Source organism: Homo sapiens, chromosome 21 (assembly GCF_000001405.40).
Source record: "Homo sapiens chromosome 21, GRCh38.p14 Primary Assembly".
NCBI lineage: Eukaryota > Metazoa > Chordata > Mammalia > Primates > Hominidae > Homo > Homo sapiens.
The window spans coordinates 12,512,847-12,584,935 of NC_000021.9; the positions used below are offsets into that span (position 1 = coordinate 12,512,847).

The following is a 72,089-nucleotide window of genomic DNA, read 5'->3' on the forward strand; positions in this document are numbered from 1 at the left end:
TCAACTAACAGAGTTGAACCTTTCTTTTGATGCAGCAATTTGGAAACACCCTTTTGGTAGAAACTGTAACTGGATATTTGGATAGCTCTAACGATTTCGTTGGAAACGGGAATATCATCATCTAAAATGTAGACAGAAGCACTATTAGAAACTACTTGGTGATATCTGCATTCAAGTCACAGAGTTGAACATTCCCTTACTTTGAGCACGTTTGAAACACTCTTTTGGAAGAATCTGGAAGTGGACATTTGGAGCGCTTTGATGCCTTTGGTGAAAAGGAAACTTCTTCCAATAAAAGCCAGACAGAAGCATTCTCAGAAACTTGTTCGTGATGTGTGTACTCAACTAAAAGAGTTGAACCTTTCTATTGATAGAGCAGTTTTGAAACACTCTTTTTGTGGATTCTGCAAGTGGATATTTGGATTGCTTTGAGGATTTCGTTGGAAGCGGGAATTCGTATAAACACTAGACAGCAGCATTCCCAGAAATTTCTTTCGGATATTTCCATTCAACTCATAGAGATGAACATGGCCTTTCATAGAGCAGGTTTGAAACACTCTTTTTGTAGTTTGTGGAGGTGGACATTTCGATCGCCTTGACACCTACGGTGAAAAAGGAAATATCTTCCTATAAAAAATAGACAGAAGCATTCTCAGAAACTTGTTGGTGATATGTGTCCTCAACTAACAGAGTTGAACTTTGCCATTGATAGAGAGCAGTTTTGAAACACTCTTTTTGTGGAATCTGCAAGTGGATATTTGGATAGCTTGGAGGATTTCGTTGGAAGCGGGAATTCAAATAAAAGGTAGACAGCAGCATTCTCAGAAATTTCTTTCTGATGTCTGCATTCAACTCATAGAGTTGAACATTCCCTTTCATAGAGCAGGTTTGAAACACTCTTTCTGGAGTATCTGGATGTGGACATTTGGAGCGCTTTATTGCCTACGGTGAAAAAGTAAATATCTTCCCATAAAAACGAGACAGAAGGATTCTGAGAAACAAGTTTGTGATGTGTGTACTCAGCTAACAGAGTGGAACCTCTGTTTTGATGCAGCAGTTTGGAAACACTCTTTTTGTAGAAACTGTAAGTGGATATTTGGATAGCTCTAATGATTTCGTTGGAAACGGGAATATCATCATCTAAATTCTAGACAGAAGCCCTCTCAGAAACTACTTTGTGATATCTGCATTCAAGTCACAGAGTTGAACATTCGCTTTCTTAGAGCACGTTTGAAACACTCTTTTTGTAGTGTCTGGAAGTGGACATTTGGAGCGCTTTCATGCCTTTGGTGAAAAAGGGAATGTCTTCCCATAAAAACTAGACAGAAGCATTCTCAGAAACTTGTTTGTGATGTGTGTACCCAGCTAAAGAGTTGAACATTTGTATTGATAGAGCAGTTTTGAAACACTCTTTTTGTGGAAAATGCAAGTGGATATTTTGATAGCTTGGAGGATTTCGTTGGAAGCGGGAATTCAAATAAAAGGTAGACAGCAGCATTCTCAGAAATTTCTTTCTGATGTCTGCATTCAACTCATAGAGTTGAAGATTCCCTTTCCTAGAGCAGGTTTGAAACACTCTTTCTGGAGTATCTGGATGTGGACATTTGGAGCGCTTTGATGCCTACGGTGAAAAAGTAAATATCTTCCCATAAAAACGAGACAGAAGGATTCTCAGAAACAAGTTTGTGATGTGTGTACTCAGCTAACAGAGTGGAACCTTTCTTTTTACAGAGCAGCTTTGAAACTCTATTTTTGTGGATTCTGCAAATTGATATTTAGATTGCTTTAACGATATCGTTGGAAAAGGGAATATCGTCATACAAAATCCTAGACAGAAGCATTCTCACAAACTTCTTTGTGATGTGTGTCCTCAACTAACAGAGTTGAACCTTTCTTTTGATGCAGCAGTTTGGAACACCCTTTTTGTAGAAACTGTAAGTGGATATTTGGATAGCTCTAACGATTTCGTTGGAAACGGGAATATCATCATCTAAAATCTAGAGAGAAGCAGTATTAGAAACTACTTGGTGATATCTGCATTCAAGTCACAGAGTTGAACATTCCCTTACTTTGAGCACGTTTCAAACACTCTTTTGGAAGAATCTGGAAGTGGACATTTGGAGCGCTTTGATGATGCCTTTGGTGAAAAGGAAACGTCTTCTAATAAAAGCCAGACAGAAGCATTCTCAGAAACTTGTTTGTGATGTGTGTACTCAACTAAAAGAGTTGAACCTTTCTATTGATAGAGCAGTTTTGAAACACTCTTTTTGTGGATTCTGCAAGTGGATATTTGGATTGCTTTGAGGATTTCGTTGGAAGCGGGAATTCGTATAAAAACTAGACAGCAGCATTCCCAGAAATTTCTTTCGGATATTTCCATTCAACTCATAGAGATGAACATGGCCTTTCATAGAGCAGGTTTGAAACACTCTTTTTGTAGTTTGTGGAGGTGGACATTTCGATCGCCTTGACGCCTACGGTGAAAAAGGAAATATCTTCCTATAAAAAATAGACAGAAGCATTCTCAGAAACTTGTTGGTGATATGTGTCCTCAACTAACAGAGTTGAACTTTGCCATTGATAGAGAGCAGTTTTGAAACACTCTTTTTGTGGAATCTGCAAGTGGATATTTGGATAGCTTGGAGGATTTCGTTGGAAGCGGGAATTCAAATAAAAGGTAGACAGCAGCATTCTCAGAAATTTCTTTCTGATGTCTGCATTCAACTCATAGAGTTGAAGATTCCCTTTCATAGAGCAGGTTTGAAACACTCTTTCTGGAGTATATGGATGTGGACATTTGGAGCGCTTTGATGCCTGCGGTGAGAAAGTAAATATCTTCCCATAAAAACGAGACAGAAGGATTCTGAGAAACAAGTTTGTGATGTGTGTACTCAGCTAACAGAGTGGAACCTCTCTTTTGATGCAGTAGTTTGGAAACACACTTTTTGTAGAAACTGTAAGTGGATATTTGGATAGCTCTAATGATTTCGTTGGAAACGGGAATATCATCATCTAAAATCTAGACAGAAGCCCTGTCAGAAACTACTTTGTGATATCTGCATTCAAGTCACAGAGTTGAACATTCGCTTTCTTAGAGCACGTTTGAAACACTCTTTTTGTAGTGTCTGGAAGTGGACATTTGGAGTGCTTTGATGCCTTTGGTGAAAAAGGGAATGTCTTCCCATAAAAACTAGACAGAAGCATTCTCAGAAACTTGTTTGTGATGTGTGTACCCAGCCAAAGGAGTTGAACATTTCTATTGATAGAGCAGTTTTGAAACACTCTTGTTGTGGAAAATGCAGGTGGATATTTGGATAGCTTGGAGGATTTCGTTGGAAGCGGGAATTCAAATAAAGGTAGACAGCAACATTCTCAGAAATTTCTTTCTGATGTGTGCATTCAACTCATAGAGTTGAAGATTCCCTTTCATAGAGCAGGTTTGAAACACTCTTTCTGGAGTATCTGGATGTGGACATTTGGACCGCTTTGATGCCTACGGTGAAAAACTAAATATGTTCCCATAAAAACGAGACAGAAGGATTCTCAGAAACAAGTTTGTGATGTGTGTACTCAGCTAACAGAGTGGAACCTTTCTTTTTACAGAGCAGCTTTGAAACTCTATTCTTGTGGATTCTGCAAATGGATATTTAGATTGCTTTAATGATATCGCTGGAAAAGGGAATATGGTCATACAAAATCTAGACAGAAGCATTCTCACAAACTTCTTTGTGATGTGTGTCCTCAACTAACAGAGTTGAACCTTTCTTTTGATGCAGCAGTTTGGAAACACTCTTTTTGTAGAAACTGTAAGTGGATATTTGGATAGCTCTAACGATTGCGTTGGAAACGGGAATATAATCATCTAAAATCTAGACAGAAGCACTATTAGAAACTACTTGGTGATATCTGCATTCAAGTCAAAGAGTTGAACATTCCCTTACTTTGAGCACGTTTGAAACACTCTTTTGGAAGAATCTGGAAGTGGACATTTGGAGCGCTTTGATGCCTTTGGTGAAAAGGAAACGTCTTCCAATAAAAGCCAGACAGAAGCATTCTCAGAAACTTGTTCTTGATGTGTGTACTCAACTAAAAGAGTTGAACCTTTCTATTGATAGAGCAGTTTTGAAACACTCTTTTTGTGGATTCTGCAAGTGGATATTTGGATTGCTTTGAGGATTTCTTTGGAAGCGGGAATTCGTATAACAACTAGACAGCAGCATTCCCAGAAATTTCTTTCGGATATTTCCATTCAACTCATAGAGATGAACATGGCCTTTCATAGAGCAGGTTTGAAACACTCTTTTTGTAGTTTGTGGAAGTGGACATTTCGATCGCCTTGACGCCTACGGTGAAAAAGGAAATATCTTCCCATAAAAAATAGACAGAAGCATTCTCAGAAACTTGTTGGTGATATGTGCCCTCAACTAACAGAGTTGAACTTTGCCATTGATAGAGAGCAGTTTTGAAACACTCTTTTTGTGGAATCTGCAAGTGGATATTTGGATAGCTTGGAGGATTTCGTTGGAAGCGGGAATTCAAATAAAAGGTAGACAGCAGCATTCTCAGAAATTTCTTTCTGATGTCTGCATTCAACTCATAGAGTTGAACATTCCCTTTCATAGAGCAGGTTTGAAATACTCTTTCTGTAGTATCTGGATGTGGACATTTGGAGCGCTTTGATGCCTATGGTGAAAAAGTAAATATCTTCCCATTAAAACGAGACGGAAGGATTCTGAGAAACAAGTTTGTGATGTGTGTACTCAGCTAACAGAGTGGAAATCTCTTTTGATGCAGCAGTTTCGAAACACTCTTTTTGTAGAAACTGTAAGTGGATATTTGGATAGCTCTAATGATTTCGTTGGAAACGGGAATATCATCATCTAAAATCTAGACAGAAGCACTCTCAGAAACTACTGTGTGATATCTGCATTCAAGTCACAGAGTTGAACATTCGCTTTCGTAGAGCACGTTTGAAACACTCTTTTTGTATTGGCTGGAAGTGGACATTTGGAGCGCTTTGATTCCTTTGGTGAAAAAGGGAATGTCTACCCATAAAAACTAGACAGAAGCGTTCTCAGAAACTTGTTTGTGATGTGTGTACCCAGCTAAAGGAGTTGAAAGTTTCTATTGATAGAGCAGTTTTGAAACACTCTTTTTGTGGAAAATGCAAGTGGATGTTTGGATAGCTAGGAGGATTTCGTTGGAAGCGGGAATTCAAATAAAAGGTAGACAGCAGGATTCTGAGAAACAAGTTTGTGATGTGTGTACTCAGCTAACAGAGTGGAACCTTTCTTTTTACAGAGCAGCTTTGAAACTCTATTTTTGTGGATTCTGCAAATTGATATTTAGATTGCTTTAACGATATCGTTGGAAAAGGGAATATCCTCATACAAAATCTAGACAGAAGCACTCTCAGAAACTACTTTGTGATATCTGCATTCAAGTCACAGAGTTGAACATTCGCTTTCTTAGAGCACTTTTGAAACACTCTTTTTGTAGTATCTAGAAGTGGACATTTGGAGCTCTTTGATGCCTTTGGTGAAAAAGGAAATGTCTTCCCATAAAAACTAGACAGAAGCATTCTCAGAAACTTGTTTGTGATGTGTGCACCCAGCTAAAGGAGTTGAACATTTATTGATAGAGCAGTTTTGAAGCACTCTTTTTGTGGAAAATGCAAGTGGATATTTGGATAGCTTGGAGGATTTCGTTGGAAGCGGGAGTTCAAATAAAAGGTAGACAGCAGCATTCTCAGAAATTTCTTTCTGATGTCTGCATTCAACTCATAGAGTTGAAGATTCCCTTTCATAGAGCAGGTTTGAAACACTCTTTCTGGAGTATCTGGATGTGGACATTTGGAGCGCTTTGATGCCTACGGTGAAAAAGTAAATATCTTCCCATAAAAACGAGACAGAAGGATTCTCAGAAACAAGTTTGTGATGTGTGTACTCAGCTAACAGAGTGGAACCTTTCTTTTTACAGAGCAGCTTTGAAACTCTATTTTTGTGGATTCTGCAAATTGATATTTAGGTTGCTTTAACGATATCGTTGGAAAAGGGAATATCGTCATACAAAATCTAGACAGAAGCATTCTCACAAACTTCTTTGTGATGTGTGTCCTCAACTAACAGAGTTGAACCTTTCTTTTGATGCAGCAATTTGGAAACACCCTTTTGGTAGAAACTGTAACTGGATATTTGGATAGCTCTAACGATTTCGTTGGAAACGGGAATATCATCATCTAAAATCTAGACAGAAGCACTATTAGAAACTACTTGGTGATATCTGCATTCAAGTCACAGAGTTGAACATTCCCTTACTTTGAGCACGTTTGAAACACTCTTTTGGAAGAATCTGGAAGTGGACATTTGGAGCGCTTTGATGCCTTTGGTGAAAAGGAAACGTCTTCCAATAAAAGCCAGACAGAAGCATTCTCAGAAACTTGTTCGTGATGTGTGTACTCAACTAAAAGAGTTGAACCTTTCTATTGACAGAGCAGTTTTGAAACACTCTTTTTGTGGATTCTGCAAGTGGATATTTGGATTGCTTTGAGGATTTCGTTGGAAGCGGGAATTCGTATAAACACTAGACAGCAGCATTCCCAGAAATTTCTTTCGGATATTTCCATTCGACTCATAGAGATGAACATGGCCTTTCATAGAGCAGGTTTGAAACACTCTTTTTGTAGTTTGTGGAAGTGGACATTTGGAGCGCTTTGATGCCTTTGGTGAAAAAGGGAATGTCTTCCCATAAAAACTAGACAGAAGCATTCTCAGAAACTTGTTGGTGATATGTGTCCTCAACTAACAGATTTGAACTTTGCCATTGATAGAGAGCAGTTTTGAAACACTCTTTTTGTGGAATCTGCAAGTGGATATTTGGATAGCTTGGAGGATTTCGTTGGAAGCGGGAATTCAAATAAAAGGTAGACAGCAGCATTCTCAGAAATTTCTTTCTGATGTCTGCATTCAACTCATAGAGTTGAATATTCCCTTTCATAGAGCAGGTTTGAAACACTCTTTCTGGAGTATCTGGATGTGGACATTTGGAGCGCTTTGATGCCTACGGTGAAAAAGTAAATATCTTCCCATAAAAACGACACAGAAGGATTCTCAGAAACAAGTTTGTGATGTGTGTACTCAGCTAACAGAGTGGAACCTCTCTTTTGATGCAGCAGTTTGGAAACACTCTTTTTGTAGAAACTGTAAGTGGATATTTGGATAGCTCTAATGATTTCGTTGGAAACGGGAATATCATCATCTAAAATCTAGACAGAAGCCCTCTCAGAAACTACTTTGTGATATCTGCATTCAAGTCACAGAGTTGAACATTCGCTTTCTTAGAGCACGTTGGAAACACTCTTTTTGTAGTGTCTGGAAGTGGACATTTGGAGCGCTTTGATGCCTTTGGTGAAAAAGGGAATGTCTTCCCATAAAATCTAGACAGAAAGCATTCTCAGAAACTTGTTTGTGATGTGTGCACCCAGCTAAAGGAGTTGAACATTTATTGATAGAGCAGTTTTGAAGCACTCTTTTTGTGGAAAATGCAAGTGGATATTTGGATAGCTTGGAGGATTTCGTTGGAAGCGGGAGTTCAAATAAAAGGTAGACAGCAGCATTCTCAGAAATTTCTTTCTGATGTCTGCATTCAACTCATAGAGTTGAAGATTCCCTTTCATAGAGCAGGTTTGAAACACTCTTTCTGGAGTATCTGGATGTGGACATTTGGAGCGCTTTGATGCCTACGGTGAAAAAGTAAATATCTTCCCATAAAAACGAGACAGAAGGATTCTGAGAGACAAGTTTGTGATGTGTGTACTCAGCTAACAGAGTGGAACCTTTCTTTTTACAGAGCAGCTTTGAAACTCTATTTTTGTGGATTCTGCAAATGGATATTTAGATTGCTTTAACGATATCGCTGGAAAAGGGAATATGGTCATACAAAATCTAGACAGAAGCATTCTCACAAACTTCTTTGTGATGTGTGTCCTCAACTAACAGAGTTGAACTTTTCTTTTGATGCAGCAGTTTGGAAACACTGTTTTTGTAGAAACTGTAAGTGGATATTTGGATAGCTCTAACGATTTCGTTGGAAACGGGAATATCATCATCTAAAATCTAGACAGAAGCACTATTAGAAACTACTTGGTGATATCTGCATTCAAGTCACAGAGTTGAACATTCCCTTACTTTGAGCACGTTTGAAACACTCTTTTGGAAGAATCTGGAAGTGGACATTTGGAGCGCTTTGATGCCTTTGGTGAAAAGGAAACGTCTTCCAATAAAAGTCAGACAGAAGCATTCTCAGAAACTTGTTCTTGATGTGTGTACTCAACTAAAAGAGTTGAACCTTTCTATTGATAGAGCAGTTTTGAAACACTCTTTTTGTGGATTCTGCAAGTGGATATTTGGATTGCTTTGAGGATTTCGTTGGAAGCGGGAATTCGTATAAAAACTAGACAGCAGCATTCCCAGAAATTTCTTTCGGATATTTCCATTCAACTCATAGAGATGAACATGGCCTTTCATAGAGCAGGTTTGAAACACTCTTTTTGTAGTTTGTGGAAGTGGACATTTCGATCGCCTTGACGCCTACGGTGAAAAAGGAAATATCTTCCCATAAAAAATAGACAGAAGCATTCTCAGAAACTTGTTGGTGATATGTGTCCTCAACTAACAGAGTTGAACTTTGCCATTGATAGAGAGCAGTTTTGAAACACTCTTTTTGTGGAATCTGCAAGTGGATATTTGGATAGCTTGGAGGATTTCGTTGGAAGCGGGAATTCAAATAAAAGGTAGACAGCAGCATTCTCAGAAATTTCTTTCTGATGTCTGCATTCAACTCATAGAGTTGAAGATTCCCTTTCATAGAGCAGGTTTGAAACACTCTTTCTGGAGTATCTGGATGTGGACATTTGGAGCGCTTTGATGTCTACGGTGGAAAAGTAAATATCTTCCCATAAAAACGAGACAGAAGGATTCTGAGAAACAAGTTTGTGATGTGTGTACTCAGCTAACAGAGTGGAACCTCTGTTTTGATGCAGCAGTTTGGAAACACTCTTTTTGTAGAAACTGTAAGTGGATATTTGGATAGCTCTAATGATTTCGTTGGAAACGGGAATATCATCATCTAAAATCTAGACAGCAGCCCTCTCAGAAACTACTTTGTGATATCTGCATTCAAGTCACAGAGTTGAACATTCGTTTTCTTAGAGCACGTTTGAAACACTCTTTTTGTAGTGTCTGGAAGTGGACATTTGGAGCGCTTTGATGCCTTTGGTGAAAAAGGGAACGTCTTCCCATAAAAACTAGACAGAAGCATTCTCAGAAACTTGTTTGTGATGTGTGTACCCAGCCAAAGGAGTTGAACATTTCTATTGATAGAGCAGTTTTAAAACACTCTTGTTGTGGAAAATGCAAGTGGATATTTGGATAGCTTGGAGGATTTCGTTGGAAGCGGGAATTCAAATAAAAGGTAGACAGCAGCATTCTCAGAAATTTCTTTCTGATGTCTGCATTCAACTCATAGAGTTGAAGATTCCCTTTCATAGAGCAGGTTTGAAACACTCGTTCTGGAGTATCTGGATGTAGACATTTGGAGCGCTTTGATGCCTACGGTGGAAAAGTAAATATCTTCCCATAAAAACGAGACAGAAGGATTCTCAGAAACAAGTTTTTTATGTGTGTACTCAGCTAATAGAGTGGATCCTTTCTTTTTACAGAGCAGCTTTGAAACTCTATTTCTGTGGATTCTGCAAATTGATATTTGGGTTGATTTAATGACATCGTTGGAAAAGGGAATATCTTCATACAAAATCTAGACAGAAGCATTTTCACAAACTTCTTTGTGATGTGTGTCCTCAACTAACAGAGTTGAACCTTTCTTTTGATGCAGCAATTTGGAAACACCCTTTTGGTAGAAACTGTAACTGGATATTTGGATAGCTCTAACGATTTCGTTGGAAACGGGAATATCATCATCTAAAATGTAGACAGAAGCACTATTAGAAACTACTTGGTGATATCTGCATTCAAGTCACAGAGTTGAACATTCCCTTACTTTGAGCACGTTTCAAACACTCTTTTGGAAGAATCTGGAAGTGGACATTTGGAGCGCTTTGATGCCTTTGGTGAAAAGGAAACGTCTTCCAATAAAAGCCAGACAGAAGCATTCTCAGAAACTTGTTTGTGATGTGTGTACTCAACTAAAAGAGTTGAACCTTTCTATTGATAGAGCAGTTTTGAAACACTCTTTTTGTGGATTCTGCAAGTGGATATTTGGATTGCTTTGAGGATTTCGTTGGAAGCGGGAATTCGTATAAACACTAGACAGCAGCATTCCCAGAAATTTCTTTCGGATATTTCCATTCAACTCATAGAGATGAACATGGCCTTTCATAGAGCAGGCTTGAAACACTCTTTTTGTAGTTTGTGGAAGTGGACATTTCGATCGCCTTGACGCCTACGGTGAAAAAGGAAATATCTTCCCATAAAAATAGACAGAAGCATTCTCAGAAACTTGTTGGTGATATGTGTCCTCATCTAACAGAGTTGAACTTTGCCATTGATAGAGAGCAGTTTTGAAACACTCTTTTTGTGGAATCTGCAAGTGGATATTTGGATAGCTTGGAGGATTTCGTTGGAAGCGGGAATTCAAATAAAAGGTAGACAGCAGCATTCTCAGAAATTTCTTTCTGATGTCTGCATTCAACTCATAGAGTTGAAGATTCCCTTTTATAGAGCAGGTTTGAAACACTCTTTCTGGAGTATCTGGATGTGGACATTTGGAGCGCTTTGATGCCTACGGTGAAAAAGTAAATATCTTCCCATAAAAACGAGACAGAAGGATTCTCAGAAACAAGTTTGTGATGTCTTTACTCAGCTAACAGAGTGGAACCTCTCTTTTGATGCAGCAGTTTGGAAACACTCTTTTTGTAGAAACTGTAAGTGGATATTTGGATAGCTCTAATGATTTCGTTGGAAACGGGAATATCATCATCTAAAATCTAGACAGAAGCCCTCTCAGAAACTACTTTGTGATATCTGCATTCAAGTCACAGAGTTGAACATTCACTTTCTTAGAGCACGTTTGAAACACTCTTTTTGTAGTGTCTGGAAGTGGACATTTGGAGCGCTTTGATGCCTTTGGTGAAAAGGGGAATGTCTTCCCATAAAAACTAGACAGAAGCATTCTCAGAAACTTGTTTGTGATGTGTGTACCCAGCTAAAGGAGTTGAACATTTCTATTGATAGAGCAGTCTTGAAACACTCTTTTTGTGGAAAATGCAAGTGGATATTTGGATAGCTTGGAGGATTTCGTTGGAAGCGGGAATTCAAATAAAAGGTAGACAGCAGCATTCTCAGAAATTTCTTTCTGATGTCTGCATTCAACTCATAGAGTTGAAGATTCTCTTTCATAGAGCAGGTTTGAAACACTCTTTCTGGAGTATCTGGATGTGGACATTTGGAGCGCTTTGATGCCTACGGTGAAAAAGTAAATATCTTCCCATAAAAACGAGACAGAAGGATTCTCAGAAACAAGTTTGTGATGTGTGTACTCAGCTAACAGAGTGGAACCTTTCTTTTTACAGAGCAGCTTTGAAACTCTATTTTTGTGGATTCTGCAAATGGATATTTAGATTGCTTTAACGATATCGTTGGAAAAGGGAATATCGTCATACAAAATCTGGACAGAAGCATTCTCACAAACTTCTTTGTGATGTGTGTCCTCAACTAACAGAGTTGAACCTTTCTTTTGATGCAGCAGTTTGGAAACACTCTTTTTGTAGAAACTGTAAGTGGATATTTGGATAGCTCTAACGATTTCGCTGGAAACGGGAATATCGTCATCTAAAATCTAGACAGAAGCACTATTAGAAACTACTTGGTGATATCTGCATTCAAGTCACAGAGTTGAACATTCCCTTACTTTGAGCACGTTTGAAACACTCTTTTGGAAGAATCTGGAAGTGGACATTTGGAGCGCTTTGATGCCTTTGGTGAAAAGGAAACGGCTTCCAATAAAAGCCAGACAGAAGCATTCTCAGCAAACTTGTTTGTGATGTGTGTACTCAACTAAAAGAGTTGAACCTTTCTATTGATAGAGCAGTTTTGAAACACTCTTTTTGTGGATTCTGCAAGTGGATATTTGGATTGCTTTGAGGATTTCGTTGGAAGCGGGAATTCGTATAAAAACTAGACAGCAGCATTCCCAGAAATTTCTTTCGGATATATCCATTCAACTCATAGAGATGAACATGGCCTTTCATAGAGCAGGTTTGAAACACTCTTTTTGTAGTTTGTGGAAGTGGACATTTCGATCGCCTTGACGCCTACGGTGAAAAAGGAAATATCTTCCCATAAAAAATAGACAGAAGCATTCTCAGAAACTTGTTGTTGATATGTGTCCTCAACTAACAGAGTTGAACTTTGCCATTGATAGAGAGCAGTTTTGAAACACTCTTTTTGTGGAATCTGCAAGTGGATATTTGGATAGCTTGGAGGATTTCGTTGGAAGCGGGAATTCAAATAAAAGGTAGACAGCAGCATTCTCAGGAATTTCTTTCTGATGTCTGCATTCAACTCATAGAGTTGAAGATTCCCTTTCATAGAGCAGGTTTGAAACACTCTTTGTGGAGTATCTGGATGTGGACATTTGGAGCGCTTTGATGCCTACGTTGAAAAAGTAAATATCTTCCCATAAAAACGAGACAGAAAGGATTCTGAGAAACAAGTTTGTGATGTGTGTACTCAGCTAACAGAGTGGAACCTCTCTTTTGATGCAGCAGTTTGGAAACACTCTTTTTGTAGAAACTGTAAGTGGATATTTGGATAGCTCTAATGATTTCGTTGGAAACGGGAATATCATCGTCTAAAATCTAGACAGAAGCCCTCTCAGAAACTACTGTGTGATATCTGCATTCAAGTCACAGAGTTGAACATTCGCTTTCTTAGAGCACGTTTGAAACACTCTTTTTGTAGTGTCTGGAAGTGGACATTTGGAGCGCTTTGATTCCTTTGGTGAAAAAGGGAATGTCTACCCATAAAAACTAGACAGAAGCATTTTCAGAAACTTGTTTGTGATGTGTGTACCCAGCCAAAGGAGTTGAACATTTCTATTGATAGAGCAGTTTTGAAACACTCTTTTTGTGGAAAATGCAGGTGGATATTTGGATAGCTTGGAGGATTTCGTTGGAAGCGGGAATTCAAATAAAAGGTAGACAGCAGCATTCTCAGAAATTTCTTTCTGATGTCTGCATTCAACTCATAGAGTTGAAGATTCCCTTTCATAGAGCAGGTTTGAAATACTCTTTCTGGAGTATCTGGATGTGGACATTTGGAGCGCTTTGATGCCTACGGTGGAAAAGTAAATATCTTCCCATAAAAACGAGACAGAAGGATTCTCAGAAACAAGTTTGTGATGTGTGTACTCAGCTAACAGAGTGGAGCCTTTCTTTTTACAGAGCAGCTTTGAAACTCTATTTTCGTGGATTCTGCAAATTGATATTTAGATTGCTTTAACGATATCGTTGGAAAAGGGAATATCGTCATACAAAATCTAGACAGAAGCATTCTCACAAACTTCTTTGTGATGTGTGTCCTCAACTAACAGAGTTGAACCTTTCTTTTGATGCAGCAATTTGGAAACACCCTTTCGGTAGAAACTGTAACTGGATATTTGGATAGCTCTAACGATTTCGTTGGAAACGGGAATATCATCACCTAAAATCTAGACAGAAGCACTATTAGAAACTACTTGGTGATATCTGCATTCAAGTCACAGAGTAGAACATTCCCTTACTTCGAGCACGTTTGAAACACTCCTTTGGAAGAATCTGGAAGTGGACATTTGGAGCGCTTTGATGCCTTTGGTGAAAAGGAAACGTCTTCCAATAAAAGCCAGACAGAAGCATTCTCAGAAACTTGTTGGTGATGTGTGTACTCAACTAAAAGAGTTGAACCTTTCTATTGATAGAGCAGTTTTGAAACACTCTTTTTGTGGATTCTGCAAGTGGATATTTGGATTGCTTTGAGGATTTCGTTGGAAGCGGGAATTCATATAAAAACTAGACAGCAGCATTCCCAGAAATTTCTTTCGGATATTTCCATTCAACTCATAGAGATGAACATCGCCTTTCATAGAGCAGGTTTGAAACACTCTTTTTGTAGTTTGTGGAAGTGGACATTTCGATCGCCTTGACGCCTACGGTGAAAAAGGAAATATCTTCCCATAAACAATAGACAGAAGCATTCTCAGAAACTTGTTGGTGATATGTGTCCTCAACTAACAGAGTTGAACTTTGCCATTGATAGAGAGCAGTTTTGAAACACTCTTTTTGTGGAATCTGCAAGTGGATATTTGGATAGCTTGGAGGATTTCGTTGGAAGCGGGAATTCAAATAAAAGGTAGACAGCAGCATTCTCAGAAATTTCTTTCTGATGTCTGCATTCAACTCATAGAGTTGAAGATTCCCTTTCATAGAGCAGGTTTGAAACACTCTTTCTGGAGTATCTGGATGTGGACATTTGGAGCGCTTTGATGCCTACGGTGAAAAAGTAAATATCTTCCCATAAAAAAGAGACAGAAGGATTCTGAGAAACAAGTTTGTGATGTGTGTACTCAGCTAACAGAGTGGAACCTTTCTTTTTACAGAGCAGCTTTGAAACTCTATTTTTGTGGATTCTGCAAATTGATATTTAGATTGCTTTAACGATATCGTTGGAAAAGGGAATATCGTCATACAAAACCTAGACAGAAGCATTCTCACAAACTTCTTTGTGACGTGTGTCCTCAACTAACAGAGTTGAACCTTTCTTTTGATGCAGCAGTTTGGAAACACTGTTTTTGTAGCAACTGTAAGTGGATATTTGGATAGCTCTAACGATTTTGTTGGAAACGGGAATATCATCATCTAAAATCTAGACAGAAGCACTATTAGAAACTACTTGGTGATATCTGCATTCAAGTCACAGAGTTGAACATTCCCTTACTTTGAGCACGTTTCAAACACTCTTTTGGAAGAATCTGGAAGTGGACATTTGGAGCGCTTTGATGCCTTTGGTGAAAAGGAAACGTCTTCCAATAAAAGCCAGACAGAAGCATTCTCAGAAACTTGTTTGTGATGTGTGTACTCAACTAAAAAGAGTTGAACCTTTCTATTGATAGAGCAGTTTTGAAACACTCTTTTTGTGGATTCTGCAAGTGGATATTTGGATTGCTTTGAGGATTTCGTTGGAAGCGGGAATTCGTATAAAAACTAGACAGCAGCATTCCCAGAAATTTCTTTCGGATATTTCCATTCGACTCATAGAGATGAACATGGCCTTTCATAGAGCAGGTTTGAAACACTCTTTTTGTAGTTTGTGGAAGTGGACATTTCGATCGCCTTGACGCCTACGGTGAAAAAGGAAATATCTTCCCATAAAAAATAGACAGAAGCATTCTCAGAAACTTGTTGGTGATATGTGTCCTCAACTAACAGAGTTCAACTTTGCCATTGATAGAGAGCAGTTTTGAAACACTCTTTTTGTGGAATCTGCAAGTGGATATTTGGATAGCTTGGAGGATTTCGTTGGAAGCGGGAATTCAAATAAAAGGTAGACAGCAGCATTCTCAGAAATTTCTTTCTGATGTCTGCATTCAACTCATAGAGTTGAAGATTCCCTTTCATAGGGCAGGTTTGAAATACTCTTTCTGTAGTATCTGGATGTGGACATTTGGAGCGCTTTGATGCCTACGGTGAAAAAGTAAATATCTTCCCATAAAAACGAGACAGAAGGATTCTGAGAAACAAGTTTGTGATGTGTGTGCTCAGCTAACAGAGTGGAACCTCTCTTTTGATGCAGCAGTTTGGAAACACTCTTTTTGTAGAAACTGTAAGTGGATATTTGGATAGCTCTAATGATTTCGTTGGAAACGGGAATATCATCATCTAAAATCTAGACAGAAGCCCTCTCAGAAACTACTTTGTGATATCTGCATTCAAGTCACAGAGTTGAACATTCGCTTTCTTAGAGCACGTTTGAAACACTCTTTTTGTAGTGTCTGGAAGTGGACATTTGGAGCGCTTTGATTCCTTTGGTGAAAAAGGGAATGTCTACCCATAAAAACTAGACAGAAGCATTCTCAGAAACTTGTTTGTGATGTGTGTACCCAGCCAAAGGAGTTGAACATTTCTATTGATAGAGCAGTTTTGAAACACTCTTTTTGTGGAAAATGCAGGTGGATATTTGGATAGCTTGGAGGATTTCGTTGGAAGCGGGAATTCAAATAAAAGTTAGACAGCAGCATTCTCAGAAATTTCTTTCTGATGTCTGCATTCAACTCATAGAGTTGAAGATTCCCTTTCATAGAGCAGGTTTGAAATACTCTTTCTGTAGTATCTGGATGTGGACATTTGGAGCGCTTTGATGCCTACGGTGAAAAAGTAAATATCTTCCCATAAAAACGAGACAGAAGGATTCTCAGAAACAAGTTTGTGATGTGTGTACTCAGCTAACAGAGTGGAACCTTTCTTTTTACAGAGCAGCTTTGAAACTCTATTTTTGTGGATTCTGCAAATTGATATTTAGATTGCTTTAACGATATCGTTGGAAAAGGGAATATGGTCATACAAAATCTAGACAGAAGCATTCTCACAAACTTCTTTGTGATGTGTGTCCTCAACTAACAGAGTTGAACCTTTCTTTTGATGCAGCAGTTTGGAAACACTGTTTTTGTAGCAACTGTAAGTGGATATTTGGATAGCTCTAACGATTTCGTTGGAAACGGGAATATCATCATCTAAAATCTAGACAGAAAGCACTATTAGAAACTACTTGGTGATATCTGCATTCAAGTCACAGAGTTGAACATTCCCTTACTTTGAGCACGTTTCAAACACTCTTTTGGAAGAATCTGGAAGTGGACATTTGGAGCGCTTTGATGCCTTTGGTGAAAAGGAAACGTCTTCCAATAAAAGCCAGACAGAAGCATTCTCAGAAACTTGTTTGTGATGTGTGTACTCAACTAAAAGAGTTGAACCTTTCTATTGATAGAGCAGTTTTGAAACACTCTTTTTGTGGATTCTGCAAGTGGATATTTGGATTGCTTTGAGGATTTCGTTGGAAGCGGGAATTCGTATAAAAACTAGACAGCAGCATTCCCAGAAATTTCTTTCGGATATTTCCATTCAACTCATAGAGATGAACATGGCCTTTCATAGAGCAGGTTTGAAACACTCTTTTTGTAGTTTGTGGAAGTGGACATTTCGATCGCCTTGACGCCTACGGTGAAAAAGGAAATATCCTCCCATAAAAAATAGACAGAAGCATTCTCAGAAAACTTGTTGGTGATATGTGTCCTCAACTAACAGAGTTGAACTTTGCCATTGATAGAGAGCAGTTTTGAAACACTCTTTTTCCTGAATCTGCAAGTGGATATTTGGATAGTTTGGAGGATTTCGTTGGAAGCGGGAATTCAAATAAAAGGTAGACAGCAGCATTCTCAGAAATTTCTTTCTGATGTCTGCATTCAACTCATAGAGTTGAACATTCCCTTTCATAGGGCAGGTTTGAAATACTCTTTCTGTAGTATCTGGATGTGGACATTTGGAGCGCTTTGATGCCTACGGTGAAAAAGTAAATATCTTCCCATAAAAACGAGACAGAAGGATTCTGAGAAACTAGTTTGTGATGTGTGTACTCAGCTAACAGAGTGGAACCTCTCTTTTGATGCAGTAGTTTGGAAACACTCTTTTTGTAGAAACTGGAAGTGGATATTTGGATAGCTCTAATGATTTCGTTGGAAACGGGAATATCATCATCTAAAATCTAGACAGAAGCCCTCTCAGAAACTACTTTGTGATATCTGCATTCAAGTCACAGAGTTGAACATTCGCTTTCTTAGAGCACGTTGGAAACACTCTTTTTGTAGTGTCTGGAAGTGGACATTTGGAGCGCTTTGATGCCTTGGTGAAAAAGGGAATGTCTTCCCATAAAAACTAGACAGAAGCATTCTCAGAAACTTGTTTGTGATGTGTGTACCCAGCCAAAGGAGTTGAACATTTCTATTGATAGAGCAGTTTTGAATCACTCTTGTTGTGGAAAATGCAGGTGGATATTTGGATAGCTTGGAGGATTTCGTTGGAAGCGGGAATTCAAATAAAAGGTAGACAGCAGCATTCTCAGAAATTTCTTTCTGATGTCTGCATTCAACTCATAGAGTTGAAGATTCCCTTTCATAGAGCAGGTTTGAAACAGTCTTTCTGGAGTATCTGGATGTGGACATTTGGAGCGCTTTGATGCCTATGGTGAAAAAGTAAATATCTTCCCATAAAAACGAGACAGAAGGATTCTGAGAAACAAGTTTGTGATGTGTGTACTCAGCTAACAGAGTGGAACCTTTCTTTTTACAGAGCAGCTTTGAAACTCTATTTTTGTGGATTCTGCAAATTGATATTTAGATTGATTTAACGATATCGTTGGAAAAGGGAATATCGTCATACAAAATCTAGACAGAAGCATTCTCACAAACTTCTTTGTGATGTGTGTCCTCAACTAACAGAGTTGAACCTTTCTTTTGATGCAGCAGTTTGGAAACACTCTTTTTGTAGAAACTGTAAGTGGATATTTGGATAGCTCTAACGATTTCGTTGGAATCGGGAATATCATCATCTAAAATCTAGACAGAAGCACTATTAGAAACTACTTGGTGATATCTGCATTCAAGTCAAAGAGTTGAACATTCCCTTACTTTGAGCACGTTTGAAACACTCTTTTGGAAGAATCTGGAAGTGGACATTTGGAGCGCTTTGATGCCTTTGGTGAAAAGGAAACGTCTTCCAATAAAAGCCAGACAGAAGCATTCTCAGAAACTTGTTTGTGATGTGTGTACTCAACTAAAAGAGTTGAACCTTTCTATTGATAGCGCAGTTTTGAAACACTCTTTTTGTGGATTCTGCAAGTGGATATTTGGATTGCTTTGAGGATTTCGTTGGAAGCGGGAATTCGTATAAACACTAGACAGCAGCATTCCCAGAAATTTCTTTCGGATATTTCCATTCAACTCATAGAGATGAACATGGCCTTTCATAGAGCAGGTTTGAAACACTCTTTTTGTAGTTTGTGGAAGTGGACATTTCGATCGCCTTGACGCCTACGCTGAAAAAGGAAATATCTTCCCATAAAAAATAGACAGAAGCATTCTCAGAAACTTGTTGGTGATATGTGTCCTCAACTAACAGAGTTGAACTTTGCCATTGATAGAGAGCAGTTTTGAAACACTCTTTTTGTGGAATCTGCAAGTGGATATTTGGATAGCTTGGAGGATTTCGTTGGAAGCGGGAATTCAAATAAAAGGTAGACAGCAGCATTCTCAGAAATTTCTTTCTGATCTCTGCATTCAACTCATAGAGTTGAACATTCCCTTTCATAGGGCAGGTTTGAAATACTCTTTCTGGAGTATCTGGATGTGGACATTTGGAGCGCTTTGATGCCTACGGTGAAAAAGTAAATATCTTCCCATAAAAACGAGACAGAAGGATTCTGAGAAACAAGTTTGTGATGTGTGTACTCAGCTAACAGAGTGGAACCTCTCTTTTGATGCAGCAGTTTGGAAACACTCTTTTTGCAGAAACTGTAAGTGGATATTTGGATAGCTCTAATGATTTCGTTGGAAACGGGAATATCATCATCTAAAATCTAGACAGAAGCCCTCTCAGAAACTACTTTGTGATATCTGCATTCAAGTCACAGAGTTGAACATTCGCTTTCTTAGAGCACGTTGGAAACACTCTTTCTGTGGTGTCTGGAAGTGGACATTTGGAGCGCTTTGATGCCTTTGGTGAAAAAGGGAATGTCTTCCCATGAAAACTAGACAGAAGCATTCTCAGAAACTTGTTTGTGATGTGTGTACCCAGCTAAAAGAGTTGAACATTTCTATTGATAGAGCAGTTTTGAAACACTCTTTTTGTGGAAAATGCAAGTGGATATTTGGATAGCTTGGAGGATTTCGTTGGAAGCGGGAATTCAAATAAAAGGTAGACAGCAGGATTCTCAGAAACAAGTTTGTGATGTGTGTACTCAGCTAACAGAGTGGAACCTTTCTTTTTACAGAGCAGCTTTGAAACTCTATTTTTGTGGATTCTGCAAATTGATATTTAGATTGCTTTAACGATATTGTTGGAAAAGGGAATATGGTCATACAACATCTAGACAGAAGCATTCTCACAAACTTCTTTGTGATGTGTGTCCTCAACTAACAGAGTTGAACCTTTCTTTTGATGCAGCAGTTTGGAAACACTCTTTTTGTAGAAACTGTAAGTGGATATTTGGATAGCTCTAACGATTTCGCTGGAAACGGGAATATCGTCATCTAAAATCTAGACAGAAGCACTATTAGAAACTACTTGGTGATATCTGCATTCAAGTCAAAGAGTTGAACATTCCCTTACTTTGAGCACGTTTGAAACACTCTTTTGGAAGAATCTGGAAGTGGACATTTGGAGCATTTTGATGCCTTTGGTGAAAAGGAAACGTCTTCCAATAAAAGCCAGACAGAAGCATTCTCAGAAACTTGTTTGTGATGTGTGTACTCAACTAAAAGAGTTGAACCTTTCTATTGATAGAGCAGTTTTGAAACACTCTTTTTGTGGATTCTGCAAGTGGATATTTGGATTGCTTTGAGGATTTCGTTGGAAGCGGGAATTCGTATAAAAACTAGACAGCAGCATTCCCAGAAATTTCTTTCGGATATTTCCATTCAAGTCATAGAGATGAACATGGCCTTTCATAGAGCAGGTTTGAAACACTCTTTTTGTAGTTTGTGGAAGTGGACATTTCGATCGCCTTGACGCCTACGGTGAAAAAGGAAATATCTTCCCATAAAAAATAGACAGAAGCATTCTCAGAAACTTGTTGGTGATATGTGTCCTCAACTAACAGAGTTGAACTTTGCCATTGATAGAGAGCAGTTTTGAAACACTCTTTTTGTGGAATCTGCAAGTGGATATTTGGATAGCTTGGAGGATTTCGTTGGAAGCGGGAATTCAAATAAAAGGCAGACAGCAGCATTCTCAGAAATTTCTTTCTGATGTCTGCATTCAACTCATAGAGTTGAAGATTCCCTTTCATAGAGCAGGTTTGAAACACTCTTTCTGGAGTATCTGGATGTGGACATTTGGAGCGCTTTGATGCCTACGGTGAGAAAGTAAATATCTTCCCATAAAAACGAGACAGAAGGATTCTGAGAAACAAGTTTGTGATGTGTGTACTCAGCTAACAGAGTGGAACCTCTCTTCTGATGCAGCAGTTTGGAAACACTTTTTTTGTAGAAACTGTAAGTGGATATTTGGATAGCTCTAATGATTTCGTTGGAAACGGGAATATCATCATCTAAAATCTAGACAGAAGCACTCTCAGAAACTACTTTGTGATATCTGCATTCAAGTCACAGAGTTGAACATTCGCTTTCTTAGAGCACGTTTGAAACACTCTTTTTGTAGTGTCTGGAAGTGGACATTTGGAGCGCTTTGATTCCTTTGGTGAAAAAGGGAATGTCTACCCATAAAAACTACACAGAAGCATTCTCAGAAACTTGTTTGTGATGTGTGCACCCAGCTAAAGGAGTTGAACATTTATTGATAGAGCAGTTTTGAAGCACTCTTTTTGTGGAAAATGCAAGTGGATATTTGGATAGCTTGGAGGATTTCGTTGGAAGCGGGAGTTCAAATAAAAGGTAGACAGCAGCATTCTCAGAAATTTCTTTCTGATGTCTGCATTCAACTCATAGAGTTGAAGATTCCCTTTCATAGAGCAGGTTTGAAACACTCTTTCTGGAGTATCTGGATGTGGACATTTGGAGCGCTTTGATGTCTACGGTGAAAAAGTAAATATCTTCCCAGAAAAACGAGACAGAAGGATTCTGAGAAACAAGTTTGTGATGTGTGTACTCAGCTAACAGAGTGGAACCTTTCTTTTTACAGAGCAGCTTTGAAACTCTATTTTTGTGGATTCTGCAAATTGATATTTAGATTGCTTTAACGATATCGTTGGAAAAGGGAATATCGTCATACAAAATCTGGACAGAAGCATTCTCACAAACTTCTTTGTGATGTGTGTCCTCAACTAACAGAGTTGAACCTTTCTTTTGATGCAGCAATTTGGAAACACCCTTTTGGTAGAAACTGTAACTGGATATTTGGATAGCTCTAATGATTTCGTTGGAAACGGGAATATCATCATCTAAAATCTAGACAGAAGCACTATTAGAAACTACTTGGTGATATCTGCATTCAAGTCACAGAGTTGAACATTCCCTTACTTTGAGCACGTTTGAAACACTCTTTTGGAAGAATCTGGAAGTGGACATTTGGAGCGCTTTGATGCCTTTGGTGAAAAGGAAACGTCTTCCAATAAAAGCCAGACAGAAGCATTCTCAGAAACTTGTTTGTGATGTGTGTACTCAACTAAAAGAGTTGAACCTTTCTATTGATAGAGCAGTTTTGAAACACTCTTTTTGTGGATTCTGCAAGTGGATATTTGGATTGCTTTGAGGATTTCGTTGGAAGCGGGAATTCGTATAACAACTAGACAGCAGCATTCCCAGAAATTTCTTTTGGATATTTCCATTCAACTCATAGAGATGAACATGGCCTTTCATAGAGCAGGTTTGAAACACTCTTTTTGTAGTTTGTGGAAGTGGACATTTCGATCGCCTTGACGCCTACGGTGAAAAAGGAAGTATCTTCCCATAAAAAATAGACAGAAGCATTCTCAGAAACTTGTTGGTGATATGTGTCCTCAACTAACAGAGTTGAACTTTGCCATTGATAGAGAGCAGTTTTGAAACACTCTTTTTGTGGAATCTGCAAGTGGATATTTGGATAGCTTGGAGGATTTCGTTGGAAGCGGGAATTCAAATAAAAGGTAGACAGCAGCATTCTCAGAAATTTCTTTCTGATGTCTGCATTCAACTCATAGAGTTGAAGATTCCCTTTCATAGAGCAGGTTTGAAACACTCTTTCTGGAGTATCTGGATGTGGACATTTGGAGCGCTTTGATGCCTACGGTGAAAAAGTATAATCTTCCCATAAAAACGAGACAGAAGGATTCTCAGAAACAAGATTTTGATGTGTGTACTCAGCTAACAGAGTGGAACCTCTCTTTAGATGCAGCAGTTTGGAAACACTCTTTTTGTAGAAACTGTAAGTGGATATTTGGATAGCTCTAATGATTTCGTTGGAAACGGGAATATCATCATCTAAAATCTAGACAGAAGCCCTCTCAGAAACTACTTTGTGATATCTGCATTCAAGTCACAGAGTTGAACATCCGGTTTCTTAGAGCACGTTTGAAACACTCTTTTTGTAGTGTCTGGAAGTGGACATTTGTAGCGCTTTGATGCCTTTGGTGAAAAAGGGAATGTCTTCCCATAAAAACTAGACAGAAGCATTCTCAGAAACTTGTTTGTGATGTGTGTACCCAGCCAAAGGAGTTGAACATTTCTATTGATAGAGCAGTTTCGAAACACTCTTGTTGTGGAAAATGCAGGTGGATATTTGGATAGCTTGGAGGATTTCGTTGGAAGCGGGAATTCAAATAAAAGGTAGACAGCAGCATTCTCAGAAATTTCTTTCTGATGTCTGCATTCAACTCATAGAGTTGAAGATTCCCTTTCATAGAGCAGGTTTGAAACACTCTTTCTGGAGTATCTGGATGTGGACATTTGGAGCGCTTTGATGCCTACGGTGAAAAAGTAAATATCTTCCCATAAAAACGAGACAGAAGGATTCTCAGAAACAAGTTTGTGATGTGTGTACTCAGCTAACAGAGTGGAACCTTTCTTTTTACAGAGCAGCTTTGAAACTCTATTTTTGTGGATTCTGCAAATGGATATTTAGATTGCTTTAACGATATCGTTGGAAAAGGGAATATCGTCATACAAAATCTAGACAGAAGCATTCTCACAAACTTCTTTGTGATGTGTGTCCTCAACTAACAGAGTTGAACCTTTATTTTGATGCAGCAGTTTGGAAACACTCTTTTTGTAGAAACTGTGAGTGGATATTTGGATAGCTCTAACGATTTCGTTGGAAACGGGAATATCATCATCTAAAATCTAGACAGAAGCACTATTAGAAACTAGTTGGTGATATCTGCATTCAAGTCACAGAGTTGAACATTCCCTTACTTTGAGCACGTTTCAAACACTCTTTTGGAAGAATCTGGAAGTGGACATTTGGAGCGCTTTGATGCCTTTGGTGAAAAGGAAACGTCTTCCAATAAAAGCCAGACAGAAGCATTCTCAGAAACTTGTTTGTGATGTGTGTACTCAACTAAAAGAGTTGAACCTTTCTATTGATAGAGCAGTTTTGAAACACTCTTTTTGTGGATTCTGCAAGTGGATATTTGGATTGCTTTGAGGATTTCGTTGGAAGCGGGAATTCGTATAAAAACTAGACAGCAGCATTCCCAGAAATTTCTTTCGGATATTTCCATTCGACTCATAGAGATGAACATGGCCTTTCATAGAGCAGGTTTGAAACACTCTTTTTGTAGTTTGTGGAAGTGGACATTTCGATCGCCTTGACGCCTACGGTGAAAAAGGAAATATCTTCCCATAAAAAACAGACAGAAGCATTCTCAGAAACTTGTTGGTGATATGTGTCCTCAACTAACAGAGTTGAACTTTGCCATTGATAGAGAGCAGTTTTGAAACACTCTTTTTGTGGAATCTGCAAGTGGATATTTGGATAGCTTGGAGGATTTCGTTGGAAGCGGGAATTCAAATAAAAGGTAGACAGCAGCATTCTCAGAAATTTCTTTCTGATGTCTGCAATCAACTCATAGAGTTGAAGATTCCCGTTCATAGAGCAGGTTTGAAACACTCTTTGTGGAGTATCTGGATGTGGACATTTGGAGCGCTTTGATGCCTACGGTGAAAAAGTAAATATCTTCCCATAAAAACGAGACAGAAGGATTCTGAGAATCAAGTTTGTGATGTGTGTACTCAGCTAACAGAGTGGAACCTCTCTTTTGATGCAGCAGTTTGGAAACACTCTTTTTGTAGAAACTGTAAGTGGATATTTGGATAGCTCTAATGATTTCGTTGGAAACGGGAATATCATCATCTAAAATCTAGACAGAAGCCCTCTCAGAAACTACTTTGTGATATCTGCATTCAAGTCACAGAGTTGAATATTCGCTTTCTTAGAGCACGTTTGAAACACTCTTTTTGTAGTGTCTGGAAGTGGACATTTGGAGCGCTTTGATGCCTTTGGTGAGAAAGGGAATGTCTTCCCATAAAAACTAGAAAGAAGCATTCTCAGGAAACTTGTTTGTGATGTGTGTACCCAGCTAAAGGAGTTGAACATTTCTATTGATAGAGCAGTTTTGAAACACTCTTTTTGTGGAAAATGCAAGTGGATATTTGGATAGCTTGGAGGATTTCGTTGGACGCGGGAATTCAAATAAAAGGTAGACAGCAGAATTCTCAGAAATTTCTTTCTGATGTCTGCATTCAACTCATAGAGTTGAAGATTCCCTTTCATAGAGCAGGTTTGAAACAGTCTTTCTGGAGTATCTGGATGTGGACATTTGGAGCGCTTTGATGCCTACGGTGGAAAAGTAAATATCTTCCCATAAAAACGAGACAGAAGGATTCTGAGAAACAAGTTTGTGATGTGTGTACTCAGCTAACAGAGTGGAACCTTTCTTTTTACAGAGCAGCTTTGAAACTCTATTTTTGTGGATTCTGCAAATGGATATTTAGATTGCTTTAACGATATCGTTGGAAAAGGGAATATGGTCATACAAAATCTAGACAGAAGCATTCTCACAAACTTGTTTGTGATGTGTGTCCTCAACTAACGGAGTTGAACCTTTCTTTTGATGCAGCAATTTGGAAACACCCTTTTGGTAGAAACTGTAACTGGATATTTGGATAGCTCTAACGATTTCGTTGGAAACGGGAATATCATCATCTAAAATGTAGACAGACAAGCACTATTAGAAACTACTTGGTGATATCTGCATTCAAGTCACAGAGTTGAACATTCCCTTACTTTGAGCACGTTTCAAACACTCTTTTGGAAGAATCTGGAAGTGGACATTTGGAGCGCTTTGATGCCTTTGGTGAAAAGGAAACGTCTTCCAATAAAAGCCAGACAGAAGCATTCTCAGAAACTTGTTTGTGATGTGTGTACTCAACTAAAAGAGTTGAACCTTTCTATTGATAGAGCAGTTTTGAAACACTCTTTTTGTGGATTCTGCAAGTGGATATTTGGATTGCTTTGAGGATTTCGTTGGAAGCGGGAATTCGTATAAAAACTAGACAGCAGCATTCCCAGAAATTTCTTTCGGATATTTCCATTCAACTCATAGAGATGAACATGGCCTTTCATAGAGCAGGTTTGAAACACGCTTTTTGTAGTTTGTGGAAGTGGACATTTCGATCGCCTTGACGCCTACGGTGAAAAAGGAAATATCTTCCCATAAAAAATAGACAGAAGCATTCTCAGAAACTTGTTGGTGATATGTGTCCTCAACTAACAGAGTTGAACTTTGCCATTGATAGAGAGCAGTTTTGAAACACTCTTTTTGTGGAATCTGCAAGTGGATATTTGGATAGCTTGGAGGATTTCGTTGGAAGCGGGAATTCAAATAAAAGGTAGACAGCAGCATTCTCAGAAATTTCTTTCTGATGTCTGCATTCAACTCATAGAGTTGAACATTCCCTTTCATAGAACAGGTTTGAAACACTCTTTCTGGAGTATCTGGATGTGGACATTTGGAGCGCTTTGATGCCTACGGTGAAAAAGTAAATATCTTCCCATAAAAACGAGACAGAAGGATTCTCAGAAACAAGTTTGTGATGTTTGTACTCAGCTAACAGAGTGGAACCTCTCTTTTGATGCAGCAGTTTGGAAACACTCTTTTTGTAGAAACTGTAAGTGGATATTTGGATAGCTCTAATGATTTCGTTGGAAACGGGAATATCATCATCTAAAATCTAGAGAGAAGCCCTCTCAGAAACCACTTTGTGATATCTGCATTCAAGTCACAGATTTGAACATTCGTTTTCTTAGAGCACGTTTGAAACACTCTTTTTGTAGTGTCTGGAAGTGGACATTTGGAGCGCTTTGATGCCTTTGGTGAAAAAGGGAATGTCTTCCCATAAAAACTAGACAGAAGCATTCTCAGAAACTTGTTTGTGATGTGTGTACCCAGCCAAAGGAGTTGAACATTTCTATTGATAGAGCAGGTTTGAAACACTCTTTTTGTGGAAAATGCAGGTGGATATTTGGATAGCTTGGAGGATTTCGTTGGAAGCGGGAATTCAAATAAAAGGTAGACAGCAGCATTCTCAGAAATTTCTTTCTGATGTCTGCATTCAACCTCATAGAGTTGAAGATTCCCTTTCATAGAGCAGGTTTGAAACACTCGTTCTGGAGTATCTGGATGTGGACATTTGGAGCGCTTTGATGCCTACAGTGGAAAAGTAAATATCTTCCCATAAAAACGAGACAGAAGGATTCTCAGAAACAAGTTTGTGATGTGTGTACTCAGCTAACAGAGTGGAACCTTTCTTTTTACAGAGCAGCTTTGAAACTCTATTTTTGTGGATTCTGCAAATTGATATTTAGATTGCTTTAATGATATCGTTGGAAAAGGGAATATCGTCATACAAAATCTAGACAGAAGCATTCTCACAAACTTCTTTGTGACGTGTGTCCTCAACTAACAGAGTTGAACCTTTCTTTTGATGCAGCAGTTTGGAAACACTGTTTTTGTAGCAACTATAAGTGGATATTTGGATAGCTCTAACGATTTCGTTGGAAACGGGAATATCATCATCTAAAATCTAGACAGAAGCACTATTAGAAACTACTTAGTGATATCTGCATTCAAGTCACAGAGTTGAACATTCCCTTACTTTGAGCACGTTTGAAACACTCTTTTGGAAGAATCTGGAAGTGGACATTTGGAGCGCTTTGATGCCTTTGGTGAAAAGGAAACGTCTTCCAATAAAAGCCAGACAGAAGCATTCTCAGAAACTTGTTTGTGATGTGTGTACTCAACTAAAAGAGTTGAACCTTTCTATTGATAGAGCAGTTTTGAAACACTCTTTTTGTGGATTCTGCAAGTGGATATTTGGATTGCTTTGAGGATTTCGTTGGAAGCGGGAATTCGTATAAAAACTAGACAGCAGCATTCCCAGAAATTTCTTTCGGATATTTCCATTCAACTCATAGAGATGAACATGGCCTTTCATAGAGCAGGTTTGAAACACTCTTTTTGTAGTTTGTGGAAGTGGACATTTCGATCGCCTTGATGCCTACGGTGAAAAAGGAAATATCTACCCATAAAAAATAGACAGAAGCATTCTCAGAAACTTGTTGGTGATATGTGTCCTCAACTAACAGAGTTGAACTTTGCCATTGATAGAGAGCAGTTTTGAAACACTCTTTTTGTGGAATCTGCAAGTGGATATTTGGATAGCTTGGAGGATTTCGTTGGAAGCGGGAATTCAAATAAAAGGTAGACAGCAGCATTCTCAGAAATTTCTTTCTGATGCCTGCATTCAACTCATAGAGTTGAAGATTCCCTTTCATAGAGCAGGTTTGAAACACTCTTTCTGGAGTATCTGGATGTGGACATTTGGAGCGCTTTGATGCCTACGGTGAGAAAGTAAATATCTTCCCATAAAAACGAGACAGAAGGATTCTGAGAAACAAGTTTGTGATGTGTGTACTCAGCTAACAGAGTGGAACCTCTCTTTTGATGCAGCAGTTTGGAAACACTCTTTTTGTGGAAACTGTAAGTGGATATTTGGATAGCTCTAATGATTTCGTTGGAAACGGGAATATCATCATCTAAAATCTAGACAGAAGCCCTCTCAGAAACTACTTTGTGATATCTGCATTCAAGTCACAGAGTTGAACATTCGCTTTCTTAGAGCACGTTTGAAACCCTCTTTTTGTAGTGTCTGGAAGTGGACATTTGGAGCGCTTTGATGCCTTTGGTGAAAAAGGGAATGTCTTCCCATAAAAACTAGACAGAAGCATTCTCAGAAACTTGTTTGTGATGTGTGTACCCAGCCAAAGGAGTTGAACATTTCTATTGATAGAGCAGTTTTGAAACACTCTTGTTGTGGAAAATGCAGGTGGATATTTGGATAGCTTGGAGGATTTCGTTGGAAGCGGGAATTCAAATAAAAGTTAGACAGCAGCATTCTCAGAAATTTCTTTCTGATGTCTGCATTCAACTCATAGAGTTGAAGATTCCCTTTCATAGAGTAGGTTTGAAACACTCTTTCTGGAGTATCTGGATGTGGACATTTGGAGCGCTTTGATGCCTACGGTGAAAAAGTAAATATCTTCCCATAAAAACGAGACAGAAGGATTCTCAGAAACAAGTTTGTGATGTGTGTACTCAGCTAACAGAGTGGAACCTTTCTTTTTACAGAGCAGCTTTGAAACTCTATTGTTGTGGATTCTGCAAATTGATATTTAGATTGCTTTAACGATATCGTTGGAAAAGGGAATACCGTCATACAAAATCTAGACAGAAGCATTCTCACAAACTTCTTTGTGATGTGTGTCCTCAACTAACAGAGTTGAACCTTTCTTTTGATGCAGCAATTTGGAAACACCCTTTTAGTAGAAACTGTAACTGGATATTTGGATAGCTCTAGCGATTTCGTTGGAAACGGGAATATCATCATCTAAAATCTAGACAGAAGCACTATTAGAAACTACTTGGTGATATCTGCATTCAAGTCACAGAGTTGAACATTCCCTTACTTTGAGCACGTTTGAAACACTCTTTTGGAAGAATCTGGAAGTGGACATTTGGAGCGCTTTGATGCCTTTGGTGAAAAGGAAACGTCTTCCAATAAAAGCCAGAGAGAAGCATTCTCAGAAACTTGTTCGTGATGTGTGTACTCAACTAAAAGAGTTGAACCTTTCTTTTGATAGCGCAGTTTTGAAACACTCTTTTTGTGGATTCTGCAAGTGGATATTTGGATTGCTTTGAGGATTTCGTTGGAAGCGGGAATTCGTATAAACACTAGACAGCCAGCATTCCCAGAAATTTCTTTCGGATATTTCCATTCAACTTATAGAGATGAACATCGCCTTTCATAGAGCAGGTTTGAAACACTCTTTTTGTAGTTTGTGGAAGTGGACATTTCGATCGCCTTGATGCCTACGGTGAAAAAGGAAATATCTTCCCATAAAAAATAGACAGAGCATTCTCAGAAACTTGTTGGTGATATGTGTCCTCAACTAACAGAGTGGATCTTTGCCATTGATAGAGAGCAGTTTTGAAACACTCTTTTTGTGGAATCTGCAAGTGGATATTTGGATAGCTTGGAGGATTTCGTTGGAAGCGGGAATTCAAATAAAAGGTAGACAGCAGCATTCTCAGAAATTTCTTTCTGATGTCTGCATTCAACTCATAGAGTTGAAGATTCCCTTTCATAGAGCAGGTTTGAAACACTCTTTCTGGAGTATCTGGATGTGGACATTTGGAGCGCTTTGATGCCTACGGTGAGAAAGTAAATATCTTCCCATAAAAACGAGACAGAAGGATTCTGAGAAACAAGTTTGTGATGTGTGTACTCAGCTAACAGAGTGGAACCTCTCTTTTGATGCAGCAGTTTGGAAACACTCTTTTTGTAGAAACTGTAAGTGGATATTTGGATAGCTCTAATGATTTCGTTGGAAACGGGAATATCATCATCTAAAATCTAGACAGAAGCCCTCTCAGAAACTACTTTGTGATATCTGCATTCAAGTCACAGAGTTGAACATTCGCTTTCTTAGAGCACGTTGGAAACAATCTTTTTGTAGTGTCTGGAAGTGGACATTTGGAGCGCTTTGATGCCTTTGGTGAAAAAGGGAACGTCTTCCCATAAAAACTAGACAGAAGCATTCTCAGAAACTTGTTTGTGATGTGTGTACCCAGCTAAAGGAGTTGAACATTTCTATTGATAGAGCAGTTTTGAAACACTCTTTTTGTGGAATCTGCAAGTGGATATTTGGATAGCTTGGAGGATTTCGTTGGAAGCGGGAATTCAAATAAAAGGTAGACAGCAGCATTTTCAGAAATTTCTTTCTGATGTCTGCATTCAACTCATAGAGTTGAAGATTCCCTTTCATAGAGCAGGTTTGAAACACTCGTTCTGGAGTATCTGGATGTGGACATTTGGAGCGCTTTGATGCCTACGGTGGAAAAGTAAATATCTTCCCATAAAAACGAGACAGAAGGATTCTGAGAAACAAGTTTGTGATGTGTGTACTCAGCTAACAGAGTGGAACCTTTCTTTTTACAGAGCAGCTTTGAAACTCTATTTTTGTGGATTCTGCAAATTGATATTTAGATTGCTTTAACGATATCGTTGGAAAAGGGAATATCGTCATACAAAATCTAGACAGAAGCATTCTCACAAACTTCTTTGTGATGTGTGTCCTCAACTAACAGAGTTGAACCTATCTTTTGATGCAGCAATTTGGAAACACCCTTTTGGTAGAAACTGTAACTGGATATTTGCTTAGCTCTAACGATTTCGTTGGAAACGGGAATATCATCATCTGAAATCTAGACAGAAGCACTATTAGAAACTACTTGGTGATATCTGCATTCAAGTCACAGAGTTGAACATTCCCTTACTTTGAGCACGTTTGAAACACTCTTTTGGAAGAATCTGGAAGTGGACATTTGGAGCGCTTTGATGCCTTTGGTGAAAAGGAAACGTCTTCCAATAAAAGCCAGACAGAAGCATTCTCAGAAACTTGTTTGTGATGTGTGTACTCAACTAAAAGAGTTGAACCTTTCTATTGATAGAGCAGTTTTGAAACACTCTTTTTGTGGATTCTGCAAGTGGATATTTGGATTGCTTTGAGGATTTCGTTGGAAGCGGGAATTCGTATAAAAACTAGACAGCAGCATTCCCAGAAATTTCTTTCGGATATTTCCATTCAACTCATAGAGATGAACATTGCCTTTCATAGAGCAGGTTTGAAACACTCTTTTTGTAGTTTGTGGAAGTGGACATTTCGATCGCCTTGACGCCTACGGTGAAAAAGGAAATATCTTCCCATAAAAAATAGACAGATAAGCATTCTCAGAAACTTGTTGGTGATATGTGTCCTCAACTAACAGCAGTTGAACTTTGCCATTGATAGAGAGCAGTTTGGAAACACTCTTTTTGTGGAATCTGCAAGTGGATATTTGGATAGCTTGGAGGATTTCGTTGGAAGCGGGAATTCAAATAAAAGGTAGACAGCAGCATTCTCAGAAATTTCTTTCTGATGTCTGCATTCAACTCATAGAGTTGAAGATTCCCTTTCATAGAGCAGGTTTGAAACACTCTTTCTGGAGTATCTGGATGTGGACATTTGGAGCGCTTTGATGCCTACGGTGAAAAAGTAAATATCTTCCCAGAAAAACGAGACAGAAGGATTCTGAGAAACAAGTTTGTGATGTGTGTACTCAGCTAACAGAGTGGAACCTCTCTTTTGATGCAGCAGTTTGGAAACACTCTTTTTGTAGAAACTGTAAGTGGATATTTGGATAGCTCTAATGATTTCGTTGGAAACGGGAATATCATCATCTAAAATCTAGACAGAAGCCCTCTCAGAAACTACTTTGTGATATCTGCATTCAAGTCACAGAGTTGAACATTTGCTTTCTTAGAGCACGTTTGAAACACCCTTTTTGTAGTGTCTGGAAGTGGACATTTGGAGCGCTTTGATGCCTTTGGTGAAAAAGGGAACGTCTTCCCATAAAAACTAGACAGAAGCATTCTCAGAAACTTGTTTGTGATGTGTGTACCCAGCCAAAGGAGTTGAACATTTCTATTGATAGAGCAGTTTTGAAACACTCTTGTTGTGGAAAATGCAGGAGGATATTTGGATAGCTTGGAGGATTTCGTTGGAAGCGGGAATTCAAATAAAAGGTAGACAGCAGCATTCTCACAAACTTCTTTGTGATGTGTGTCCTCAACTAACAGAGTTGAACCTTTCTTTTGATGCAGCAGTTTGGAAACACTCTTTTTGTAGAAACTGTAAGTGGATATTTGGATAGCTCTAATGATTTCGTTGGAAGCGGGAATATCATCATCTAAAATCTAGACAGAAGCCCTCTCAGAAACTACTTGGTGATATCTGCATTCAAGTCACAGAGTTGAACATTCGCTTTCTTAGAGCACGTTTGAAACACTCTTTTTGTAGTGTCTGGAAGTGGACATTTGGAGCGCTTTGATGCCTTTGGTGAAAAAGGGAATGTCTTCCCATAAAAACTAGACAGAAGCATTCTCAGAAACTTGTTTGTGATGTGTGTACCCAGACAAAGGAGTTGAACATTTCTATTGATAGAGCAGTTTTGAAACACTTTTTTTGTGCAAAATGCAGGTGGATATTTGGATAGCTTGGAGGATTTCGTTGGAAGCGGGAATTCAAATAAAAGGTAGACAGCAGCATTCTCAGAAATTTCTTTCTGATTCTGCATTCAACTCATAGAGTTGAAGATTCCCTTTCATAGAGCAGGTTTGAAACACTCGTTCTGGAGTATCTGGATGTGGACATTTGGAGCGCTTTGATGCCTATGGTGGAAAAGTAAATATCTTCCCATAGAAACGAGACAGAAGGATTCTGAGAAACAAGTTTGAGATGTGTGTACTCAGCTAACAGAGTGGAACCTTTCTTTTTACAGAGCAGCTTTGAAACTCTATTTTTGTGGATTCTGCAAATTGATATTTAGATTGCTTTAACGATATCGTTGGAAAAGGGAATATCGTCATACAAAATCTGGACAGAAGCATTCTCACAAACTTCTTTGTGATGTGTGTCCTCAACTAACAGAGTTGAACCTTTCTTTTGATGCAGCAGTTTGGAAACACCCTTTTGGTAGAAACTGTAAGTGGATATTTGGATAGCTCTAACGAATTCGTTGGAAACGGGAATATCATCATCTAAAATCTAGACAGAAGCACTATTAGAAACTACTTGGTGACATCTGCATTCAAGTCACAGAGTTGAACATTCCCTTACTTCGAGCACGTTTGAAACACTCTTTTGGAAGAATCTGGAAGTGGACATTTGGAGCGCTTTGATGCCTTTGGTGAAAAGGAAACGTCTTCCAATAAAAGCCAGACAGAAGCATTCTCAGAAACTTGTTTGTGATGTGTGTACTCAACTAAAAGAGTTGAACCTTTCTATTGATAGAGCAGTTTTGAAACACTCTTTTTGTGGATTCTGCAAGTGGATATTTGGATTGCTTTGAGGATTTCATTGGAAGCGGGAATTCGTATAAACACTAGACAGCAGCATTCCCAGAAATTTCTTTCGGATATTTCCATTCAACTCATAGAGATGAACATGGCCTTTCATAGAGCAGGTTTGAAACACTCTTTTTGTAGTTTGTGGAAGTGGACATTTCGATCGCCTTGACGCCTACGCTGAAAAAGGAAATATCTTCCCATAAAAAATAGACAGAAGCATTCTCAGAAACTTGTTGGTGATATGTGTCCTCAACTAACAGAGTTGAACTTTGCCATTGATAGAGAGCAGTTTTGAAACACTCTTTTTGTGGAATCTGCAAGTGGATATTTGGATAGCTTGGAGGATTTCGTTGGAAGCGGGAATTCAAATAAAAGGTAGACAGCAGCATTCTCAGAAATTTCTTTCTGATGTCTGCATTCAACTCATAGAGTTGAAGATTCCCTTTCATAGAGCAGGTTTGAAATACTCTTTCTGGAGTATCTGGATGTGGACATTTGGAGCGATTTGAGGCCTACGATGAAAAAGTAAATATCTTCCCATAAAAACGAGACAGAAGGATTCTGAGAAACAAGTTTGTGATGTGTGTACTCAGCTAACAGAGTGGAACCTCTCTTTGGATGCAGCAGTTTGGAAACACTCTTTTTGTAGAAACTGTATGTGGATATTTGGATAGCTCTAATGATTTCGTTGGAAACGGGAATATCATCATCTAAAATCTAGACAGAAGCCCTCTCAGAAACTACTTTGTGATATCTGCATTCAAGTCACAGAGTTGAACATTCGCTTTCTTAGAGCACGTTTGAAACACTCTTTTTGTAGTGTCTGGAAGTGGACATTTGGAGCGCTTTGATGCCTTTGGTGAAAAAGGGAACGTCTTCCCATAAAAACTAGACAGAAGCATTCTCAGAAACTTGTTTGTGATGTGTGTACCCAGCCAAAGGAGTTGAACATTTCTATTGCTAGAGCAGTTTTGAAACACTCTTTTTGTGGAAAATGCAGGTGGATATTTGGATAGCTTGGAGGATTTCGTTGGAAGCGGGAATTCAAATAAAAGGTAGACAGCAGCATTCTCAGAAATTTCTTTCTGATGTCTGCATTCAACTCATAGAGTTGAAGATTCCCTTTCATAGAGCAGGTTTGAAACAGTCTTTCTGGAGTATCTGGATGTGGACATTTGGAGTGCTTTGATGCCTACGGTGAAAAAGTAAATATCTTCCCATAAAAACGAGACAGAAGGATTCTCAGAAACAAGTTTGTGATGTGTGTACTCAGCTAACAGAGTGGAACCTTTCTTTTTACAGAGCAGCTTTGAAACTCTATTTTTGTGGATTCTGCAAATTGATATTTAGATTGCTTTAACGATATCGTTGGAAAAGGGAATATCGTCATACAAAATCCAGACAGAAGAATTCTCACAAACTTCTTTGTGATGTGTGTCCTCAACTAACAGAGTTGAACGTTTCTTTTGATGCAGCAGTTTGGAAACACTCTTTTTGTAGAAACTGTAAGTGGATATTTGGATAGCTCTAACGATTTCGTTGGAAACGGGAATATCATCATCTAAAATCTAGACAGAAGCACTATTAGAAACTACTTGGTGATATCTGCATTCAAGTCACAGAGTTGAACATTCCCTTACTTTGAGCACGTTTCAAACACTCTTTTGGAAGAATCTGGAAGTGGACATTTGGAGCGCTTTGATGCCTTTGGTGAAAAGGAAACGTCTTCCAATAAAAGCCAGACAGAAGCATTCTCAGAAACTTGTTTGTGATGTGTGTACTCAACTAAAAGAGTTGAACCTTTCTATTGATAGAGCAGTTTTGAAACACTCTTTTTGTGGATTCTGCAAGTGGATATTTGGATTGCTTTGAGGATTTCGTTGGAAGCGGGAATTCGTATAAAAACTAGACAGCAGCATTCCCAGAAATTTCTTTTGGATATTTCCATTCGACTCATAGAGATGAACATGGCCTTTCATAGAGCAGGTTTGAAACACTCTTTTTGTAGTTTGTGGAAGTGGACATTTCGATCGCCTTGACGCCTACGGTGAAAAAGGAAATATCTTCCCATAAAAAATAGACAGAAGCATTCTCAGAAACTTGTTGGTGATATGTGTCCTCAACTAACAGAGTTGAACTTTGCCATTGATAGAGAGCAGTTTTGAAACACTCTTTTTGTGGAATCTGCAAGTGGATATTTGGATAGCTTGGAGGATTTCGTTGGAAGCGGGAATTCAAATAAAAGGTAGACAGCAGCATTCTCAGAAATTTCTTTCTGATGTCTGCATTCAACTCATAGAGTTGAGCATTCCCTTTCATAGAGCAGGTTTGAAACACTCGTTCTGGAGTATCTGGATGTGGACATTTGGAGCGCTTTGATGCCTACGGTGGAAAAGTAAATATCTTCCCATAAAAACGAGACAGAAGGATTCTGAGAAACAAGTTTGTGATGTGTGTACTCAGCTAACAGAGTGGAACCTCTCTTTTGATGCAGCAGTTTGGAAACACTCTTTTTGTAGAAACTGTAAGTGGATATTTGGATAGCTCTAATGATTTCGTTGGAAACGGGAATATCATCATCTAAAATCTAGACAGAAGCACTCTCAGAAACTACTTTGTGATATCTGCATTCAAGTCACAGAGTTGAACATTCGGTTTCTTAGAGCACGTTTGAAACACTCTTTTTGTAGTGTCTGGAAGTGGACATTTGGAGCGCTTTGATGCCTTTGGTGAAAAAGGGAATGTCTTCCCATAAAAACTAGACAGAAGCATTCTCAGAGACTTGTTTGTGATGTGTGTACCCAGCCAAAGGAGTTGAACATTTCTATTGATAGAGCAGTTTTGAAACACTCTTGTTGTGGAAAATGCAGGTGGATATTTGGATAGTTTGGAGGATTTCGTTGGAAGCGGGAATACAAATAAAAGGTAGACAGCAGCATTCTCAGAAATTTCTTTCTGATGTCTGCATTCAACTCATAGAGTTGAACATTCCCTTTCATAGAGCAGGTTTGAAACACTCTTTCTGGAGTATCTGGATGTGGACATTTGGAGCGCTTTGATGCCTACGGTGAAAAAGTAAATATCTTCCCAGAAAAACGAGACAGAAGGATTCTCAGAAACAAGTTTGTGATGTGTGTACTCAGCTAACAGAGTGGAACCTTTCTTTTTACAGAGCAGCTTTGAAACTCTATTTTTGTGGATTCTGCAAATTGATATTTAGATTGCTTTAACAATATCGTTGGAAAAGGGAATATCGTCATACAAAATCTAGACAGAAAGCATTCTCACAAACTTCTTTGTGATGTGTGTCCTCAACTAACAGAGTTGAACCTTTCTTTTGATGCAGCAGTTTGGAAACACTCTTTTTGTAGAAACTGTAAGTGGATATTTGGATAGCTCTAACGATTTCGTTGGAAACGGGAATATCATCATCTAAAATCTAGACAGAGCACTATTAGAACCTACTTTGTGATATCTGCATTCAAGTCAAAGAGTTGAACATTCCCTTACTTTGAGCACGTTTGAAACACTCTTTTGGAAGAATCTGGAAGTGGACATTTGGAGCGCTTTGATGCCTTTGGTGAAAATGAAACGTCTTCCAATAAAAGCCAGACAGAAGCATTCTCAGAAACTTGTTTGTGATGTGTGTACTCAACTAAAAGAGTTGAACCTTTCTATTGATAGAGCAGTTTTGAAACACTCTTTTTGTGGATTCTGCAAGTGGATATTTGGATTGCTTTGAGGATTTCGTTGGAAGCGGGAATTCGTATAAAAACTAGACAGCAGCATTCCCAGAAATTTCTTTCGGATATTTCCATTCAACTCATACAGATGAACATCGCCTTTCATAGAGCAGGTTTGAAACACTCTTTTTGTAGTTTGTGGAAGTGGACATTTCGATCGCCTTGACGCCTACGGTGAAAAAGGAAATATCTTCCCATAAAAAATAGACAGAAGCATTCTCAGAAACTTGTTGGTGATATGTGTCCTCAACTAACAGAGTTGAACTTTGCCATTGATAGAGAGCAGTTTTGAAACACTCTTTTTGTGGAATCTGCAAGTGGATATTTGGATAGCTTGGAGGATTTCGTTGGAAGCGGGAATTCAAATAAAAGGTAGACAGCAGCATTCTCAGAAATTTCTTTCTGATGTCTGCATTCAACTCATAGTAGTTGAAGATTCCCTTTCATAGAGCAGGTTTGAAACACTCGTTCTGGAGTATCTGGATGTGGACATTTGGAGCGCTTTGATGCCTACGGTGGAAAAGTAAATATCTTCCCATAAAAACGAGACAGAAGGATTCTGAGAAACAAGTTTGTGATGTGTGTACTCAGCTAACAGAGTGGAACCTCTCTTTTGATGCAGCAGTTTGGAAACACTCTTTTTGTAGAAACTGTAAGTGGATATTTGGATAGCTCTAATGATTTCGTTGGAAACGGGAATATCATCATCTAAAATCTAGACAGAAGCCCTCTCAGAAACTACTTTGTGATATCTGCATTCAAGTCACAGAGTTGAACATTAGCTTTCTTAGAGCACGTTGGAAACACTCTTTTTGTAGTGTCTGGAAGTGGACATTTGGAGCGCTTTGATTCCTTTGGTGAAAAAGGGAATGTCTACCCATAAAAACTAGACAGAAGCATTCTCAGAAACTTGTTTGTGATGTGTGTACCCAGCCAAAGGAGTTGAACATTTCTATTGATAGAGCAGGTTTGAAACACTCTTTTTGTGGAAAATGCAGGTGGATATTTGGATAGCTTGGAGGATTTCGTTGGAAGCGGGAATTCAAATAAAAGGTAGACAGCAGCATTCTCAGAAATTTCTTTCTGATGTCTGCATTCAACTCATAGAGTTGAAGATTCCCTTTCATAGAGCAGGTTTGAAACACTCTTTCTGGAGTATCTGGATGTGGACATTTGGAGCACTTTGATGCCTACGGTGAAAAAGGAAATATCTTCCCATAAAAACGAGACAGAAGGATTCTCAGAAACAAGTTTGTGATGTGTGTACTCAGCTAACAGAGTGGAACCTTTCTTTTTACAGAGCAGCTTTCAAACTCTATTTTTGTGGATTCTGCAAATTGATATTTAGATTGCTTTAACGATATCGTTGGAAAAGGGAATATCGTCATACAAAATCTGGACAGAAGCATTCTCACAAACTTCTTTGTGATGTGTGTCCTCAACTAACAGAGTTGAACCTTTCTTTTGATGCAGCAGTTTGGAAACACTCTTTTTGTAGAAAGTGTAAGTGGATATTTGGATAGCTCTAACGATTTCGTTGGAAACGGGAATATCATCATCTAAAATCTAGACAGAAGCACTATTAGAAACTACTTGGTGATATCTGCATTCAAGTCACAGAGTTGAACATTCCCTTACTTTGAGCACGTTTGAAACACTCTTTTGGAAGAATCTGGAAGTGGACATTTGGAGCGCTTTGATGCCTTTGGTGAAAAGGAAACGTCTTCCAATAAAAGCCAGACAGAAGCATTCTCAGAAACTTGTTCGTGATGTGTGTACTCAACTAAAAGAGTTGAACCTTTCTATTGATAGAGCAGTTTTGAAACACTCTTTTTGTGGATTCTGCAAGTGGATATTTGGATTGCTTTGAGGATTTCGTTGGAAGCGGGAATTCGTATAAACTACTAGACAGCAGCATTCCCAGAAATTTCTTTCGGATATTTCCATTCAACTCATAGAGATGAACATGGCCTTTCATAGAGCAGGTTTGAAACACTCTTTTTGTAGTTTATGGAAGTGGACATTTCGATCGCCTTGACGCCTACGGTGAAAAAGGAAATATCTTCCCATAAAAAATAGACAGAAGCATTCTCAGAAACTTGTTGGTGATATGTGTCCTCAACTAACAGAGTTGAACTTTGCCATTGATAGAGAGCAGTTTTGAAACACTCTTTTTGTGGAATCTGCAAGTGGATATTTGGATAGCTTGGAGGATTTCGTTGGAAGCGGGAATTCAAATAAAAGGTAGACAGCAGCATTCTCAGAAATTTCTTTCTGATGTCTGCATTCAACTCATAGAGTTGAAGATTACCTTTCATAGAGCAGGTTTGAAACACTCTTTCTGGAGTATCTGGATGTGGACATTTGGAGCGCTTTGATGCCTACGGTGAAAAAGTAAATATCTTCCCATAAAAACGAGACAGAAGGATTCTGAGAAACAAGTTTGTGATGTGTGTACTCGGCTAACAGAGTGGAACCTCTCTTTTGATGCAGCAGTTTGGAAACACTCTTTTTGTAGAAACTGTAAGTGGATATTTGGATAGCTCTAATGATTTCGTTGGAAACGGGAATATCATCATCTAAAATCTAGACAGAAGCACTCTCAGAAACTACTGTGTGATATCTGCATTCAAGTCACAGAGTTGAACATTCGCTTTCTTAGAGCACGTTTGAAACACTCTTTTTGTAGTGTCTGGAAGTGGACATTTGGAGCGCTTTGATTCCTTTGGTGAAAAAGGGAATGTCTACCCATAAAAACTAGACAGAAGCATCCTCAGAAACTTGTTTGTGATGTGTGTACCCAGCCAAAGGAGTTGAACATTTCTATTGATAGAGCAGTTTTGAAACACTCTTTTTGTGGAAAAGTGCAAGGTGGATATTTGGAGTAGCTTGGAGGATTTCGTTGGAAGCGGGAATTCAAATAAAAGGTAGACAGCAGCATTCTCAGAAATTTCTTTCTGATGTCTGCATTCAACTCATAGAGTTGAAGATTCCCTTTCATAGAGCAGGTTTGAAACACTCTTTCTGGAGTATCTGGATGTGGACATTTGGAGTGCTTTGATGCCCACGGTGAAAAAGTAAATATCTTCCCATAAAAACGAGACAGAAGGATTCTGAGAAACAAGTTTGTGATGTGTGTACTCAGCTAACAGAGTGGAACCTTTCTTTTTACAGAGCAGCTTTGAAACTCTATTTTTGTGGATTCTGCAAATTGATATTTAGATTGCTTTAACGATATCGTTGGAAAAGGGAATATCGTCATACAAAATCTAGACAGAAGCATTCTCACAAACTTCTTTGTGATGTGTGTCCTCAACTAACAGAGTTGAACCTTTCTTTTGATGCAGCAATTTGGAAACACCCTTTTGGTAGAAACTGTAACTGGATATTTGGATAGCTCTAACGATTTCGTTTGAAACGGGAATATCATCATCTAAAATGTAGACAGAAGCACTATTAGAAACTACTTGGTGATATCTGCATTCAAGTCACAGAGTTGAACATTCCCTTACTTTGAGCACGTTTGAAACACTCTTTTGGAAGAATCTGGAAGTGGACATTTGGAGCGCTTTGATGCCTTTGGTGAAAAGGAAACGTCTTCCAATAAAAGCCAGAGAGAAGCATTCTCAGAAACTTGTTCGTGATGTGTGTACTCAACTAAAAGAGTTGAACCTTTCTATTGATAGAGCAGTTTTGAAACACTCTTTTTGTGTATTCTGCAAGTGGATATTTGGATTGCTTTGAGGATTTCGTTGGAAGCGGGAATTCGTATAAACACTAGACAGCAGCATTCCCAGAAATTTCTTTCGGATATTTCCATTCGACTCATAGAGATGAACATGGCCTTTCATAGAGCAGGTTTGAAACACTCTTTTTGTAGTTTGTGGAAGTGGACATTTCGATCGCCTTGACGCCTACGGTGAAAAAGGAAATATCTTCCCATAAAAAAAGACAGAAGCATTCTCAGAAACTTGTTGGTGATATGTGTCCTCAACTAACAGAGTTGAACTTTGCCATTGATAGAGAGCAGTTTTGAAACACTCTTTTTGTGGAATCTGCAAGTGGATATTTGGATAGCTTGGAGGATTTCGTTGGAAGCGGGAATTCAAATAAAAGGTAGACAGCAGCATTCTCAGAAATTTCTTTCTGATGTCTGCATTCAACTCATAGAGTTGAAGATTCCCTTTCATAGAGCAGGTTTGAAACACTCTTTCTGGAGTATCTGGATGTGGACATTTGGAGCGCTTTGATGCCTACGGTGAAAAAGTAAATATCTTCCCATAAAAACGAGTCAGAAGGATTCTCAGAAACAAGTTTGTGATGTGTGTACTCAGCTAACAGAGTGGAACCTCTCTTTTGATGCAGCAGTTTGGAAACACTCTTTTTGTAGAAACTGTAAGTGGATATTTGGATAGCTCTAATGATTTCGTTGGAAACGGGAATATCATCATCTAAAATCTAGAGAGAAGCCCTCTCAGAAACTACTTTGTGATATCTGCATTCAAGCCACAGAGTTGAACATTCGCTTTCTTAGAGCACGTTTGAAACACTCTTTTTGTAGTGTCTGGAAGTGGACATTTGGAGCTGCTTTGATGCCTTTGGTGAAAAAGGGAATGTCTTCCCATAAAAACTAGACAGAAAGCATTCTCAGAAACTTGTTTGTGATGTGTGTACCCAGCCAAAGGAGTTGAACATTTCTATTGATAGAGCAGTTTTGAAACACTCTTGTTGTGGAAAATGCAGGTGGATATTTGGATAGCTTGGAGGATTTCGTTGGAAGCGGGAATTCAAATAAAAGGTAGACAGAGCATTCTCAGAAATTTCTTTCTGATTCTGCATTCAACTCATAGAGTTGAAGATTCCCTTTCATAGAGCAGGTTTGAAACACTCGTTCTGGAGTATCTGGATGTGGACATTTGGAGCGCTTTGATGCCTACAGTGGAAAAGTAAATATCTTCCCATAAAAACGAGACAGAAGGATTCTCAGAAACAAGTTTGGGATGTGTGTACTCAGCTAACAGAGTGGAACCTTTCTTTTTACAGAGCAGCTTTGAAACTCTGTTTTTGTGGATTCTGCAAATTGATATTTAGATTGCTTTAACGATATCGTTGGAAAAGGGAATATCGTCATACAAAATCTAGACAGGAAAGCATTCTCACAAACTTCTTTGTGATGTGTGTCCTCAACTAACAGAGTTGAACCTTTCTTTTGATGCAGCAATTTGGAAACACCCTTTTGGTAGAAACTGTAACTGGATATTTGGATAGCTCTAACGATTTCGTTGGAAACGGGAATATCATCATCTAAAATGTAGACAGAAGCACTATTAGAAACTACTTGGTGATATCTGCATTCAAGTCACAGAGTTGAACATTCCCTTACTTTGAGCACGTTTGAAACACTCTTTTGGAAGAATCTGGAAGTGGACATTTGGAGCGCTTTGATGCATTTGGTGAAAAGGAAACGTCTTCCAATAAAAGCCAGACAGAAGCATTCTCAGAAACTTGTTCGTGATGTGTGTACTCAACTAAAAGAGTTGAACCTTTCTATTGATAGAGCAGTTTTGAAACACTCTTTTTGTGGATTCTGCAAGTGGATATTTGGATTGCTTTGAGGATTTCGTTGGAAGCGGGAATTCGTATAAAAACTAGACAGCAGCATTCCCAGAAATTTCTTTCGGATATTTCCATTCAACTCATAGAGATGAACATGGCCTTTTATAGAGCAGGTTTGAAACACTCTTTTTGTAGTTTGTGGAAGTGGACATTTCGATCGCCTTGACGCCTACGGTGAAAAAGGAAATATCTTCCCATAAAAAATAGACAGAAGCATTCTCAGAAACTTGTTGGTGATATGTGTCCTCAACTAACAGAGTTGAACTTTGCCATTGATAGAGAGCAGTTTTGAAACACTCTTTTTCCTGAATCTGCAAGTGGATATTTGGATAGTTTGGAGGATTTCGTTGGAAGCGGGAATTCAAATAAAAGGTAGACAGCAGCATTCTCAGAAATTTCTTTCTGATGTCTGCATTCAACTCATAGAGTTGAAGATTCCCTTTCATAGAGCAGGTTTGAAACACTCTTTCTGGAGTATCTGGATGTGGACATTTGGAGCGCTTGGATGCCTACGGTTAAAAAGTAAATATCTTCACATAAAAACGACACAGAAGGATTCTGAGAAACAAGTTTGTGATGTGTGTACTCAGCTAACAGAGTGGAACCTCTCTTTTGATGCAGCAGTTTGGAAACACTCTTTTTCTAGAAACTGTAAGTGGATATTTGGATAGCTGTAATGATTTCGTTGGAAACGGGAATATCATCATCTAAAATCTAGACAGAAGCCCTCTCAGAAACTACTTTGTGATATCTGCATTCAAGTCACAGAGTTGAACATTCGCTTTCTTAGAGCACGTTTGAAACACTCTTTTTGTAGTGTCTGGAAGTGGACATTTGGATCGCTTTGATGGCTTTGGTGAAAAAGGGAATGTCTTCCCATAAAAACTAGACAGAAGCATTCTCAGAAACTTGTTTGTGATGTGTGTACCCAGCTAAAGGAGTTGAACGTTTCTATTGATAGAGCAGTTTTGAAACACTCTTTTTGTGGAAAATGCAAGTGGATATTTGGATAGCTTGGAGGATTTCGTTGTAAGCGGGAATTCAAATAAAAGGTAGACAGCAGCATTCTCAGAAGTTTCTTTCTGATGTCTGCATTCAACTCATAGAGTTGAAGATTCCCTTTCATAGAGCAGGTTTGAAACACTCTTTCTGGAGTATCTGGATGTGGACATTTGGAGCGCTTTGATGCCTACGGTGAAAAAGTAAATATCTTCCCATAAAAACGAGACAGAAGGATTCTCAGAAACAAGTTTGTGATGTGTGTACTCAGCTAACAGAGTGGAACCTTTCTTTTTACAGAGCAGCTTTGAAACTCTATTTTTGTGGATTCTGCAAATTGATATTTAGATTGCTTTAACGATATCGTTGGAAAAGGGAATATCGTCATACAAAATATAGACAGAAGCATTCTCACAAACTTCTTTGTGATGTGTGTCCTCAACTAACAGAGTTGAACCTTTCTTTTGATGCAGCAATTTGGAAACACCCTTTTGGTAGAAACTGTAACTGGATATTTGGATAGCTCTAGCGATTTCGTTGGAAACGGGAATATCATCATCTAAAATGTAGACAGAAGCACTATTAGAAACTACTTGGTGATATCTGCATTCAAGTCACAGAGTTGAACATTCCCTTACTTTGAGCACGTTTGAAACACTCTTTTGGAAGAATCTGGAAGTGGACATTTGGAGCGCTTTGATGCCTTTGGTGAAAAGGAAACGTCTTCCAATAAAAGCCAGACAGAAAGCATTCTCAGGAAACTTGTTTGTGATGTGTGTACTCAACTAAAAGAGTTGAACCTTTCTATTGATAGAGCAGTTTTGAAACACTCTTTTTGTGGATTCTGCAAGTGGATATTTGGATTGCTTTGAGGATTTCGTTGGAAGCGGGAATTCATATAAAAACTAGACAGCAGCATTCCCAGAAATTTCTTTCGGATATTTCCATTCAACTCATAGAGATGAACATGGCCTTTCATAGAGCAGGTTTGAAACACTCTTTTTGTAGTTTGTGGAAGTGGACATTTCGATCGCCTTGGCGCCTACGCTGAAAAAGGAAATATCTTCCCATAAAAAATAGACAGAAGCATTCTCAGAAACTTGTTGGTGATATGTGTCCTCAACTAACAGAGTTGAACTTTGCCATTGATAGAGAGCAGTTTTGAAACACTCTTTTTGTGGAATCTGCAAGTGGATATTTGGATAGCTTGGAGGATTTCGTTGGAAGCGGGAATTCAAATAAAAGGTAGACAGCAGGATTCTGAGAAACAAGTTTGTGATGTGTGTACTCAGCTAACAGAGTGCAACCTTTCTTTTTACAGAGCAGCTTTGAAACTCTATTTTTGTGGATTCTGCAAATGGATATTTAGATTGCTTTAACGATATCGTTGGAAAAGGGAATATCGTCATACAAAATCTAGACAGAAGCATTCTCACAAACTTCTTTGTGATGTGTGTCCTCAACTAACAGAGTTGAACCTTTCTTTTGATGCAGCAGTTTGGAAACACTCTTTTTGTAGCAACTGTAAGTGGATATTTGGATAGCTCTAACGATTTCGTTGGAAACGGGAATATCATCATCTAAAATACTAGACAGAAGCACTATTAGAAACTACTTGGTGATATCTGTATTCAAGTCACAGTAGTTGAACATTCCCTTACTTTGAGCACGTTTGAAACACTCTTTTGGAAGAATCTGGAAGTGGACATTTGGAGCGCTTTGATGCCTTTGGTGAAAAGGAAACGTCTTCCAATAAAAGCCAGAGAGAAGCATTCTCAGAAACTTGTTTGTGATGTGTGTACTCAACTAAAAGAGTTGAACCTTTCTATTGATAGAGCAGTTTAGAAACACTCTTTTTGTGGATTCTGCAAGTGGATATTTGGATTGCTTTGAGGATTTCGTTGGAAGCGGGAATTCGTATAAACACTAGACAGCAGCATTCCCAGAAATTTCTTTCGGATATTTCCATTCAACTCATAGAGATGAACATGGCCTTTCATAGAGCAGGTTTGAAACACTCTTTTTGTAGTTTGTGGAAGTGGACATTTCGATCGCCTTGACGCCTACGGTGAAAAAGGAAATATCTTCCCATAAAAAATAGACAGAAGCATTCTCAGAAACTTGTTGGTGATATGTGTCCTCAACTAACAGAGTTGAACTTTGCCATTGATAGAGAGCAGTTTTGAAACACTCTTTTTGTGGAATATGCAAGTGGATATTTGGATAGCTTGGAGGATTTCGTTGGAAGCGGGAATTCAAATAAAAGGTAGACAGCAGCATTCTCAGTAAATTTCTTTCTGATGTCTGCATTCAACTCATAGCAGTTGAAGATTCCCTTTCATAGAGCAGGTTTGAAACACTCGTTCTGGAGTATCTGGATGTGGACATTTGGAGCGCTTTGATGCCTACGGTGGAAAAGTAAATATCTTCCCATAAAAACGAGACAGAAGGATTCTGAGAAACAAGTTTGTGATGTGTGTACTCAGCTAACAGAGTGGAACCTCTCTTTTGATGCAGCAGTTTGGAAACACTCTTTTTGTAGAAACTGTAAGTGGATATTTGGATAGCTCTAATGATTTCGTTGGAAACGGGAATATCATCATCTAAAATCTAGACAGAAGCCCTCTCAGAAACTACTTTGTGATATCTGCATTCAAGTCACAGAGTTGAACATTCGCTTTCTTAGGGCACGTTGGAAACACTCTTTTTGTAGTGTCTGGAAGTGGACATTTGGAGCGCTTTGATGCCTTTGGTGAAAAAGGGAACGTCTTCCCATAAAAACTAGACAGAAGCATTCTCAGAAACTTGTTTGTGATGTGTGTACCCAGCCAAAGGAGTTGAACGTTTCTATTGATACAGCAGTTTTGAAACACTCTTGTTGTGGAAAATGCAGGTGGATATTTGGATAGCTTGGAGGATTTCGTTGGAAGCGGGAATTCAAATAAAAGGTAGACAGCAGGATTCTCAGAAACAAGTTTGTGATGTGTGTACTCAGCTAACAGAGTGGAACCTTTCTTTTTACAGAGCAGCTTTGAAACTCTATTTTTGTGGATTCTGCAAATTGATATTTAGATTGCTTTAACGATATCGTTGGAAAAGGGAATACGGTCATACAAAATCTAGACAGAAGCATTCTCACAAACTTCTTTGTGATGTGTGTCCTCAACTAACAGAGTTGAACTTTTCTTTTGATGCAGCAATTTGGAAACACCCTTTTGGTAGAAACTGTAACTGGATATTTGGATAGCTCTAGCGATTTCGTTGGAAACGGGAATATCATCATCTAAAATGTAGACAGAAGCACTATTAGAAACTACTTGGTGATATCTGCATTCAAGTCACAGAGTAGAACATTCCCTTACTTCGAGCACGTTTGAAACACTCTTTTGGAAGAATCTGGAAGTGGACATTTGGAGCGCTTTGATGCCTTTGGTGAAAAGGAAACGTCTTCCAATAAAAGCCAGACAGAAGCATTCTGAGAAACTTGTTCGTGATGTGTGTACTCAACTAAAAGAGTTGAACCTTTCTATTGATATAGCAGTTTTGAAACACTCTTTTTGTGGATTCTGCAAGTGGATATTTGGATTGCTTTGAGGATTTCGTTGGAAGCAGGAATTCATATAAACACTAGACAGCAGCATTCCCAGAAATTTCTTTCGGATATTTCCATTCAACTCATAGAGATGAACATGGCCTTTCATAGAGCAGGTTTGAAACACTCTTTTTGTAGTTTGTGGAAGTGGACATTTCGATCGCCTTGACGCCTACGGTGAAAAAGGAAATATCTTCCCATAAAAAATAGACAGAAGCATTCTCAGAAACTTGTTGGTGATATGTGTCCTCAACTAACAGAGTTGAACTTTGCCATTGATAGAGAGCAGTTTTGAAACACTCTTTTTGTGGAATCTGCAAGTGGATATTTGGATAGCTGGAGGATTTCGTTGGAAGCGGGAATTCAAATAAAAGGTAGACAGCCAGCATTCTCAGAATTTCTTTCTGATGTCTGCATTCAACTCATAGAGTTGAAGATTCCCTTTCATAGAGCAGGTTTGAAACACTCTTTCTGGAGTATCTGGATGTGGACATTTGGAGCGCTTTGATGCCTACGGTGAAAAAGTAAATATCTTCCCATAAAAACGAGACAGAGGATTCTGAGAAACTAGTTTGTGATGTGTGTACTCAGCTAACAGAGTGGAACCTCTGTTTTGATGCAGCAGTTTGGAAACACTCTTTTTGTAGAAACTGTAAGTGGATATTTGGATAGCTCTAATGATTTCGTTGGAAACGGGAATATCATCATCTAAAATACTAGACAGAAGCCCTCTCAGAAACTACTTTGTGATATCTGCATTCAAGTCACAGAGTTGAACATGCGCTTTCTTAGAGCACGTTTGAAACACTCTTTTTGTAGTGTCTGGAAGTGGACATTTGGAGCGCTTTGATGCCTTTGGTGAAAAAGGGAACGTCTTCCCATAAAAACTAGACAGAAGCATTCTCAGAAACTTGTTTGTGATGTGTGTACCCAGCCAAAGGAGTTGAACATTTCTATTGATAGAGCAGTTTTGAAACACTCTTTTTGTGGAAAATGCAGGTGGATATTTGGATACCTTGGAGGATTTCGTTGGAAGCGGGAATTCAAATAAAAGGTAGACAGCAGGATTCTCAGAAACAAGATTGTGATGTGTGTACTCAGCTAACAGAGTGGAACCTTTCTTTTTACAGAGCAGCTTTGAAACTCTATTTTTGTGGATTCTGCAAATTGATATTTAGATTGCTTTAACGATATCGATGGAAAAGGGAATATCATCATACAAAATCTAGACAGAAGCATTCTCACAAACTTCTTTGTGATGTGTGTCCTCAACTAACAGAGTTGAACCTTTCTTTTGATGCAGCAGTTTGGAAACACTCTTTTTGTAGAAACTGTAAGTGGATATTTGGATAGCTCTAACGATTTCATTGGAAACGGGAATATCATCATCTAAAATGTAGACAGAAGCACTATTAGAAACTACTTGGTGATATCTGCATTCAAGTCACAGAGTTGAACATTCCCTTACTTTGAGCACGTTTGAAACACTCTTTTGGAAGAATCTGGAAGTGGACATTTGGAGCGCTTTGATGCCTTTGGTGAAAAGGAAACGTCTTCCAATAAAAGCCAGACAGAAGCATTCTCAGAAACTTGTTTGTGATGAGTGTACTCAACTAAAAGAGTTGAACCTTTCTATTGATAGAGCAGTTTTGAAACACTCTTTTTGTGGATTCTGCAAGTGGATATTTGGATTGCTTTGAGGATTTCGTTGGAAGCGGGAATTCGTATAAACACTAGACAGCAGCATTCCCAGAAATTTCTTTCGGATATTTCCATTCAACTCATAAAGATGAACATGGCCTTTCATAGAGCAGGTTTGAAACACTCTTTTTGTAGTTTGTGGAAGTGGACATTTCGATCGCCTTGACGCCTACGGTGAAAAAGGAAATATCTTCCCATAAAAAATAGACAGAAGCATTCTCAGAAACTTGTTGGTGATATGTGTCCTCAACTAACAGAGTTGAACTTTGCCATTGATAGAGAGCAGTTTTGAAACACTCTTTTTGTGGAATCTGCAAGTGGATATTTGGATAGCTTGGAGGATTTCGTTGGAAGCGGGAATTCAAATAAAAGGTAGACAGCAGCATTCTCAGAAATTTCTTTCTGATGTCTGCATTCAACTCATAGAGTTGAAGATTCCCTTTCATAGAGCAGGTTTGAAACACTCTTTCTGGAGTATCTGGATGTGGATATTTGGAGCGCTTTGATGCCTACGGTGAGAAAGTAAATATCTTCCCATAAAAACGAGACAGAAGGATTCTGAGAAACAAGTTTGTGATGTGTGTACTCAGCTAACAGAGTGGAACCTCTCTTTTGATGCAGCAGTTTGGAAACACTCTTTTTGTAGAAACTGTAAGTGGATATTTGGATAGCTCTAATGATTTCGTTGGAAACGGGAATATCATCATCTAAAATCTAGACAGAAGCACTCTCAGAAACTACTTTGTGATATCTGCATTCAAGTCACAGAGTTGAACATTCGCTTTCTTAGAGCACGTTGGAAACACTCTTTTTGTAGTGTCTGGAAGTGGACATTTGGAGCGCTTTGATTCCTTTGGTGAAAAAGGGAATGTCTACCCATAAAAACTAGACAGAAGCATTCTCAGAAACTTGTTTGTGATGTGTGTACCCAGCCAAAGGAGTTGAACATTTCTATTGATAGAGCAGGTTTGAAACACTCTTTTTGTGGAAAATGCAGGTGGATATTTGGATAGCTTGGAGGATTTCGTTGGAAGCGGGAATTCAAATAAAAGGTAGACAGCAGCATTCTCAGAAATTTCTTTCTGATGTCTGCATTCAACTCATAGAGTTGAAGATTCCCTTTCATAGAGCAGGTTTGAAACACTCGTTCTGGAGTATATGGATGTGGACATTTGGAGCGCTTTGATGCCTACGGTGGAAAAGTAAATATCTTCCCATAAAAACGAGACAGAAGGATTCTCAGAAACAAGTTTGTGATGTGTGTACTCAGCTAACAGAGTGGAACCTTTCTTTTTACAGAGCAGCTTTGAAACTCTATTTTTGTGGATTCTGCAAATTGATATTTAGATTGCTTTAACGATATCGTTGGAAAAGGGAATATGGTCATACAAAATCTAGACAGAAGCATTCTCACAAACTTCTTTGTGATGTGTGTCCTCAACTAACAGAGTTGAACCTTTCTTTTGATGCAGCAATTTGGAAACACCCTTTTGGTAGAAACTGTAACTGGATATTTGGATAGCTCTAGCGATTTCGTTGGAAACGGGAATATCATCATCTAAAATGTAGACAGAAGCACTGTTAGAAACTACTTGGTGATATCTGCATTCAAGTCACAGAGTTGAACATTCCCTTACTTCGACCACGTTTGAAACACTCTTTTGGAAGAATCTGGAAGTGGACATTTGGAGCGCTTTGATGCCTTTGGTGAAAAGGAAACGTCTTCCAATAAAAGCCAGACAGAAAGCATTCTCAGAAACTTGTTCGTGATGTGTGTACTCAACTAAAAGTAGTTGAACCTTTCTATTGATAGAGCAGTTTTGAAACACTCTTTTTGTGGATTCTGCAAGTGGATATTTGGATTGCTTTGAGGATTTCGTTGGAAGCGGGAATTCGTATAAACACTAGACAGCAGCATTCCCAGAAATTTCTTTCGGATATTTCCATTCAACTCATAGAGATGAACATGGCCTTTCATAGAGCAGGTTTGAAACACTCTTTTTGTAGTTTGTGGAAGTGGACATTTCGATTGCCTTGACGCCTACGGTGAAAAAGGAAATATCTTCCCATAAAAAATAGACAGAAGCATTCTCAGAAACTTGTTGGTGATATGTGTCCTCAACTAACAGAGTTGAACTTTGCCATTGATAGAGAGCAGTTTTGAAACACTCTTTTTGTGGAATCTGCAAGTGGATATTTGGATAGCTTGGAGGATTTCGTTGGAAGCGGGAATTCAAATAAAAGGTAGACAGCAGCATTCTCAGAAATTTCTTTCTGATGTCTGCATTCAACTCATAGAGTTGAAGATTCCCTTTCATAGAGCAGGTTTGAAACACTCTTTCTGGAGTATCTGGATGTGGACATTTGGAGCGCTTTGATGCCTACGGTGAAAAAGTAAATATCTTCCCAAAAAAACGAGACAGAAGGATTCTGAGAAACAAGTTTGTGATGTGTGTACTCAGCTAACAGAGTGGAACCTCTCTTTTGATGCAGCAGTTTGGAAACACTCTTTTTGTAGAAACAGTAAGTGGATATTTGGATAGCTCTAATGATTTCGTTGGAAACGGGAATATCATCATCTAAAATCTAGACAGAAGCACTCTCAGAAACTACTTTGTGATATCTGCATTCAAGTCACAGAGTTGAACATTCGCTTTCTTAGAGCACGTTTGAAACACTCTTTTTGTAGTGTCTGGAAGTGGACATTTGGAGCGCTTTGATGCCTTTGGTGAAAAAGGGAATGTCTTCCCATAAAAACTAGACAGAAGCATTCTCAGAGTCTTGTTTGTGATGGGTGTACCCAGCCAAAGGAGTTGAACATTTCTATTGATAGAGCAGTTTTGAAACACTCTTGTTGTGGAAAATGCAGGTGGATATTTGGATAGCTTGGAGGATTTCGTTGGAAGCGGGAATTCAAATAAAAGGTAGACAGCAGGATTCTCAGAAACAAGTTTGTGATGTGTGTACTCAGCTAACAGAGTGGAACCTTTCTTTTTACAGAGCAGCTTTGAAACTCTATTTTTGTGGATTCTGCAAATGGATATTTAGATTGCTTTAACGATATCGTTGGAAAAGGGAATATCGTCATACAAAATCTGGACAGAAGCATTCTCACAAACAGCTTTGTGACGTGTGTCCTCAACTAACACAGTTGAACCTTTCTTTTGATGCAGCAGTTTGGAAACACCCTTTTGGTAGAAACTGTAAGTGGATATTTGGATAGCTCTAACGATTTCGTTGGAAACGGGAATATCATCATCTAAAATCTAGACAGAAGCACTATTAGAAACTACTTGGTGATATCTGCATTCAAGTCACAGAGTTGAACATTCCCTTACTTTGAGCACGTTTCAAACACTCTTTTGGAAGAATCTGGAAGTGGACATTTGGAGCGCTTTGATGCCTTTGGTGAAAAGGAAACGTCTTCCAATAAAAGCCAGACAGAAGCATTCTCAGAAACTTGTTTGTGATGTGTGTACTCAACTAAAAGAGTTGAACCTTTCTATTGATAGAGCAGTTTTGAAACACTCTTTTTGTGGATTCTGCAAGTGGATATTTGGATTGCTTTGAGGATTTCGTTGGAAGCGGGAATTCGTATAAAAACTAGACAGCAGCATTCCCAGAAATTTCTTTCGGATATTTCCATTCAACTCATAGAGATGAACATGGCCTTTCATAGAGCAGGTTTGAAACACTCTTTTTGTAGTTTGTGGAACTGGACATTTCGATCGCCTTGACGCCTACGGTGAAAAAGGAAATATCTTCCCATAAAAAATAGACAGAAGCATTCTCAGAAACTTGTTGGTGATATGTGTCCTCAACTAACAGAGTTGAACTTTGCCATTGATAGAGAGCAGTTTTGAAACACTCTTTTTGTGGAATCTGCAAGTGGATATTTGGATAGCTTGGAGGATTTCGTTGGAAGCGGGAATTCAAATAAAAGGTAGACAGCAGCATTCTCAGAAATTTCTTTCTGATGTCTGCATTCAACTCATAGAGTTGAAGATTCCCTTTCATAGAGCAGGTTTGAAACACTCTTTCTGGAGTATCTGGATGTGGACATTTGGAGCGCTTTGATACCTACGGTGTAAAAGTAAATATCTTCCCATAAAAACGAGACAGAAGGATTCTGAGAAACAAGTTTGTGATGTGTGTACTCAGCTAACAGAGTGGAACCTCTCTTTTGATGCAGCAGTTTGGAAACACTCTTTTTGTAGAAACTGTAAGTGGATATTTGGATAGCTCTAATGATTTCATTGGAAACGGGAATATCATCATCTAAAATCTAGACAGAAGCCCTCTCAGTAAACTACTTTGTGATATCTGCATTCAAGTCACAGAGTTGAACATTCGCTTTCTTAGAGCACGTTTGAAACACTCTTTTTGTAGTGTCTGGAAGTGGACATTTGGAGCGCTTTGATGCCTTTGGTGAAAAAGGGAACGTCTTCCCATAAAAACTAGACAGAAGCATTCTCAGCAAACTTGTTTGTGATGTGTGTACCCAGCCAAAGGAGTTGAACATTTCTATTGATAGAGCAGTTTTGAAACACTCTTGTTGTGGAAAATGCAGGTGGATATTTGGATAGCTTGGAGGATTTCGTTGGAAGCGGGAATTCAAATAAAAGGTAGACAGCAGCATTCTCAGAAATTTCTTTCTGATGTCTGCATTCAACTCATAGAGTTGAAGATTCCCTTTCATAGAGCAGGTTTGAAACACTCGTTCTGGAGTATCCGGATGTGGACATTTGGAGCGCTTTGATGCCTACGGTGGAAAAGTAAATATCTTCCCATAAAAACGAGACAGAAGGATTCTGAGAGACAAGTTTGTGATGTGTGTACTCAGCTAACAGAGTGGAACCTTTCTTTTTACAGAGCAGCTTTGAAACTCTATTTTTGTGGATTCTGCAAATGGATATTTAGATTGCTTTAACGATATCGTTGGGAAAAGGGAATATGGTCATACAAAATCTAGACAGAAGCATTCTCACAAACTTCTTTGTGATGTGTCTCCTCAACTGACAGAGTTGAACCTTTCTTTTGATGCAGCAGTTTGGAAACACTCTTTTTGTAGAAACTGTAAGTGGATATTTGGATAGCTCTAACGATTTCGTTGGAAACGGGAATATCATCATCTAAAATCTAGACAGAAGCACTATTAGAAACTACTTGGTGATATCTGCATTCAAGTCACAGAGTTGAACATTCCCTTACTTTGAGCACGTTTGAAACACTCTTTTGGAAGAATCTGGAAGTGGACATTTGGAGCGCTTTGATGCCTTTGGTGAAAAGGAAACGTCTTCCAATAAAAGCCAGACAGAAGCATTCTCAGAAACTTGTTTGTGATGTGTGTACTCAACTAAAAGAGTTGAACCTTTCTATTGATGGAGCAGTTTTGAAACACTCTTTTTGTGGATTCTGCAAGTGGATATGTGGATTGCTTTGAGGATTTCGTTGGAAGCGGGAATTCGTATAACAACTAGACAGCAGCATTCCCAGAAATTTCTTTCGGATATTTCCATTCAACTCATAGAGATGAACATGGCCTTTCATAGAGCAGGTTTGAAACACTCTTTTTGTAGTTTGTGGAAGTGGACATTTCGATCGCCTTGACGCCTACGCTGAAAAAGGAAATATCTTCCCATAAAAAATAGACAGAAGCATTCTCAGAAACTTGTTGGTGATATGTGTCCTCAACTAACAGAGTTGAACTTTGCCATTGATAGAGAGCAGTTTTGAAACACTCTTTTTCCTGAATCTGCAAGTGGATATTTGGATAGTTTGGAGGATTTCGTTGGAAGCGGGAATTCAAATAAAAGGTAGACAGCAGCATTCTCAGAAATTACTTTCTGATGTCTGCATTCAACTCATAGAGTTGAAGATTCCCTTTCATAGAGCAGGTTTGAAACACTCTTTCTGTACTATCTGGAAGTGGACATTGGGATCGCTTTGATGCCTACGGTGAAAAAGGAAATATCTTCCCATAAAAGCTAGACAGAAGGATTCTGAGAAACAAGTTTGTGATGTGTGTACTCAGCTAACAGAGTGGAACCTCTCTTTTGATGCAGCAGTTTGGAAACACTCTTTTTGTAGAAACTGTAAGTGGATATTTGGATAGCTCTAATGATTTCGTTGGAAACGGGAATATCATCATCTAAAATCTAGACAGAAGCCCTCTCAGAAACTACTTTGTGATATCTGCATTCAAGTCACAGAGTTGAATATTCGCTTTCTTAGAGCACGTTTGAAACACTCTTTTTGTAGTGTCTGGAAGTGGACATTTGGAGCGCTTTGATGCCTTTGGTGAAAAAGGGAATGTCTTCCCATAAAAACTAGACAGAAGCATTCTCAGAAACTTGTTTGTGATGTGTGTACCCAGCTAAAGGAGTTGAACATTTCTATTGATAGAGCAGTTTTGAAACACTCTTTTTGTGGAATCTGCAGGTGGATATTTGGATAGCTTGGAGGATTTCGTTGGAAGCGGGAATTCAAATAAAAGGTAGACAGCAGCATTCTCAGAAATTTCTTTCTGATGTCTGCATTCAACTCATAGAGTTGAAGATTCCCTTTCATAGAGCAGGTTTGAAACACTCTTTCTGGAGTATCTGGATGTGGACATTTGGAGCGCTTTGATGCCTACGGTGAAAAAGTAAATATCTTCCCATAAAAACGAGACAGAAGGATTCTGAGAGACAAGTTTGTGATGTGTGTACTCAGCTAACAGAGTGGAACCTTTCTTTTTACAGAGCAGCTTTGAAACTCTATTTTTGTGGATTCTGCAAATGGATATTTAGATTGCTTTAATGATATCGTTGGAAAAGGGAATATCGTCATACAAAATCTGGACAGAAGCATTCTCACAAACTTCTTTGTGATGTGTGTCCTCAACTAACAGAGTTGAACCTTTCTTTTGATGCAGCAATTTGGAAACACCCTTTTGGTAGAAACTGTAACTGGATATTTGGATAGCTCTAACGATTTCGTTGGAAACGGGAATATCCTCACCTAAAATCTAGACAGAAGCACTATTAGAAACTACTTGGTGATATCTGCATTCAAGTCACAGAGTTGAACATTCCCTTACTTTGAGCACGTTTCAAACACTCTTTTGGAAGAATCTGGAAGTGGACATTTGGAGCGCTTTGATGCCTTTGGTGAAAAGGAAACGTCTTCCAATAAAAGCCAGACAGATAAGCATTCTCAGCAAACTTGTTTGTGATGTGTGTACTCAACTAAAAGAGTTGAACCTTTCTATTGATAGAGCAGTTTTGAAACACTCTTTTTGTGGATTCTGCAAGTGGATATTTGGATTGCTTTGAGGATTTCGTTGGAAGCGGGAATTCATATAAAAACTAGACAGCAGCATTCCCAGAAATTTCTTTCGGATATTTCCATTCAACTCATAGAGATGAACATGGCCTTTCATAGAGCAGGTTTGAAACACTCTTTTTGTAGTTTGTGGAAGTGGACATTTCGATCGCCTTGACGCCTACGGTGAAAAAGGAAATATCTACCCATAAAAAATAGACAGAAGCATTCTCAGAAACTTGTTGGTGATATGTGTCCTCAACTAACAGAGTTGAACTTTGCCATTGATAGAGAGCAGTTTTGAAACACTCTTTTTGTGGAATCTGCAAGTGGATATTTGGATAGCTTGGAGGATTTCGTTGGAAGCGGGAATTCAAATAAAAGGTAGACAGCAGCATTCTCAGAAATTTCTTTCTGATGTCTGCATTCAACTCATAGAGTTGAAGATTCCCTTTCATAGAGCAGGTTTGAAACACTCGTTCAGAGTATCTGGATGTGGACATTTGGAGCGCTTTGATGCCTACGGTGAAAAAGTAAATATCTTCCCATAAAAACGAGACAGAAAGGATTCTGAGAAACAAGTTTGTGATGTGTGTACTCAGCTAACAGAGTGGAACCTCTCTTTTGATGCAGCAGTTTGGAAACACTCTTTTTGTAGAAACTGTAAGTGGATATTTGGATAGCTCTAATGATTTCTTTGGAAACGGGAATATCATCATCTAAAATCTAGACAGAAGCACTATTAGAAACTACTTTGTGATATCTGCATTCAAGTCACAGAGTTGAACATTCGCTTTCTTAGAGCACGTTGGAAACACTCTTTTTGTAGTGTCTGGAAGTGGACATTTGGAGCGCTTTGATGCCTTTGGTGAAAAAGGGAATGTCTTCCCATAAAAACTAGACAGAAGCATTCTCAGAAACTTGTTTGTGATGTGTCTACCCAGCTAAAGGAGTTGAACATTTCTATTGATAGAGCAGTTTTGAAACACTCTTTTTGTGGAAAATGCAGGTGGATATTTGGATAGCTTGGAGGATTTCGTGGGAAGCGGGAATTCAAATAAAAAGTAGACAGCAGCATTCTCAGAAATTTCTTTCTGATGTCTGCATTCAACTCATAGAGTTGAAGATTCCCTTTCATAGAGCAGGTTTGAAACAGTCTTTCTGGAATATCTGGATGTGGACATTTGGAGCGCTTTGATGCCTACGGTGAAAAAGTAAATATCTTCCCATAAAAACGAGACAGAAGGATTCTGAGAAACAAGTTTGTGATGTGTGTACTCAGCTAACAGAGTGGAACCTTTCTTTTTACAGAGCAGCTTTGAAACTCTATTTTTGTGGATTCTGCAAATTGATATTTAGATTGCTTTAACGATATCGTTGGAAAAGGGAATATCGTCATACAAAATCTAGACAGAAGCATTCTCACAAACTTCTTTGTGATGTGTGTCCTCAACTAACAGACTTGAACCTTTCTTTTGATGCAGCAGTTTGGAAACACCCTTTTGGTAGAAACTGTAAGTGGATATTTGGATAGCTCTAACGATTTCGTTGGAAACGGGAATATCATCATCTAAAATCTAGACAGAAGCACTATTAGAAACTACTTGGTGATATCTGCATTCAAGTCACAGAGTTGAACATTCCCTTACTTTGAGCACGTTTGAAACACTCTTTGGGAAGAATCTGGAAGTGGACATTTGGAGCGCTTTGATGCCTTTGGTGAAAAGGAAACGTCTTCCAATAAAAGCCAGACAGAAGCATTCTCAGAAACTTGTTTGTGATGTGTGTACTCAACTAAAGGAGTTGAACCTTTCTATTGATAGAGCAGTTTTGAAACACTCTTTTTGTGGATTCTGCAAGTGGATATTTGGATTGCTTTGAGGATTTCGTTGGAAGCGGGAATTCATATAAAAACTAGACAGCAGCATTCCCAGAAATTTCTTTCGGATATTTCCATTCAACTCATAGAGATGAACATGGCCTTTCATAGAGCAGGTTTGAAACACTCTTTTTGTAGTTTGTGGAAGTGGACATTTCGATCGCCTTGACGCCTACGGTGAAAAAGGAAATATCTTCCCATAAAAAATAGACAGAAGCATTCTCAGAAACTTGTTGGTGATATGTGTCCTCAACTAACAGAGTTGAACTTTGCCATTGATAGAGAGCAGTTTTGAAACACTCTTTTGCCTGAATCTGCAAGTGGATATTTGGATAGCTTGGAGGATTTCGTTGGAAGCGGGAATTCAAATAAAAGGTAGACAGCAGCATTCTCAGAAATTTCTTTCTGATGTCTGCATTCAACTCATAGAGTTGAAGATTCCCTTTCATAGAGCAGGTTTGAAAAACTCTTTCTGTACTATCTGGATGTAGACATTTGGAGCGCTTTGATGCCTACGGTGAAAAAGTAAATATCTTCCCATAAAAACGAGACAGAAGGATTCTGAGAAACAAGTTTGTGATGTGTGTACTCGGCTAACAGAGTGGAACCTCTCTTTTGATGCAGCAGTTTGGAAACACTCTTTTTGTAGAAACTGTAAGTGGATATTTGGATAGCTCTAATGATTTCGTTGGAAACGGGAATATCATCATCTAAAATCTAGACAGAAGCCGTCTCAGAAACTACTTTGTGATATCTGCATTCAAGTCACAGAGTTGAACATTCGCTTTCTTAGAGCACGTTGGAAACACTCTTTTTGTAGTGTCTGGAAGTGGACATTTGGAGCGCTTTGATGCCTTTGGTGAAAAAGGGAATGTCTTCCCATAAAAACTAGACAGAAGCATTCTCAGAAACTTGTTTGTGATGTGTGTACCCAGCTAAAGGAGTTGAACATTTCTATTGATAGAGCAGTTTTGAAACACTCTTTTTGTGGAAAATGCAAGTGGATATTTGGATAGCTTGGAGGATTTCGTTGGAAGCGGGAATTCAAATAAAAGGTAGACAGCAGCATTCTCAGAAATTTCTTTCTGATGTCTGCATTCAACTCATAGAGTTGAAGATTCCCTTTCATAGAGGAGGTTTGAAACACTCTTTCTGGAGTATCTGGACGTGGACATTTGGAGCGCTTTGATGCCTATGGTGAAAAAGTAAATATCTTCCCATAAAAACGAGACAGAAGCTTTCTCAGAAACTTCTTTGTGATGTGTGTCCTCAACTAACAGAGTTGAACCTTTCTTTTGATGCAGCAGTTTGGAAACACACTTTCTGTAGAAACTGTAAGTGGATATTTGGGTAGGTCTAACGATATCGTTGGAAACGGGAATATCTTCATCTAAAGTATACACAGAAGCAGTCTCAGAAACTACTTTGTGATATCTGCATTCCAGTCACAGGGTTGAAAACTCCCTTACTTAGAGCAGGTTTGAAACACTCTTTTTGTAGAATCTGGAAGTGGACATTTGGAGCGCTTTGATGCCTTTGGTGAAAAAGGAAATGTCTTCCCTTAAAAAGTAGACAGAAGCATTTTCAGAAACTTGTTTGTGATGTGTGTACCCAGCCAAAGGAGTTGAACATTTCTATTGATAGAGCAGTTTTGAAACACTCTTTTTGTGGAAAATGCAGGTGGATATTTGGATAGCTTGGAGGATTTCGTTGGAAGCGGGAATTCAAATAAAAGGTAGACAGCAGCAGCATTCTCAGAAATTTCCTTCTGATGTCTGCATTCAACTCATAGAGTTGAAGACTCCCTTTCATAAAGCAGGTTTGAAACACTCTTTCTGGAGTATCTGGATGTGGACATTTGGAGCGCTTGGATGCCTACGGTGAAAAAGTAAATATCTTCCCATAAAAACGAGACAGAAGGATTCTGAGAAACAAGTTTGTGATGTGTGTACTCAGCTAACAGAGTGGAACCTTTCTTTTTACAGAGCAGCTTTGAAACTCTATTTTTGTGGATTCTGCAAATTGATATTTAGATTGCTTTAACGATATCGTTGGAAAAGGGAATATCCTCATACAAAATATAGACAGAAGCATTCTCACAAACTTCTTTGTGATGTGTGTCCTCAACTAACAGAGTTGAACCTTTCTTTTGATGCAGCAATTTGGAAACACCCTTTTGGTAGAAACTGTAACTGGATATTTGGATAGCTGCTAACGATTTCGTTGGAAAAGGGAATATCATCATCTAAAATGTAGGCAGAAAGCACTATTAGAAACTACTTGGTGATATCTGCATTCAAGTCAAAGAGTTGAACATTCCCTTACTTTGAGCACGTTTGAAACACTCTTTTGGAAGAATCTGGAAGTGGACATTTGGAGCGCTTTGATGCCTTTGGTGAAAAGGAAACGTCTTCCAATAAAAGCCAGACAGAAGCATTCTCAGAAACATGTTCGTGGTGTGTGTACTCAACTAAAAGAGTTGAACCTTTCTATTGATAGAGCAGTTTTGAAACACTCTTTTTGTGGATTCTGCAAGTGGATATTTGGATTGCTTTGAGGATTTCGTTGGAAGCGGGAATTCGTATAAACACTAGACAGCAGCATTCCCAGAAATTTCTTTCGGATATTTCCATTCAACTCATAGAGATGAACATGGCCTTTCATAGAGCAGGTTTGAAACACTCTTTTTGTAGTTTGTGGAAGTGGACATTTCGATCGCCTTGACCGCCTACGGTGAAAAAGGAAATATCTTCCCATAAAAAATAGACAGAAGCATTCTCAGAAACTTGTTGGTGATATGTGTCCTCAACTAACACAGTTGAACTTTGCCATTGATAGAGAGCAGTTTTGAAACACTCTTTTTGTGGAATCTGCAAGTGGATATTTGGATAGCTTGGAGGATTTCGTTGGAAGCGGGAATTCAAATAAAAGGTAGACAGCAGGATTCTGAGAAACAAGTTTGTGATGTGTGTACTCAGCTAACAGAGTGGAACCTCTCTTTTGATGCAGCAGTTTGGAAACACTCTTTTTGTAGAAACTGTAAGTGGATATTTGGATAGCTCTAATGATTTCGTTGGAAACGGGAATATCATCATCTAAAATCTAGACAGAAGCCCTCTCAGAAACTACTTTGTGATATCTGCATTCAAGTCACAGAGTTGAACATTCGGTTTCTTAGAGCACGTTTGAAACACACTTTTTGTAGTGTCTGGAAGTGGACATTTGGAGCGCTTTGATGCCTTTGGTGAAAAAGGGAATGTCTTCCCATAAAAACTAGACAGAAGCATTCTCAGAAACTTGTTTGTGATGTGTGCACCCAGCTAAAGGAGTTGAACATTTCTATTGATAGAGCAGTTTTGAAGCACTCTTTTTGTGGAAAATGCAAGTGGATATTTGGATAGCTTGGAGGATTTCGTTGGAAGCGGGAGTTCAAATAAAAGGTAGACAGCAAGCATTCTCAGAAATTTCTTTCTGATGTCTGCATTCAACTCATAGAGTTGAAGATTCCCTTTCATAGAGCAGGTTTGAAACACTCTTTCTGGAGTATCTGGATGTGGACATTTGGAGCGCTTTGATGCCTACGGTGAAAAAGTAAATATCTTCCCATAAAAACGAGACAGAAGGATTCTCAGAAGCAAGTTTGTGATGTGTGTACTCAGCTAACAGAGTGGAACCTTTCTTTTTACAGAGCAGCTTTGAAACTGTTTTTGTGGATCCTGCAAATTGATATTTGTGTTGATTTAAAGATATCATTGGAAAAGGGAATATCTTCATACAAAATCTAGACAGAAGCATTCTCACAAACTTCTTTGTGACGTGTGTCCTCAACTAACAGAGTTGAACCTTTCTTTTGATGCAGCAGTTTGGAAACACTGTTTTTGTAGAAACTGTAAGTGGATATTTGGATAGCTCTAACGATTTCGTTGGAAACGGGAATATCATCATCTAAAATCTAGACAGAAGCACTATTAGAAACTACTTGGTGATATCTGCATTCAAGTCACAGAGTTGAACATTCCCTTACTTTGAGCACGTTTCAAACACTCTTTTGGAAGAATCTGGAAGTGGACATTTGGAGCGCTTTGATGCCTTTGGTGAAAAGGAAACGTCTTCCAATAAAAGCCAGACAGAAGCATTCTCAGAAACTTGTTTGTGATGTGTGTACTCAACTAAAAGAGTTGAACCTTTCTATTGATAGAGCAGTTTTGAAACACTCTTTTTGTGGATTCTGCAAGTGGATATTAGGATTGCTTTGAGGATTTCGTTGGAAGCGGGAATTCGTATAAAAACTAGACAGCAGCATTCCCAGAAATTTCTTTCGGATATTTCCATTCGACTCATAGAGATGAACATGGCCTTTCATAGAGCAGGTTTGAAACACTCTTTTTGTAGTTTGTGGAAGTGGACATTTCGATCGCCTTGACGCCTACGGTGAAAAAGGAAATATCTTCCCATAAAAAATAGACAGAAGCATTCTCAGAAACTTGTTGGTGATATGTGTCCTCAACTAACAGAGTTGAACTTTGCCATTGATAGAGAGCAGTTTTGAAACACTCTTTTTGTGGAATCTGCAAGTGGATATTTGGATAGCTTGGAGGATTTCGTTGGAAGCGGGAATTCAAATAAAAGGTAGACAGCAGCATTCTCAGAAATTTCTTTCTGATGTCTGCATTCAACTCATAGAGTTGAAGATTCCCTTTCATAGAGCAGGTTTGAAACACTCTTTCTGGAGTATCTGGACGTGGACATTTGGAGCGCTTTGATGCCTACGGTGAAAAAGTAAATATCTTCCCATAAAAACGAGACAGAAGGATTCTGAGAAACAAGTTTGTGATGTGTGTACTCAGCTAACAGAGTGGAACCTTTCTTTTTACAGAGCAGCTTTGAAACTCTATTTTTGTGGATTCTGCAAATTGATATTTAGATTGCTTTAACGATATCGTTGGAAAAGGGAATATCGTCATACAAAATCTAGACACAAGCACTCTCAGAAACTACTTTGTGATATCTGCATTCAAGTCACAGAGTTGAACATTCGCTTTCTTAGAGCACGTTTGAAACACTCTTTTTGTAGTGTCTGGAAGTGGACATTTGGAGCACTTTGATGCCTTTGGTGAAAAAGGGAACGTCTTCCCATAAAAACTAGACAGAAGCATTCTCAGAAACTTGTTTGTGATGTGTGTACCCAGCCAAAGGAGTTGAACATTTCTATTGATAGAGCAGTTTTGAAACACTCTTTTTGTGGAAAATGCAGGTGGATATTTGGATAGCTTGAAGGATTTCGTTGGAAGCGGGAATTCAAATAAAAGGTAGACAGCCAGCATTCTCAGAAATTTCTTTCTGATGTCTGCATTCAACTCATAGAGTTGAAGATTCCCTTTCATAGAGCAGGTTTGAAACACTCTTTCTGGAGTATCTGGATGTGGACATTTGGAGCGCTTTGATGCCTACGGTGAAAAAGTAAATATCTTCCCAGAAAAACGAGACAGAAAGGATTCTCAGAAACAAGTTTGTGATGTGTGTACTCAGCTAACAGAGTGGAACCTTTCTTTTTACAGAGCAGCTTTGAAACTCTATTGTTGTGGATTCTGCAAATTGATATTTAGATTGCTTTAACGATATCGTTGGAAAAGGGAATACCGTCATACAAAATCTAGACAGAAGCATTCTCACAAACTTCTTTGTGATGTGTGTCCTCAACTAACAGAGTTGAACCTTTCTTTTGATGCAGCAATTTGGAAGCACCCTTTTGGTAGAAACTGTAACTGGATATTTGGATAGCTCTAACGATTTCGTTGGAAACGGGAATATCATCATCTAAAATGTAGACAGAAGCACTATTAGAAACTACTTGGTGATATCTGCATTCAAGTCACAGAGTTGAACATTCCCTTACTTTGAGCACGTTTGAAACACTCTTTTGGAAGAATCTGGAAGTGGACATTTGGAGCGCTTTGATGCCTTTGGTGAAAAGGAAACGTCTTCCAATAAAAGCCACACAGAAGCATTCTCAGAAACTTGTTCGTGATGTGTGTACTCAACTAAAAGAGTTGAACCTTTCTATTGATAGAGCAGTTTTGAAACACTCTTTTTGTGGATTCTGCAAGTGGATATTTGGATTGCTTTGAGGATTTCGTTGGAAGCGGGAATTCGTATAAACACTAGACAGCAACATTCCCAGAAATTTCTTTCGGATATTTCCATTCAACTCATAGAGATGAACATGGCCTTTCATATTGAAACACTCTTTTTGTAGTTTGTGTAAGTGGACATTTCGATCGCCTTGATGCCTACGGTGAAAAAGGAAATATCTTCCCATAAAAAATTGACAGAAGCATTCTCAGAAAATTGTTGGTGATATGTGTCCTCAACTAACAGAGTTGAACTTTGCCATTGATAGAGAGCAGTTTTGAAACACTCTTTTTGTGGAATCTGCAAGTGGATATTTGGATAGCTTGGAGGATTTCGTTGGAAGCGGGAATTCAAATTAAAGGTAGACAGCAGCATTCTCAGAAATTTCTTTCTGATGTCTGCATTCAACTCATAGAGTTGAAGATTCCCTTTCATAGAGCAGGTTTGAAACACTCTTTCTGGAGTATCTGGATGTGGACATTTGGAGCGCTTTGATGCCTACGGTGAAAAAGTATAATCTTCCCATAAAAACGAGACAGAAGGATTCTGAGAAACAAGTTTGTGATGTGTGTACTCAGCTAACAGAGTGGAACCTCTCTTTTGATGCAGCAGTTTGGAAACACTCTTTTTGTAGAAACCGTAAGTGGATATTTGGATAGCTCTAATGATTTCGTTGGAAACGGGAATATCATCATCTAAAATCTAGACAGAAGCCCTCTCAGAAACTACTTTGTGATATCTGCATTCAAGTCAGAGAGTTGAACATTCGCTTTCTTAGAGCACGTTTGAAACACTCTTTTTGTAGTGTCAGGAAGTGGACATTTGGAGCGCTTTGATGCCTTTGGTGAAACAGGGAATGTCTTCCCATAAAAACTAGACAGAAGCATTCTCAGAAACTTGTTTGTGATGTGTGTACCCAGCTAAAGGAGTTGAACATTTCCATTGATAGAGCAGTTTTGAAACACTCTTTTTGTGGAAAATGCAAGTGGATATTTGGATAGCTTGGAGGATTTCATTGGAAGCGGGAATTCAAATAAAAGGTAGACAGGAGCATTCTCAGAAATTTCTTTCTGATGTCTGCATTCAACTCATAGAGTTGAAGATTCCCTTTCATAGAGCAGGTTTGAAACACTCGTTCTGGAGTATCTGGATGTGGACATTTGGAGCGCTTTGATGCCTACGGTGGAAAAGAAAATATCTTCCCATAAAAACGAGACAGAAGGATTCTCAGAAACAAGTTTGTGATGTGTGTACTCAGCTAACAGAGTGGATCCTTCCTTTTTACAGAGCAGCTTTGAAACTCTATTTCTGTGGATTCTGCAAATTGATATTTGGGTTGATTTAACGACATCGTTGGAAAAGGGAATATCTTCATACAAAATCTAGACAGAAGCATTCTCACAAACTTCTTTGTGACGTGTGTCCTCAACTAACAGAGTTGAACCTTTCTTTTGATGCAGCAGTTTGGAAACACTCTTTTTGTAGAAACTGTAAGTGGATATTTGGATAGCTCTAACGATTTCGTTGGAAACGGGAATATCATCATCTAAAATCTAGACAGAAGCACTATTAGAAACTACTTGGTGATATCTGCATTCAAGTCACAGAGTTGAACATTCCCTTACTTTGAGCACGTTTCAAACACTCTTTTGGAAGAATCTGGAAGTGGACATTTGGAGCGCTTTGATGCCTTTGGTGAAAAGGAAACGTCTTACAATAAAAGCCAGACAGAAGCATTCTGAGAAACTTGTTCGTGATGTGTGTACTCAACTAAAAGAGTTGAACCTTTCTATTGATAGGGCAGTTTTGAAACACTCTTTTTGTGGATTCTGCAAGTGGATATTTGGATTGCTTTGAGGATTTCGTTGGAAGCGGGAATTCGTATAAACACTAGACAGCAGCATTCCCAGAAATTTCTTTCGGATATTTCCATTCAACTCATAGAGATGAACATGGCCTTTCATAGAGCAGGTTTGAAACACTCTTTTTGTAGTTTGTGGAAGTGGACATTTCGATCGCCTTGACGCCTACGGTGAAAAAGGAAATATCTTCCCATAAAAAATAGACAGAAGCATTCTCAGAAACTTGTTGGTGATATGTGTCCTCAACTAACAGAGTTGAACTTTGCCATTGATAGAGAGCAGTTTTTGAAACACTCTTTTTGTGGAATCTGCAAGTGGATATTTGGATAGCTTGGAGGATTTCGTTGGAAGCGGGAATTCAAATAAAAGGTAGACAGCAGCATTCTCAGAAATTTCTTTCTGATGTCTGCATTCAACTCATAGAGTTGAAGATTCCCTTTCATAGAGCAGGTTTGAAACACTCCTTCTGGAGTATCTGGATGTGGACATTTGGAGCGCTTTGATGCCTACGGTGAAAAAGTAAATATCTTCCCAGAAAAACGAGACAGAAGGATTCTGAGAAACAAGTTTGTGATGTGTGTACTCAGCTAACAGAGTGGAACCTCTCTTTTGATGCAGCAGTTTGGAAACACTCTTTTTGTAGAAACTGTAAGTGGATATTTGGATAGATCTAATGATTTCGTTGGAAACGGGAATATCATCATCTAAAATCTAGACAGAAGCCCTCTCAGAAACTACTTTGTGATATCTGCATTCAAGTCACAGAGTTGAACATTCGGTTTCTTAGAGCACGTTGGAAACACTCCTTTTGTAGTGTCTGGAAGTGGACATTTGGAGCGCTTTGATGCCTTTGGTGAAAAAGGGAATGTCTTCCCATAAAAACTAGACAGAAGCATTCTCAGAAACTTGTTTGTGATGTGTGTACCCAGCTAAAGGAGTTGAACATTTCTATTGATAGAGCAGTTTTGAAACACTCTTTTTGTGGAAAATGCAAGTGGATATTTGGATAGCTTGGAGGATATCGTTGGAAGCGGGAATTCAATAAAAGGTAGACAGCAGCATTCTCAGAAATTTCTTTCTGATGTCTGCATTCAACTCATAGAGTTGAACATTCCCTTTCATAGAGCAGGTTTGAAACACTGTTTCTGGAGTATCTGGATGTGGACATTTGGAGCGCTTTGATGCCTACGGTGAAAAAGTAAATATCTTCCCATAAAAACGAGACAGAAGGATTCTGAGAGACAAGTTTGTGATGTGTGTACTCAGCTAACAGAGTGGAACCTTTCTTTTTACAGAGCAGCTTTGAAACTCTATTTTTGTGGATTCTGCAAATGCATATTTAGATTGCTTTAATGATATCGCTGGAAAAGGGAATATGGTCATACAAAATCTAGACAGAAGCTTTCTCACAAACTTCTTTGTGATGTGTGTCCTCAACTAACAGAGTTGAACCTTTCTTTTGATGCAGCAGTTTGGAAACACTCTTTTTGTAGAAACTGTAAGTGGATATTTGGATAGCTATAACGATTTCGTTGGAAACGGGAATATCATCATCTAAAATCTAGACAGAAGCACTATTAGAAACTACCTGGTGATATCTGCATTCAAGTCACAGAGTAGAACATTCCCTTACTTCGAGCACGTTTGAAACACTCTTTTGGAAGAATCTGGAAGTGGACATTTGGAGCGCTTTGATGCCTTTGGTGAAAAGGAAACGTCTTCCAATAAAAGCCAGACAGAAGCATTCTCAGAAACTTGTTGGTGATGTGTGTACTCAACTAAAAGAGTTGAACCTTTCTATTGATAGAGCAGTTTTGAAACACTCTTTTTGTGGATTCTGCAAGTGGATATTTGGATTGCTTTGAGGATTTCGTTGGAAGCGGGAATTCGTATAAACACTAGACAGCAGCATTCCCAGAAATTTCTTTCGGATATTTCCATTCAACTCATAGAGATGAACATGGCCTTTCATAGAGCAGGTTTGAAACACTCTTTTTGTAGTTTGTGGAAGTGGACATTTCGATCGCCTTGACGCCTACGGTGAAAAAGGAAATATCTTCCCATAAAAAATAGACAGAAGCATTCTCAGAAACTTGTTGGTGATATGTGTCCTCAACTAACAGACTTGAACTTTGCCATTGATAGAGAGCAGTTTTGAAACACTCTTTTTGTGGAATCTGCAAGTGGATATTTGGATAGCTTGGAGGATTTCGTTGGAAGCGGGAATTCAAATAAAAGGTAGACAGCAGCATTCTCAGAAATTTCCTTCTGATGTTTGCATTCAACTCATAGAGTTGAACATTCCCTTTCATAGAGCAGGTTTGAGACACTCTTTCTGTATTATCTGGAAGTGGACATTTGGAAAGCTTTGATGCCTACGGTGAAAAAGTAAATATCTTCCCATAAAAGCTAGACAGAAGGATTCTGAGAAACAAGTTTGTGATGTGTGTACTCAGCTAACAGAGTGGAACCTCTGTTTTGATGCAGCAGTTTGGAAACACTCTTTTTGTAGAAACTGTAAGTGGATATTTGGATAGCTGCTAATGATTTCGTTGGAAACGGGAATATCATCATCTAAAATCTAGACAGAAGCCCTCTCAGAAACTACTTTGTGATATCTGCATTCAAGTCACAGAGTTGAACATTCGCTTTCTTAGAGCACGTTGGAAACACTCTTTTTGTAGTGTCTGGAAGTGGACATTTGGAGCGCTTTGATGCCTTTGGTGAAAAAGGGAATGTCTACCCATAAAAACTAGACAGAAGCATTCTCAGAAACTTGTTTGTGATGTGTCTACCCAGCTAAAGGAGTTGAACATTTCTATTGATAGAGCAGTTTTGAAACACTCTTTTTGTGGAAAATGCAAGTGGATATTTGGATAGCTTGGAGGATTTCGTTGGAAGAGGGAATTCAAATAAAAGGTAGACAGCAGCATTCTCAGAAATTTCTTTCTGATGTCTGCATTCAACTCATAGAGTTGAAGATTCCCTTTCATAGAGCAGGTTTGAAACACTCTTTCTGGAGTATCTGGATGTGGACATTTGGAGCGCTTTGATGCCTACGGTGAAAAAGTAAATATCTTCCCATAAAAACGAGACAGAAGGATTCTCAGAAACAAGTTTGTGATGTGTGTACTCAGCTAACAGAGTGGAACCTTTATTTTTACAGAGCAGCTTTGAAACTCTATTTTTGTGGATTCTGCAAATTGATATTTAGATTGCTTTAACGATATCGTTGGAAAAGGGAATATCGTCATACAAAATCTAGACAGAAGCATTCTCACAAACTTCTTTGTGATGTGTGTCCTCAACTAACAGAGTTGAACCTTTCTTTTGATGCAGCAATTTGGAAACACCCTTTTGGTAGAAACTGTAACTGGATATTTGGATAGCTCTAACGATTTCGTTGGAAACGGGAATATCATCATCTAAAATGTAGACAGAAGCACTATTAGAAACTACTTGGTGATATCTGCATTCAAGTCACAGAGTTGAACATTCCCTTACTTTGAGCACGTTTCAAACACTCTTTTGGAAGAATCTGGAAGTGGACATTTGGAGCGCTTTGATGCCTTTGGTGAAAAGGAAACGTCTTCCAATAAAAGCCAGACAGAAGCATTCTCAGAAACTTGTTTGTGATGTGTGTACTCAACTAAAAGAGTTGAACCTTTCTATTGATAGAGCAGTTTTGAAACACTCTTTTTGTGGATTCTGCAAGTGGATATTTGGATTGCTTTGAGGATTTCGTTGGAAGCGGGAATTCGTATAAAAACTAGACAGCAGCATTCCCAGAAATTTCTTTCGGATATTTCCATTCAACTCATAGAGATGAACATGGCCTTTCATAGAGCAGGTTTGAAACACTCTTTTTGTAGTTTGTGGAAGTGGACATTTCGATCGCCTTGACGCCTACGGTGAAAACGGAAATATCTTCCCATAAAAAATAGACAGAAAGCATTCTCAGAAAACTTGTTGGTGATATGTGTCCTCAACTAACAGAGTTGAACTTTGCCATTGATAGAGAGCAGTTTTGAAACACTCTTTTTGTGGAATCTGCAAGTGGATATTTGGATAGCTTGGAGGATTTCGTTGGAAGCGGGAATTCAAATAAAAGGTAGACAGCAGCATTCTCAGAAATTTCTTTCTGATGTCTGAATTTAACTCATAGAGTTGAAGATTCCCTTTCATAGAGCAGGTTTGAAACACTCTTTCTGGAGTATCTGGATGTGGACATTTGGAGCGCTTTGATGCCTACGGTGAAAAAGTAAATATCTTCCCATAAAAAAGAGACAGAAGGATTCTGAGAAACAAGTTTGTGATGTGTGTACTCAGCTAACAGAGTGGAACCTCTCTTTTGATGCAGCAGTTTGGAAACACTCTTTTTGTAGAAACTGTAAGTGGATATTTGGATAGCTCTAATGATTTCGTTGGAAACGGGAATATCATCATCTAAAATCTAGACAGAAGCCCTCTCAGAAACTACTTTGTGATATCTGCATTCAAGTCACAGAGTTGAACATTCGCTTTCTTAGGGCACGTTGGAAACACTCTTTTTGTAGTGTCTGGAAGTGGACATTTGGAGCGCTTTGATGCCTTTGGTGAAAAAGGGAATGTCTTCCCATAAAAACTAGACAGAAGCATTCTCAGAAACTTGTTTGTGATGTGTGTACCCAGCTAAAGGAGTTGAACATTTCCATTGATAGAGCAGTTTTGAAACACTCTTTTTGTGGAAAATGCAAGTGGATATTTGGATAGCTTGGAGGATTTCGTTGGAAGCGGGAATTCAAATAAAAGGTAGACAGCAGCATTCTCAGAAATTTCTTTCTGATGTCTGCATTCAACTCATAGAGTTGAAGATTCCCTTTCATAGAGCAGGTTTGAAACACTCTTTCTGGAGTATCTGGATGTGGACATTTGGAGCGCTTTGATGCCTACGGTGGAAAAAGTAAATATCTTCCCATAAAAACGAGACAGAAGGATTCTGAGAAACAAGTTTGTGATGT

At 38.7% G+C, this 72,089-nt stretch overlaps 1 annotated feature.

Annotated features, from left to right (window-relative positions):
* Nucleotides 1-72,089: part of a centromere (Linear centromere model derived predominantly from reads generated in PMID: 17803354. This region does not represent an actual centromere sequence, as long-range ordering of repeats and unmapped WGS contigs is not provided by the model. For details of model production, see http://arxiv.org/abs/1307.0035.) that runs on past both edges of the window.